This window comes from Phocoena sinus, chromosome 5 (genome assembly GCF_008692025.1).
Source record: "Phocoena sinus isolate mPhoSin1 chromosome 5, mPhoSin1.pri, whole genome shotgun sequence".
Lineage (NCBI taxonomy): Eukaryota > Metazoa > Chordata > Mammalia > Artiodactyla > Phocoenidae > Phocoena > Phocoena sinus.
Genome location: NC_045767.1, coordinates 28,335,032 through 28,407,120, shown reverse-complemented (window position 1 = coordinate 28,407,120; position 72,089 = coordinate 28,335,032). Strand labels below are relative to the sequence as shown.

General features: G+C 38.5%; 2 protein-coding genes across 4 annotated transcripts; one reads left to right on the top strand and one right to left on the bottom strand.

Annotated features, from left to right (window-relative positions):
* Window positions 1-3,431: 3,431 nt before the first annotated feature.
* LOC116754446 (small integral membrane protein 7-like) lies at window positions 3,432-3,745 on the bottom strand. The gene has a single exon (XM_032633112.1). The coding sequence runs from the start codon at window positions 3,727-3,729 to the stop codon at window positions 3,502-3,504; it is 228 nt and encodes a 75-aa protein (XP_032489003.1). The 5' UTR covers window positions 3,730-3,745; the 3' UTR covers window positions 3,432-3,501.
* Window positions 3,746-13,288: 9,543 nt separating this feature from the next.
* On the top strand, window positions 13,289-53,899 carry FAM241A (family with sequence similarity 241 member A). 3 transcript variants are annotated; one of them, XM_032633110.1, is made up of 3 exons: window positions 13,289-13,641; window positions 31,797-31,876; window positions 48,486-48,709. In XM_032633110.1, the coding sequence occupies exons 1-3, from the start codon at window positions 13,477-13,479 to the stop codon at window positions 48,565-48,567; spliced, it is 327 nt and encodes a 108-aa protein (XP_032489001.1). In that variant the 5' UTR covers window positions 13,289-13,476; the 3' UTR covers window positions 48,568-48,709. The 3 variants fall into 3 exon arrangements, with proteins under 3 accessions (XP_032489001.1, XP_032489002.1, XP_032489000.1); XM_032633111.1 differs by lacking the exon at window positions 48,486-48,709 and adding an exon at window positions 38,747-38,801; XM_032633109.1 differs by lacking the exon at window positions 31,797-31,876 and having other exon boundaries at window positions 48,486-53,899.
* Window positions 53,900-72,089: the final 18,190 nt, after the last annotated feature.

Sequence of the window (72,089 nt, the reverse complement as noted above, 5' to 3'; positions counted from 1 at the left end):
TTCTGGTAGCATCTTTAGGATTTTCTATGTATAGTATCATGTCATCTGCAAAGAGTGACAGTTTTACTTCTTCTTTTCCAATTTGTATTCCTTTTATTTCTCTTTCTTCTCTGATTGCTGTGGCTAGGACTTCCAAAACTATGTTGCATGATAGTGGTGAGAGTAGACATCCTTGTCTTTTTCCTGATCTTAGAGGAAATGCTTTCAGTTTTTCACCGTTGAGAATGATTTTTGCTGTGGGTTTGTTGTATGACTTTATTATGTTGAGGTAGGTTCCCTCTATGCCCACTTTCTGGAGAGTTTTTATCATAAATGGGTGTTGAATTTTGTCAAAAGATTTTTCTGCATCTATTGAGATGATCATATGGTTTTTCTTCTTCAACTTGTTAATATGGTGTATCACATTGATTGATTTGCATATACTGAAGAATCCTTGCAACTCTGGGATAAATCTCACTGGATTATGGTGTATGATCCTTTTAATGTGTTGTTGGATTCTGTTTGCTAGTATTTATTGAGGATTTTTGCATCTATATTCTTCAGTGATATTGGTCTGTAATTTTCTTTTTTTGTAGTATCTTTGTCTGGTTCTGGTATCAGCGTGGTGGTGGCCACATAGAATGAGTTTGGGAGTGTTCCTTCCTCTGCAATTTTTGGAAGAGTTTGAGAAGGATGGGTGTTAACTCTTCTCTAAATGTTTGATAGAATTCACCTGTGAAGCCATCTAATCCTGGGCTTTTGTTTGTTGGAAGATTTTTAATCACAGTCTCAATTTCAGTGCTTGTGATTGGTGTGTTTATATTTTCTATTTCTTCCTGGTTCAGTCTTGCAAGGCTATACCTTTCTAAGAATGTGTCCATTTCTTCCAGGTTGTCCATTTTATTGGCATAGAGTTGCTTGTAGTAGTCTCTTAGGATGCTTTGTATTTCTGCATTGTCTGTTGTAACTTCTCCTTTTTCATTTCTAATGTTACTGATTTGAGTCCTCTCCCTCTTTTTCTTGATGAGTCTGGCTAATGGTTTAGCAATTTTATTTATCTTCTCAGAGAACCAGCTTTTAGTTTTATTGATCTTTACTATTGTTTTTTTTTGTTTCTATTTCATTTATTTCTGCTCTGATCTTTATGATTTCTTTCCTTCCTCTAACTTTGGGTTTTGTTTGTTCTTCTTTCTCTAGCTCCTTTAGGTGTAAGGTTAGATTGTTTGTTTGAGATTTTTCTTGTTTCTTGAGGTAGGCTTGTATAGGTATAAACTTCCCTCTTAGAACTGCTTTTGCTGCATCGCATAGGTTATGGATAGTCGTGTTTTCATTGTTACTTGTCTTTAGGTATTTTTTGATTTCCTCTTTGATTTCTTCAGTGATCTCTTGGTTATTTAGTAACGTATTGTTTAGCCTCCATGTGTTTGTGTATTTAACGTTTTTTTCCCTGTAACTGATTTCTAATCTCATGGTGTTGTGGTCAGAAAAGATGCTTGATATGATTTCAATTTTCTTAAATTTACTGAGGCTTGATTTGTAACCCAAGATGTGATCTATCCTGGAGAATGTTCCGTGCACACTTGAGAAGAAAGTGTAATCTGCTGTTTTTGGATGGAATGTCCTATAAATATCAATTCAATCTATCAGGTCTATTGTGTCATTTAAAGCTTGTGTTTCCTTATTAATTTTCTGTTTGGATGATCTGTCCATTGGCGTAAGTGAGGTGTTAAAGTCTCCCACTATTATTGTGTTACTGTTGATTTCCTCTTTTATGGCTGTCAGCAGTTGCCTCATGTATTGAGGTGCTCCTATGTTGGGTGCATATATAATTGTTATATCTTCTTCTTGGATTGATCCCTTGATCGTTATGTAGTGTCCTTCCTTGTCTCTTGTAACATTCTTTATTTTAAAGTCTATTTTATCTGATATGAGTATTGCTACTTCAGCTTTCTTTTGATTTCCATTTGCATGGAATATCTTTTTCCATCCCTTCACTTTCAGTCTGAATGTGTCCCTAGGTCTGAAGTGGGTCTCTTGTAGACAGCATATAGATGGGTCTTGTTTTTGTATCCATTCAGCAAGTCTGTGTCTTTTGGTTGGAGTATTTAATCCATTCACGTTTAAGGTAATTATTGATATGTATGTTCCTATGACCATTTTCTTAATTGTTTTGGGTTTGTTTTTGTAGGTCCTTTTCTTCTCTTGTGTTTCCCACTTAGAGAAGTTCCGTTAGCATTTGTTGTAGAGCTGGTTTGGTGGTCCTGAATTCTCTTAGCTTTTGCTTGTCTGTAAAGCTTTTGATTTCTCCATCGAATCTGAATGAGATTCTTGCTGGTAGAGTAATCTTGGTTGTAGGTTCTTCCCTTTCATCACTTTAAGTATATCATGCCACTCCCTTCTGGCTTGTACAGTTTCTGCTGAGAAATCAGCTGTTAACCTTATGGGAGTTCCCATGTTTTTGTTTTTGTTTTTCCTTTTTAGAAATGAGCTTTATTTTCAATGCTCTTTAGTTCTAAGAGCCTGCATATTTATTTTTTCCTCCCAGCAGGTTAACTGCAAGTTAGGATTTCAAAAACCACAACAAACAAATCAAACACCTATAGGATCCAGGCACTGACCACCCAAGTGTCATGTTGGCAATTAAACCAGGACTCCCTCTCAAAGAAGCTTCTATGCAAAATGCTGTATTTCCTCCAATGAGGCTTGTTTTTCAAACTTGAAATCATCCACTTGAAAAGCAGTCCCCAAAACCCAAGCTTTCAGAACTGGGTCCCAATATCACCACATAAATCACTCTCATTCTAAAAACTATACAATTAATGGGCCCAAAAGTTACTTTAATAGAGGGCTTCAAGGCAAGCCAAAGTTTCTCATAAAACCCCCATCTACCCTGCCAACTGCTCTGCACCTCTGTTCCACAGGAACCCATAACACTTCACCCTTCAAGTCCTGGGGACAACCTCAGCAGCATGGAGTGGCCAAGCAGAGCCCATTGGGATAGGGAAGGAATTTGGACACAGACGCAACAACAATGAACTTGTTCATTCCTCACAAATGCAGTCCAATGAGAGGCTGCATCAAACTTAAAAGCCAACCTTTCTGCTTCAGATTCCTGGATACAAAAGATTTTTTAAAATCTGTATAATTTGAACCAAAAAAAGGATGGTTATTAAAAATAAACCAAGAAATACCCAGAAATGGGTTTCCTGTGAAAGTTTGGTAGAAGAGGGATTCTGATCTGATTAAACAATCTAGACACCACAGCCCCTCACATAAACACTCTTCAAACTCTTTTAAGTAGACAGCATTTCAAGGCAGAGGTCAAAATGAAAATATCTTTGAAAAGAAAACAGTGACGTGGCTGGGAAACTGTGTTCATCTTGGCGAACATTTTTTCCACCCACCACAAGCTTGGACTTTCTGGGAAGGTCACTGCTTTTCTGGTAAGAAACATTCTTGAAGTCGTCAGGATGGAGGAAGAGACACTCTGTGAAGGTGTGTTTCCGGTTCTGTACCTGGAGCTCAGGAGCCAAAGAGCACGATCATGCAGAACATCATGAAGACATTCCATAGGGTGATGAAGATTCGAAAATATCTGAGGCTCAGCAAGAACTCCTGGATGTTGTCACCTGTGCTGGGCTCCCTCGACTGCTCCTCAAAGCCTTGCGTGTCCTTCTTTTTCAGCTTAAAGTTGAGCATCGCCCCGGCATTCATCAACAGCGTCCCAAACAGCAGGATGTCCCCAATCATTGTTACTGCCAGAGCGTCCATCAGAACAGGAAGCCCTCTGTATGTTGTCATTTTTCCCTTGCTGCTTTCAAGAATTTTTCTTTGTCTTTAATTTTTGGCAGTTTGATTTCTATGTGTCTCGGCGTGTTTCTCCTTGGGTTTATCCTGTATGGGACTCTCTGTGCTTCCTGGACTTGAGTGGCTATTTCCTTTCCCATGTTAGGGAAGTTTTCAACTATAATCTCTTCAAATATTTTCTCGGGTCCTTTCTCTCTTCTCCTCCTGCGACCCCTATAATGCGAATGTTGTTGCGTTTAATGTTGTCCTAGATGTCTCTCAGGCTGTCTTCATTTCTTTTCATTCTTTTTTCTTTATTCTGTTCCACAGCAGTGAATTCCACCATTCTGCCTTCCAGGTCACTTATCCATTCTTCTGCCTCAGTTATTCTGCTATTGATTCCTTCTAGTGTAGTTTTAATTTCAGTTATTGTAGTGTTCATCTCTGTTTGTTTGTTCTTTAATTCTTCTAGGTCTTTGTTAAACATTTCTTGCATCTTCTCGATCTTTGCCTCCATTCTTTGTCCAGGGTCTTGGATCATCTTCACTATCATTATTCTGAATTCCTTTTCTGGAAGGTTGCCTATCTCCATTTCATTTAGTTGTTTTTCTGGGGTTTTATCTTGTTCATTCATCTGGTACATAGACCTCTGCTTTTTCATCTTGTCTATCTTCCTGTGAATGTGGTTTTTGTTCCACAGGCTGCAGGACTGTAGTTCTTCTTGCTTCTGCTGTCTGCCCTCTGGTGGATGAGGCTATCTAAGAGGATTGAGCACGTTTCCTGATGGGAGGGACTGGTGGTGGGTGTTACTCTGGTGGGCAGAGCTCAGTAAAGCTTTAATCTGCTTGTCTGCTGATGGGTGGGGCTGGGTTCCCTCCCTGTTGGTTGTTTGGCCTGAGGCAACCCCACACTGGAGCCTAGCTGGGCTCTTTGGTTGGGCTAATGGTAGACACTGGGAGGGCTCACGCCAAGGAGTACTTCCCAGAACTTCTGCTGCCAGTGTCCTTGTCCTCACAGTGAGCCACAGTCACCCTCCACCTCTGCAGGAGACCCTCCAACACTAGCAGGTAGGTCTGGTTCAGTCTCCCCTGGGGTCACTGCTCCTTCCCCTGGGTCCCGATGCACACATTACTTTGTGTGTGCCCTCCAAGAGTGGAGTCTCTGTTTCCCCCAGTCCTGTCAGAGTCCTGCAATCAATTCCCACTAGGCTTCAAAGTCTGATTCTCTAGGAATTCCTCCTCCCATTGCCGGACCCCCAGGTTAGAAATCCTGGCGTGGGGCTCAGAACCTTCACTCCAGTGGGTGGACTTCTGTGGTATAATTGTTCTCCAGTCTGTGAGTCACCCACCCACCAGTTATGGGATTTGATTTTACTGTGATTGTGCCCCTCCTACCATCTCATTGTGGCTTCTCCTTTGTCTTTGGATGTGGGGTAACTTTTTTGGTGAGTTCCAGTGTCTTCCTGTGGATGATTGTTCAACAGTTAGTTGTGATTCTGGTATTCTCGCAAGAGGGACTGAGAGCACGTCCTTCTACTCCGCCACCTTGGTTCTCCTCCAGGCTCAGGGTCTTCTAATGTGGGCCCCCAATTACTCAAGTCCTTACTCTGGGTTGACCTCCATCCCTGACAGAACAGACTGCCTTTGGAGACACAGCGTGGGTCCTTGCTTGGTGTCCAAACACTGATACTGCCCCCACACCCACAGGGAGGACAGGGTGGGAGGGCGGATGCTGCTTCTTGGAACAGGTTTCGTCCTAATAATTGGGGACTGTGGCACCAAGGTGGCACTGCACCAGCAAAGTCAAGGATGCAGTAGGATGTAATCTCTGCAGACACCCCGCGAGCTCTGGTTAAGAGTGCAAACACTCCTCTGGGTGCAAGAGGAAAAGGGACAGGCTCTGGCTGCCAGCAACCTGGCTGGAGGGAAGCTTCCAGCTCACACGAACGGGCAGAAAATCTCCTCAGTCTTAAATGTATTTACTAGCCAGTTGTCAAGTTCACTTCGCATCCCTGAAACTTGCCTCCTTTGTCTTTCAGACCTAGATCGGAGGGGCAAATACATGGCACTTGTGCCAGTGCTCATATCTCCCGTGCCATGGCAGTTATTCTTTCCCCAAAAGTTCTCACAAGCTATCTTATACAGTGTACCAGGCAGCCATGAAGAGTAATTGGCACATAAGATAAAACCCATCTGCTACCCTTATCTAGTTTTACTTCCACTAGTACCTTGCTGGCAGGTGCTATTTGAAATTTTCAGCATGGGGTCTAATTTCTTGCCCAGCCAAAAACACATATTCTTTCATTTCTGTTTCAGCTCTTTGCATTCCCTTTTGAACCAACCACAAATTTATTTCCTATGTGAGGAAACTCAAGGTCCAACGTCATTAGCAGAGCACAGATAACTATGGTTTCCCACAAGCAATGAAAAATCACAAACATCTCATGTGAGCTCTACTCACGTTATAATACTAATCAATGTATTTAATATTAATACTAAATAATTAATACTAATTAATAGGTGCCAATAATACCCATATTTCACAAATATGAGAACTGAAGATTAGAGAGAGCCAGGATTGAAATTCAGGAAAAGTCAAGACTCTGAATTGTTAGTCCCTACCCTGTACCAACTCTACTTTTCCAGATCCTTCTAAATGGTTCCAGGAATCCTCTTAGAAGTCCTTACTTTTCTTAATACATACTGTTTTAAAGACACATTAAGAATAATAGATTTATTTAGGAAAACACACACAGGAAAGCAAATACAGAAAAATATCAACAACAGGCCAATCTAGGTAAAAGCTCTGCTGGTGTTCATTGTACTATTCTTGCAATTTTTCTGAAGGTTTGAAATTTTTCAAAATGAAAAGTTAGAGACAAGAGAGTAATAGACCTAATTTTCACTGAGTAAAGGGAGTTATTTCATGACAAAGTCTTAAAATTATAGATGTCTTAGAATCATATTAGGACAATTTATATGTTCATTAAAACATTTTAAAAGATTGAGGGGTAGGGAATAGGGAAAATAATTTAAATATGAGTGATTAAAAAAAGATGCAGCATAGGAAAATTCCTTCTACCCTTTTGCTTTTGAGAGTTAACCCCTCTGAGAAGAACAACTTGACCAATTGGAATAAAAGCAAATGACAGCAGCCAAGACACTCAGGTTAGATCTAGAGGCAAAGTCATACAGAAATCATAGAAGTTTAAAGGAGGAGGAGGTTTTTCAAATTGTCCAGTTAAACTTGTTCATTTTACTGATGATGCAATTCAGTACCAGAGACTTTAAATGAACTGCCCTCATTTCTGCAGTCTGATAGTAGCAGAACTACTTCATTTCCTCTGTACCCTAGTTTAGAGCTTGTATCATTCTAACTTCTTTAGTAAGTGATAAAAAGCCAACCCAAGGACTTCCCTGGTGGCGCAGTGGCTGAGAGTCCGCCTGCCGATGCAGGGGACACGGGTTCGTGCCCTGGTCCGGGAAGATCCCACATGCCGCGGAGCGGCTGGGCCCGTGAGCCGTGGCCGCTGAGCCTGTGCGTCCGGAGCCTGTGCTCCACAACGGGAGAGGCCACAACAGTGAGAGGCCTGCGTACCACAAAGAGCTCATCTCTCAGTCATGCATTCTGCTGGACAGACTTCATTCTCAGGCCCTTATAAGATGGTTCTCCTGTAGTTCCAAGCTCATATCACCACACATCAATCCTGTAGACAAGACTTTGCTTTTTCTACAGTACAAACAAAAATCCCAGAATTGAGTTTCACTGGCCCTGACGGTCCTGATTTGGGCCATGTGCACATCCTCAAATCAGTCACTATAGCTGTGGGAGGTAGGAAGGGTGAAATGCATTTGACTTACTTAGTAAAGGTCTTATTCTCCCCTCCTGGATCCAGGAATAGAGTCATCTTCACTGAAATCACAGACAGAGTGGGAGAGAGTTGAATCAATAAAAAAAAGCTGGGGTACTGTTAATATAAGAAGTAGGTACAGATAATAAATGGCAAAATCTACAAATTCTACATCTATCCATAAATAACAGCTGAAAGAATAAAGGCTAAGAGAAGACAAAAACTGCCTTTTAAAAAACATTCAAAAGACTGTCTTGAGGGGAAAAAAAAAAAAAAAGATTTATCAGTTCTCTTGTACTTCAGGAAAGAATTAGGACCAGTAGGCAGAGGAGACAAGGATACAGATTCAACTCAGTAGCTGTAAAGAACTTTCTAACAACTAGAGATATCCAGTAATTGAACAGGTGGCATCATGAAGTAATGAGTTTCCCATAGTTGGAAGCCTTCAAACAGAAGGAGGGTGACCGTCTGTCAGGAATGTTATAGAAGGGATCCCTATACTGGTGGGAGGTTGTTCTAAAATGCTTCTTAGATTCCTTCCAACTTAAGATTCTAAATTATTGAGAACAGCATGAATAAAAGATCCAAACCCATTCAACAACTAAATTATTCAACAAAAGGTAACAACTTTCAGCTATGAAGTTGAGGCAACCAGGCTTTGCGTGCCAGCCATCCAATTTTACAAAGAAAACAGAAACAGATCCTTAAAAATGATTATTTTAAAATTACAACGTTAAAATTAATTTTACTAGGAAACACACAACCCAGAAAACATTTTAAAAATTTCTCTTCCAAATTTGATCTATATGTTTACATAATTTCACTTCTGTCAGACTTATTCCCTAAATTGAACAGAATTAAGTTCCGTATTACACTTTTTATCTTCCCAGCTCCTGAGATACAGGCTAAGTGGCTCTGCTACTGTCAGGCTGCATTTTTCCACTTAACATCATATTAAATGTGTTTATCACATTGATATAAAATCTTTATCATTACTATTTTAAGGTCTTATACATTTAATTGTGTTGGAATTCCATAGTTTACTCAGACATGTCCCTACTGGAGAGGATTTAGGCTTCTTTCAACTTTTCACTATAGTTTTGCCTTGAACACCAAACAGTTTTGTTTTTTTTTTAACCTCTTTTGAATTTTTTTCTAGGTCTGCAGTTAGTGGCCAAAGAGTATGAATATTTTTATGGTTCTGAATATGTACCACCAAAAGAATGCCATCAGTTTGCAGTGCTACTAGCAGTAATTGAGTTTAACCATTTCTCTAAGGCTTGTCCACATTAGGTTTTATTCAACACTTTAAAAATTGCTAACATATATTAAGTAGCACTTTATAATTGTTTACTTTTCCATTTTTTTCTCTACTAGTGAGTTTGAATAGGCTTCTCAACTCTTTATTTTTTATTTTATTTTTTTCAGTGAAAACACAACTCTTAATCTACATTCCTACTGTAAGGAGAGAACTCAGTAGTACATGTGGATGCAAAGAAGTCACACCAGAAAAAGAGAATAAAACAGTTAAGGTAAACAAATTAGGCCCAAGATGAAGTCACTCATGCTAAACATCACATCGACAAACCAAAACTTAACTAAATTTCGAGCCTCAGAGAAGGAAGGCCTAGGTCAACTGATCAGCCCTTGCCTGCCCAGCACAAGTTACCTCACCAGGCCCCAAGACTTCCTTTGCTCCGTATAAGGGGATAACCCAGCATTAACCAATCAGCAAATGCCCAGTATAATTTTCCTGTTCCTGCTCACTTTGGTCTATAAAACCCTGTTAAGTTGTACACTTCTTTGGAGTTCCTTTCTATCTGCTAGATTGGATGCTGCCTGATTCATGAATGGCTGAATAAAACCAATAAGATCTTTAAAATTTATTCAGTTGAATTTTGTTCTTTAACAAAAGAGAGAATAGAAATTAATTCCAAGAAGAAAGGTAAATTTTTCCTTCTCCCAATCAAAATGGACTCTCTGGGATGGCTAGAGAACATTGAGAAAGCATTGGTTCACCATGCTTCTGATATAACTTCCTTAAAATAAAGGAACGATAAAGGAAGTGAGTGTTCTCCAGTAAGTTCCTTTTCCTTTAAATTCACATGTTGTCCAGAAATCATAGTTTTTCCTGGGATTTTAGTTAAGATTTCAAACATCTCAAAAATTATTCCCCATACCAAAGGCTCTGCTAAACGGGAAAGAAACAGATTTTTTTTTAAAATGAGAGGCAAAAATTAAAGCACAGGAAGCATATAATAACATCATAGTATGTCAAAAATTAAACTGAAAAATGAAGTTTGGCACAGTTTCTACAAATAACTGCATTTGTTTCTAATATTATATTACTAAATGAGTACAGATCACTCTGATTCGTTAACTTTTCTCTCTGGAAAGTTGTACACGTAAGAGCGGAAGAACGTTAAAAATAAGATATTAAAGGTGTGAAAGTGAGAGAGTTCCCACAGCAACTGCACAAGACACCTTTGCACTACACAGGCCACTCCTGAGAAATGAGTCTGTTTTTTGCCACTTATTAATTCCTGGGAAAACACAAGGTAAATACACTAATAAAATCACAACTAAACTGCATACAATTTGAGACCAACACATTATAGTTGCCTAGGTAATAAGAATCTTATATTTCCCATGGGAAACGGGAAGTAATAGCTTTATATATTTATTATTCATAGTATGCAACAGAGCGAAAACAGTCCTGCCCTCTCATAAGACACACTTGAAAGTATGTTATCTGTGATGTAACCTGAATAATGTCTTTTGTATAAAATGCTACTACTGAGTTTTTTATAAGAGGTGATTCTCTAAATCTTCAGGAAAGACTAAAGTCTCTATAAACAAATGAATAACAGTTCAAAGTGGAAACCCAAGCACTAAATAAAATAAGAAAATGAAGAGGTTCTGACATCAGTCCTAGGCAGGAATCAGAGGATTCTGGCCACCTTTTGGTGAAAGTTCTTGGCTTTTGCCAGGGAAAGCAGAATAGAACTCAAAAGAAAATTAAACGGAAGCTACATGAGAGGAGGGACCTAGACCTGGGCCTAATGCCTAGAGGTGTTCAATAAATATCTGCTAAATAACTGAATGAATGAATACACTTCTCAAAGAATCGAGAAGCCTGACTTTCCAAAAGGCCAGACAGTATGTTCTAAAGCACTTAAGTAAGACTTGTCCCCTAAGTTGAATAAAGCTAAATTCTGTATTATTCTTTTTTTCCTGGCCAGATATATAAATTCTATGCCTTCTGAGTCCTCAAGTATAGAAGGAGTTTCTGTTCACCCTGTAACCTGACTGAAGAGTGCATAGCCGCTCGATTTACCAAGTTAACAGCTACAAGCCAAAAGAGGGTGAACTTCAAAATGTGCCTTAAGCTCCATAGGGTTGGCAGTAAAAAGCGGATATTCTCTGTGCCACATACATAATCCTAAAGTTTTGTTTTAAATATATATATAAGGTCATTTTTTATAAGAAACACTACTAAGAGCCAAAGCAAAATTTCAGGAATGAAAATGTCATTAGAGGAAAGCAATGAGGTCCAACAGGGAATGCTTTTGGGTTCCCATGGTGACATTTGTTTCTGATTATATATATATATATATATATATATATATATATATATATATATATAATATTAAATACTTTCCTCTGGGGTTTTAAAGGCTTTTAAGAAAGGAAATAAACTAAATTCATTTTCTTTCTAATTTGTGATAGCCAAAGGCATATTTTCTAGCTTCTACAATCCTGATTACCAAAACCAGGAAACAGGTCTTTAAAATAAGTCTTTACATTCCCACCTATTTTAATTCCCTCTGGGCCTAGAGACATTTTAATAGAACATCTCAAATAATTCAGTCTTCTCCATACCTAGGCATATTTACTTTGCATTGAAAGATAGCCTGATATTTTACCTATACAATAGTCTATTATCTTTTCAAAATACAGATAAGAGATGTACAAAATTTGATACATTATTTAAGTGCCCTCAACTTCCCTTTAACAAAATGGGTAGGGTAGTCTGATGTGTGTTTTTCAACACCACTAAGCAGTTAACTCAGTTCTGGCACTACCTATCTGGGGATAAGTTCACAGATCTTACAGGCCAAGGACTCAGTTCCGCAAGGCTGCGCCTCCCCCCCACCTCCCCCTCGCTCCAACTCCACCCACCACACACACGTCAGCTGCCAATTGCAACTCCAGGCTGTTACCTGTGCTTCTACCAGCCACCTATATATTGAAGGTTCCTACGATCCCCTCTATGGTTTCCACTAATTTGCTTAGAGCTGCTCACAGAACTCAGAGAAACGTTTACTTACTTTTAGGAGTTTATTATAAAGGATATTACAAAGAATACAGGGGCACAGTCAGATGAAAAGGTACATAGGGCGAGGTATGCAGTAAGGGGCGCAGAGCTTCCATGCCCTTTCTAAGCTGCCACTCTCCCCCCATCTCCACGTGTTCACCAACCCGGAAGTTCTCTAAAGCCCTATCCTTTGGGTTTCTATGGAGTCTTCATTACAAAGGCATGATTGACTAAACTACTGACCATTGGTGGTCAATTCAACCTCCAGCTCCGCTCCCCTCCTAGGAGATCAGAGGGGGGACTGAAAGTTCCAATCCTCTAATCACAGGCTGGTTCTTCTGACAACCAGGCCCCACCCTTAAGTTACCTAGGGGCTATCAAAAAGTTGCCTCATTAACATAACAAAAGACATCTTTATCCCTTTCACCACTTAGGAAACTCCAAGGTTTTAGGAGCTCTGCGACAGGAATGGGAACAAAGGCAATATATATATATATATCTTATTATAAATTGCGATACCACAGGTAGCATGAAAAAGAATTATAAACTAGATGTCTCCCTTACCACACACTGAGTGACATATTCTTACCCATTTACAGAAATATACACAAAGGCAGATACACCACCAAATGCTCCCAAGGCTCCAACAACCAACACACACCAGGGAAGCACTCAACAGAGAGAGACCTTCAGACCTTCAGAGAGACACAGAGAGGAGGCAAAAGGAACAAAATAGACGGAGAATGTGTATTACTTGTAAAGGATGGACAGCTACTCAGGACAGGCAGTCGGCATCACACCCAGGCATACTGCCAGTGCCAGGCAAGCACAGAGGGGCCCCGCTGGAGTGTGGAGCTCTGTCTGCGTGTGTTTCCCTCTCTCACACACCTACCAACACACGCTCTCCTCTCTCCCTCACAAACGCATACACCGCGTCTTTCACAGTCTCTCTCAACACAGTGCCTATCAGGCTCTCACACACACGAGCTCTCACACACACGAGCTCTCACACACACGAGCTCTCACACACACAGTCTCATGCACATACAATTTCTTATACACAATCTCTCAGTCTTTACGTACGTAGTCTCTCATACACACATTCTCTCTCTCATAGTCTCTCACACACACACACACACACACACACACACACACACACAGAGCCTCTCTCTCACAATCTCTCACACACAGTCTGTAATGTACATAGTCACACACATATTCTCACAAACGCGCGAACACACACACACACACACACACACGCGCGCGCGCGCGCGCGCGCCCCGTTGGCCCCGCCTCTGCCCTGGCCCCTCCCTTCCCCGGGTGGGCTCCGCCCCGGCGGCCGAGGGCGGGGCGAACCGGTGACAGGAGAGGCCGGGCCGGGCTGGTACTTGCGGCGCCCAGGCCGCAGGGGCGCGCTCCGTAGGCTCCTGTCAGCGGCGAGTGTGGCCGATCCCAGGGCGGCTCTCGGGCGGCGATCGCTGCCTCCGGCTTCGTGGCTTGGCCCCTCCGGCGGCCGTCCCGGGCGGCGGGAGTTGGCGGCGGGATGTGCTCGGCCGGGGAGCTGCTTGGCGGCGGCGGCGGCGGCGGCGGCGGAGAGCGCGACGAGGACGGGGACGCGCTGGCGGAGCGGGCGGCGGCGGGGACCGAGCCGGAGCCCGGGGCGAGCCCGCGGCGGCGCGACCGGCGGCCGCAGGAGGAGCAAGAGCAGGTGAGCCAGGAGGGGCGGCGCGGTCCGGCCGGTTTCCCGAGCCCCACGCGGCGGCAGAGGGAAGTGGCCCGGAGGGCGGGCGGCGCCCGGGCTGTGCTCGGCGTGGGGCGCTGGTCGCCGCGGCGTTCTGGGAAGCGGCCCCGGAGAGCGTTTGGACGGAGCCCTCGGGGCCGGGCCGCGGGGTCGCGTGTGCGCTGCCAAGTGCCGGCCAGGAGTCGCGTGCCTGGCGGGGTCAGCGCCGCCCTTACCCACCCGTCGGGCAGAGGCTTCTCAGGCCGGAGCCCGGGGGTCTGTGGAAGTGCCCTCCATAACGGTCACTTATCTAAAAGCCTTACATGTAAACATTCTTCAACTTCGAGTTCATACCCCGGTGCTGTGTTTTAGGGGCCAGTGGCTCCCCTCCCGACTTCCATCTTGTCATTTCTGAACTCACACCTAGCGCCTCTTGTAAGGTGTGGGTGTATTTCTCTAGACATGCAATCAGTATCTGAAGACGTGTAGGAGCGAGTATTACAATAGGTGTCTTGACAGGGACTCTCCGAGAGCAAGTTTTTCACATGAACCCAAAGGGGATCTAAACTTAATTTAAAAACTGAAAAAGCTGAGTAATAATTAAGTTTAAAAAATAATGCCTAAGGCAGAAAGAAAAAAAAACTGAAAAAGCAAGGAAATTGCTTTCAGTTGGTACCAAAGGGGAAAAAAGTATGAGTCCAGCCATAATAAGGGAAAAGAGAAGTTGGGTAGTTTTTGAAACTCTCAGAATTTGCTTTCACTAAGTATGTGATAATAGGCATTATAACACATCAGTTTATCTTCAAGATTAGGCAAGAAGTTTAATAAAAGAAATTGAATTATATGTGGGATGAATTTTCACCAGCAAATACAGTAATTAGACCTTCAAAAATACCCAAGATAAGCTAGCCTTCAGAATCACAGTAAAGACCAAGAATTAAAATGATTATTTGCCTTTATTACAGTGTATACTGTTGAGATCAGTTGATACCTGTCTCCTCTCATTATCCTTCTGCATCTGTTCTTTTTGTCACATTTCACAAACTCCAACATCATCAGTAAATGCATTAATAGATAAAGTATAAGTTTTAGTGTCTCAGCATTGTTTAGAAAACAGAAATAATTGTGTGGCATGTACAAAATATGCCTTAGCATTAGGTTTGCTCACCATGTGCAAGTGTAATTTTTCATTCTTTTGACAATGTAAGAGATGGTGACTGAAGCAAATAATTGGTAGCTAGGAGATCTTCCTGACTGCTTTCCTGGTAGTTTTCCCCCATTAACTGTACCATTACTCAGTAGCTAAAGGACTGTTTCCTCTTACTTTAGTTGTTCAACTGGAAAAGTGAAGAAAACAGCAACAGGAACTCCCTGGCAGGGAGCGGGGGGGGGGGGGGGGGATGTATTTGAGCTAAAGGACCCAAAGTAATTTTCAAGTGGTTTTAAGGGAGCATGTAAAATACTTCATTTAAGCTTCTGTGGATTTTTCATCATCAGTAGCTCTGGTCTTAACAAAATTGCTTATGGTACAACGACAAGGGATGAAATGAAAAAAGAATGAAACATATAGCCTAGAAAACAGATATACTTTGCATACCTGTTTCTTTCATTGCATGTCATGTAAATTTATTTTCCTGTACTCCTTTGAAAATGTTATCATTTATTTTTATCACATGATTTATTTATGTACTCTAAGTCCACATACACAATACTTGAAAATTACACCTGAGATATACATTTCCTCCTATATCAGCACCAAAGAAGAACTTCTTATAAAGAAGTCAAAAATAAACAAAAAATTGATACAACCCAACTCATTGGTGTAAAAAGCAAGCTTTTGTGATAAGTCATTTCTTGGTGATAAGTGTAGCTTTTTTTTCAAGTCCTGAAAATGAAATTTAAAATTTGTATGCACTGCCTTGCAATGATGGTAGAGATATAAAGATATTTGAGGGAGAGGTAAATGAAATTAACAACTATAAAACACAGTCTAAGGATTTGTTTTATTTTGTTTTTCTTTAGGCAGATGGTGTGTGTTTGTTTTGTTGTTTTAAGCACACATGGACTCCAAATTACAGAGTATTTTTGAAAACTTGGTTTGTAAACTTGTTGCTTAGAACTTAAAGTGAGCTTTTCCATAGAAACAGTGATATAAACAGAAACAGAACCAAAACTAATTAGCTGGAAATGAGACAGAGGCCATCTCCCTGTTGTCCTTTCTGCTTAGCACACTCACTTAATGTTCCAGAATCTGAGTAGCGTCGCGGAGGTTAAGAGAGAATTGGTAGTAGTGGCAGCGGCAGCAGTAATAGCAGAGGCTCCTTTATATCTGGATCAGGGTTACAGGTGGTGTGCTCTTGAATGCAACAGCTCCAGAAGGCACCTGACTTTTGCTCCTCCAGCTCTTTCAAAGATTTTTGTCAGCCCCTAATTTGCTGTATTAAATCCCTTTCTATTTCTAGTTCCTTCACAGTTTGCCCTTACCTGATCATTTGATGAAGGAGCTTTCTTCCTTTGGCTATTCCCCAGCCTAAAGTCTCCTCTACATATATCCTTACCTTCACTGATTTTTCTTTCTATTCCTGTCTGAAAGACTCATGCCCTTCCCTCTACCTGGAAGCCTCTTGCATCAGCTTTGACTTTACAAAACATATCTTTGGCTCATTGTTATTATGATACCAGATCAAAATGGTATTTATTTCCTGTAATACCAAAATACCAGTATTTATATAGGTGTTTTCTTAATAACTAAGATAAGCATCTTTTTTTTTTTTTTTTAATATTTATCCTTAAGTACTACTCCATCTGAGAGAAAACTAAGGTTCCTCTGTCTTTCTGGCCTAAATCTTTCCAGGTACATGATTGACAAGGCAGCCTCTATCCTAGGAAAGGAGGACTTGAAAGACTGGACCAGGTTCCCTAGATGAAGGAACTGTCAAGTCTGAAGTAGGAGTTTGGCCTCTAAGAAAGATAAGCCAGGGAGAGAAGCAAAACGCCCAAGGAACTGAAGGGACAGGGCACAGCTGTCCTACATGTGTGTTGGTAATTGTGTGCATGAGAGATGATCCAAGTATGTTCATGACTGTGAATGCCGGGTCCCTTTAGGTAAGAGGGTCTCTGCCCTGCTGCATACCTGGAAGGTTAAATATCTCCAGTCCTTTTATTACATTTATGTATGTATGTGGCATTTTACAACCTGAATAACCTAAGATGGCCCTGCCTTAGGTGGGATAGAAAGGTCCCATCGTCCTTGGATTGACTTTAGAATCATTATTTTTAGCTTTAAGGTCTTTCTTTATGATTATAAAAGTAATGTGTACTTCGGAAAATGTAGAACTATAAAACAATCTAGGGGGCTTCCCTGGTGGTGCAGTGGTTAAGAGTACGCCTGCTGATGCAGGGGACACGGGTTTGTGCCCCGGTTCGGGAAGATCCCACATGCCGCGGAGCGGCTAGGCCTGTGAGCCATGGCCGCTGAGCCTGCGCGTCCAGAGCCTGCGCTCCGCAATGGGAGAGGCCACAACAGTGAGAGGCCTGCGTACTGCAAAAAAAAAAAAAAAAAAAACAATCTAAAGAAGAAAACAAAAGCATTTGATATCTCACTGAGTAATATTGTGCTATAAAATATGAAACATTTGATGTTACTACATTCATATATCTCTCTGTATGTGTATATGCATATATACACACATATTTTTTAACATGTTTTAATGTAATATTTGGATTTGGTATCTTGTTTTTATCTACTTAGCATGCTGTGTCATTTTCCCATGTTATCAAAATTTCTTTGTAAAAATTATTTTTAGGGCTGCCTAATAATCATTCCCCTAATACTACATATTTAAGTTGCTTCAAACCTTCTTTTATAGATAATGCTGTAATGAAAATCTTTGCTTATAAAGATCTACCTTTTTCTCACAGTTCCACCTTGGAATAAATTCCTAGAACTGGAAGAACTAGGTCAATAAGTCAAACTCTTTGAATCCTCTTGAAACATCCTAAAAAATTGCATTCAGAAAAGGTTGCACCATTGTGCTCTTCTGGCATTAGTATGTAAGAGTGCCGGTTGGAAACCATCCATTCCAGCAACAAACAGTATAATTTATAGATTAATCTTTGCCAACTTAATAGGCAAAAATTATCTTATTGTCGTAAGATACTGCTGGAGAGGTTTACTAAACCATTTGTATATTTATTGAGTATTTGTATTTCTTTTTAATTGTGTTCTTTGACCATTTTTTCTTTTGGCATTATTATAAGATATTAAACTCATATTTCACATTGATTATAATTATTTTCCCTGCTTGCTGTTTACTTTATAATTTTGTTTATGATGTTTTTGACTTAGAAATGCTTTAAATTTTTATTAGCCAAAGGAATTTTTTTGTTAGTTTCATACACACACATCTCACACCCTTATACATGCACACACACACACCCCACACATACATACATTTATCTATTACATTTGTTTAGAAAATTCTTTCTAATCCTACACTTAAACTATCCACCAATATTTTCTTATGTGTGTTTATAGTTTTTTTTTTTTTTACTCTATATATTTAATCTCTTTAGTATGACTTTTTGTATTGTGTGAGGTATGGAGCTGATCTTTTTTGTTTTTCCTAATCATTGAATAATCCACTTTCTCCCTGGCTTTGCAATCCTTTATAGTAGTTATAAATACTGAAGTCTCTATCAAGCTTTTACGTTTCTGTTGGCATTGTGAAAGGGATTTCTTTTTCCACATCATGTTTTTGCTGCTGGTTTCTAGCTATTGGTTTTTATTTAGTTCGTTTTAAACTAGCTACCTTTCTGAATTCTTTTGTTAATTCTAATACTAATATATACTAGTATCTCTTAGACTTGATTCTTTTGCATCTTCTAGGTATATAATCATCCACTCTATAGATAAGGTTGATTTTGCTTCCTTTCAGATGGTAATGCTTCATTTCTATTTCTTGCCTTTTGCAATGCTGGAACTTTCAGATAAATGCTGGCTTATAGATATTTAAGTAAATAAATGAAGGAACCTGTATAATGGCATTTATCAAAGAATGTTCCATGAGATCATCTGTAAAAAAAAAAAAAAAGATACCAGAGGGAAGCCTTATACCTCCTTTTTGATCTATCATCAAAGATATGATTAGCAGTACATATTCTAGATCCAGAATACCTAGGTTTGAATCCTAACTCTGCCACTTACTAACTGTAACTTTGGGCAAGTTAATTAACCTCTTTGGCCTTCAGTTTCTTCATCTGTATAAAGGGAATAATAGTTGTATCAACACCGTAGAACTGTTATATGTATGTATGTAATATATGTAAAGTGTTTGAGCAGTACTTAGCATATAATAAGCGTGTAAGGGTTAGCTTTTGGACCTAATTTTCAACTAGAACCTAAGTGAAAAGATATCTGAGAAATGTTACTTTTAAGTTTTCCAGACTCTGCAGTTAGAAAGCCACCCTAGGAGGAAGGTGGAATAGAACAGTGCTCCTCAGTTTTAATGTGTAGACAAATTATCTCTTGTTAAATGCAGGTTGTGATTTTGTTGTTCTGGGGTGAGGCCCAAGATTTTGCATCTCTAACAAGCTCCTAAAGCGATGCTGATGCTATGCCCAAGGACCACACTTTGAGTGGCAAGAGAATAATAAGCAAACCAATCCACAGTATTCAACAAACTTGCCCTTGGACATAGTATCAGTAATAGATATATATACATAAGGAAGTTATTTTACTATTTCCCTAGAAGGGTATATTAGAACTCTTGGTAAAGTGTAAGAAGCCAACAAGCCTTGCTTCTCCAGGCCAAGTGATTTGCCCTAGGGCTTACAATTAACTAGTACCAGAGCACACCAGAACCCAGGTCTCCAAACTCCAAAGCCGGCTTTGTTTTTGTTTCAGAAATGCAAAGAGCCCTCACCTATGATGGGAGAACAGTCTGATAAATCTGCTGCTCCCCCTTAGATTGTGTAGTTCAAAAATAGATATCTGTTTATACCCACTTCCTTTCACATCTTTTAAAAGCAGTTTGCAAGCAATACTGTAGCAAGTGCTTTGAGTTTAGATGAACTCAGCCCTAAACTTAAATCTAATTTTTTTCCAATGGGCATCTAGTCACTAACTCAGGGAATAATTTTGTATATGGTAGATATCTTTTGTCCATTTTTTATCATTATTTCAAGAATGGAACTTCTAAATCAGTGGTTCTTAACTGGGGGCAGTTTTGCTCATGGGGGACATTTGGCAATGTCTGGAGACATTTTTGAATGTTAAGACTAAGGGGGTACAGTACCGTCAGCATCTAATAGGAATAGTCCAGGGTTACTGCTAAACATCCTATAATATGCAGAACAGTCGCCTACAGCAAAGCATTGCCTGACCCAAAATGTCAGTAGTGCTGACGTTGAGAAACTCTGCTCAAAATGTATTAGGATTATAGTGGTTTGAGTTGTCAAGAATAATTACTCTGTTGATAGATATTCCAATGGATAGGAAATAATTGTTTATTTTTTTGACACCTACATTCCAAACAGGTAGTCTCCCTACAGATCTTTTCTTGCATCTCTTCTTCCAGCAACTCCTTATATGCAACTTTCTCTATTTTGCTTTCCCTCTTTGTTGGAGAACAGAGGGAACAAAAAGTGCCCACCAAACTGAGAAGTTATCTTGAGACTGAAAAACAAGGCAGGCAGCTCCATATAATCAATGGATCAGTATATTACAGGATAACTTGCTCACAGGGTGGGATCAAGCAGATGATCTGTAAGTGTTTGCAGCTGCACTCCACACTGCCAAGGGGCCACTGAGACAATTTTATAGTTAACATAGGGTATAGGGGTATGTATACCTGCTTGGAAACAGGAAATGCATTCCTAAGTCAATATTTATGAATGGGTAACTAGTCTTGTGGACCAGCAGTCCCCAACCATTTTGGCACCAGGGACTGTTTCGAGGAAGACGGTTTTTCCACGGAGGTTGGGGGATGGTTCAGGCGGTAATGCCAGCGATGGGGAGGGATGCGGAGCGATGGGGAGCGATGGGGGGTGATGGGGAGGGATGGGGAGCGATGGGGAGGGATGGGGAGCGATGGGGAGGGATGGGGAGCGATGGGGAGGGATGGGGAGGGATGGGGAGCGATGGGGAGCAATGGGGAGGGATGGGGAGCAATGGGGAGGGATGGGGAGCGATGGGGAGGGATGGGGAGGGATGGGGAGCGATGGGGAGCAATGGGGAGGGATGGGGAGCAATGGGGAGGGATGGGGAGCGATGGGGAGTGATGGGGAGGGATGGGGAGGGATGGGGAGGGATGGGGAGTGATGGGGGGCCATGGGGAGCCATGGGGAGCCATGGGGAGCAGCAGATGAAGCTTCACTTGCTCACCCACAGCTCATCTCCTGCTCTGCGGCCCGGTTCCTAACAGGCCTAGGACCAGGAGTTGGGGACCCCTGTTGTGGACACAGGGAATAAGTCAGCAAAGGTTTTCATCACTGTTTGAGGATTACAGAGCAAAGAGGCCAACCTGGTCCCAATGATTATTAAACAATATCTATTAGCTACAAAGCCCTTGACAACAGAGATGTGATTTACCTCACAGTACTGTTCTGGGTGGGATCAGCAGAAGGACAAGAGGAACTGTATGGGCCCAGGATGGCATCAGTTATGCTAACGGCCATATACTCTCATACTCTTTTTCTGCTCCTCTGTCCTGCTACCCATCGTTTTTTCATCTCTCCCTACTGTGTCTCATTCTCCCATTGTCTGTTATTCTTCCCCACCTCCCATCTTAGCCACTTTCTCTTTTTTTCTATACGTCTTCTCCACCCCACTGCCCCCTTCTTCTGTAGAAGCTGAGCATTATGGAGCAATGAAAAAGGTTTTGGGTAATGACAGTTCTAAGTTTGAGCCTTGTCATCCTAATAACTTAATCCCTCAGAAACTCAGTTTCCTCATTGTAATGGGTATAATGCTATCCACTTAAAGTTCTTATGAGGATTCAGTAACATTTTGTGTATGAAATGCCTAGCATACAGTAGGTCCTCAGTGAATATTAGCTCCCTATTTTTTTTTTTTTTGCGGTACGCGGGCCTCTCACCGCTGCAGCCCCTCCCGCTACGGAGCACAGGCTCCAGACGCGCAGGCTCAGCGGCCATGGCTCACGGACCTAGCCGCTCCGCGGCATGTGGGATCCTCCCGGACCGGGGCATGAACCCATGTCCCTGCATCGGCAGGCGGACTCTCAACCACTGCGCCACCAGGAAAGCCCCTAGCTCTCTATTTTGCCCTGATCTTCTCTTCCATCTTTTTTTTCTGGTTCCGTTTTTCTTCTTCTTCTTAACTAACCACATCATAGAACTGTATTTTTAGTACATGTAATCTTCAGATTTATAGAATAAATATTGTTTATTGAACAAAATATTAAGATTTACTAATCTAAATTCAGATGTGTTTCATATTTCTTTAAAAAAATTAACCCACCAACCTAAATTATTAATATGTTGCTTTTTGTATAGATCGCCAGTTGATTTTTTTTTTTCTGTTGTGGATCACTGACCCTTGATGAGAAAAATACCCACCCTCCTCTGTATTCTCAATTTACTATTCAAGAGAAGTGCTAAAGCAAGGTTAAAGAGTAAAACTTAAAGTAGTACCATGACATTAACCTTGCCCTAAGAGACCTAAGTAGAAACTGTATCTTTCCCAGGCCTTCTTTAAGCCCCAGCCACACTAGCTTTGGCTCCCATCATTGTCTTCTCTGGAGTCTTGTCTTGCAGTAACAGCCACATATCTTCAAAAACCCTTAAGAGTCTCCGCTAGTCACGTTTTGGTTCATTAAGTGTGTGCTGTGTTCGTGTGCACGTGCGTGTGTGTAAGGCAATTAATAAGATAATCAAAGAGTAGTTTCATCCGAGCAGAGAAACTGAATTTCTGATTAACTTAATGCAGAAGTTACTTTCTATCTGCTGATCTAATTTTTCCCGTATCCAGTGTTTTGGGTTTTTTTTTTTTCCATTTAACATCATTGTCAGCTATGCCTTATCTTGGCTAAGGAAGAGGAAACGGTTGGCTTTATTTGTCGTTGCTGTTTTCTTATAGCAACAACTTGATCTTATCAGATTTCTGATCAAACAGAAAGCATGGTGCAAATATTTTGAACTTTACGGGAAATAAAGGATAAACTAATTATTAATACTTAATATCTAAACAATATTAATACTTAATATCTAATATCTCTTAATACTTAATACCTAAATTTTTTTTAAACAGTATTAAGAAAATTAAATTTCCATTTGTGGTTTTTACTATATTCCATTTGATATAATTTTTTCTAACATCTGTGAAATTTTTTTTATCCCCTCTTCCAATTAATCCAATTAATTTGTCTTTTATCCTCTTGATCAAAATTTTACTGGGATGTATGCAGACCATCTACAGAGGCAGGGAATTTAAGTTTGATTTCCCATGGCTGGCAAATTTCATCAGTTTGATTGAATTCAGAATTCCTTATTCCATGGTTTTCAGAGGTAATAAAATATAACAGAAGCTATTGTCACTGTCACAAATTGAGAATTGAGAAGGAAAGTCATTTTTAAGGAAAAATGTTTGGTTTTGGCTACTTTAAATAAACAAGCGATTCCACCTGTGGTAAAAGCCAGCATACAAGGTACTCAGTAATGTCAGCAGAAACTTCATTTCTTTGAAAAAAAAAAAGTAGATTTTAGAGAAAGTACAAAATGTAGAAATTTTTAATTTGCAGCTTGAATTAATCATATTCTTCACTTCATGGCCTATTATTATCTATCATTAGTTCATGCACATCATTAAATTTTTTTTTTTTTTTTTTTTTATGCGTTACGCGGGCCTCTCACTGTTGTGGCCTCTCCCGTTGCGGAGGACAGGCTCCGGACGCGCAGGCCCAGCGGCCATGGCTCACGGGCCCAGCCGCTCCGCGGCATGTGGGATCCTCCCAGACCGGGGCACGAACCCGTGTCCCCTGCATCGGCAGGCGGACTCTCAACCACTGCGCCACCAGGGAAGCCCACATCATTAAATTTTAATTAATTTATATTTTCATTGCAGAACCATTCTCTTCTACTACAATAGGCAACTCTTTTAATATTTTTGGTAGGTATGCCTGAAGATGGTTCCATCTGTCTACGTTTGTAACTATGATTTAAAATATTGAATTCTATTGGTTAAAATGAAAATGAATACAAATTTTAGTATTTCTCCATTTATAATCATTTCAAAGATTTATTCAAAAACTAGCTGATGTTCTCATTGATTTGTATCCCTCTCCCCAAAAGTTTTTTTCCTTTATTGGTTATATGTAGTTTAGTGGAAGATATGTGTAAATAAATGTTATAACTTTGCATTTAATTAAAAAATAACAAACAAGTTATAAATACAATACCTAGTAAAATTTTATATTTAACATATTATTTTTGTACATTTTGTAGGAAATAAAACCTGCAACTACATTTAGTATCCAATGAGGAGGAAAACATGTCCAGCCTCACTAGAAATAAAAGAAATTCAAATTAAAACTATTAGGAATAATATTTCATCTATCAAGTTGATAAAGATTAAAAAGATGAGTGGTGTGGGTTTAAAGAAACAGTGTATGAAATAAGAATACACTAAAGTTAGAAGTAAAATTGATTCAGTCTTTCTGGAGGGAAATCTGGTTTCAACCCTCATGGGTAGAGACTGCTGTTGCCCCTCACTCGAAAGGTGTAAAAACTGCAGCACAGGGATGTTAAGTAACATATTGAAAGTATCACAGCTAGTAAGTTGCTGAGTTAAGATTCAAACCCATGCTTGAAGCCTGAGTTCTTAACAACCAAGCTAGTGTTGGTCCATGAAATCAATTTAGTGGATTGTGAACAGGATAGAATGGGACAGAAATTATTAGAATGCATCACACATGGTACGAATGTCATTTCGTGGAAATTTATATGTACTGGGCCAAGAAACAAAATATCTTATTGTGGACCACAATCAAGATCACTGCACTAGCCCAGGAAGCTCAATTCTGTCTCAAGGCCTCTGCCTAGACTCTTTTCCCCAAATCTTCCCTTGGCAGATCTTCATATCATCGGCTTAACTATAACCTTTCTGAGATCTCAGCTCAGCTCTAATATATAGAAAGAACCTCCAGTCTACACCCTCTTCCTCTCTTCCATTACTCTTTTATTTTCCTCATAGCTCTCACACTATTTGAAAGTATTTTATTTATTTGTTTGCTAACATGTTTATTCTCTGCCACTTCCCACTCTCTCCTTCACAGGCTAACACTAAAACATCATCTCTATGAGAGCAGAGATTGCATAAGGCAAATGCTTCAGACATTTATTTTGGCATCTCTGAGGTAGTACAGAGTCTATAAAAATTTCAATCTAAAATGACACTGCTGGTAAAAACTCAATTGATGTTTTTGCTGAAGCAATGTGGTTTCCCAGGGGAAACTTTCATAACAAAATTTAGTTTTGAAGAGAGAGAGGACTTTGTGTGTAACAGGAACATACTCTATTGTCAGAATCAACAGAAAAGAAATGAGTTGTGTTAGTTTGTGCATTGAGCTAAAGGTCCCTGTAAAACATTTGTAAGAATTTAGGCAAGGATTGTGTTCCTTGATGTGATGTGTTTAAAAACCACCACAATATCAAGAAGGTGAAAGGCTGACAAACAGAATCTTGGAATACTAGCTGGCATTAATTTATGTAATTGGTAAAAACTTGCAATTTTGTTTTTAATTTTTCTTGAACTAAACATGGGAAAGACAGTAAATGAAACCCAAAGCTAACATAGATTTAAATTCAGATCAGCCATTTCAATAATGGCAAAATGTTAAAGGATAATTTTCAAAAAGAGGTAAAATTATAGTGCTCATTAAATATAAAATGAACACATGTTAAGGAGTTTATTTAACTCGTCATTAAAGAGGGAACCAGGCAAATGTTACAACTGCTTCAAAGGACAAATTAGTCAGAAATGTATGTGGAGAAAAGGTATGTTGAAATGAATTTACAAATGGCCACGAGACTGGCTTTTTCCATAGGCAGGGAGGAAAGACAATTGAACCTCTACTGGAACAGAATTTGTTTGCTTGTCTATAGATATGAATTATTTGCATTGCTATTGGTAATCTGTAATTTACAGACTTGTAAAATATCTCAAAAGCCATAAAGACCAAACAGTAGTATTATAAACAATGCAGTTTTCCATGGAGACACCCATAATTTTTTTTTGCTTATTCTTAATTTTCTTATAGTAATAAAGAAAAAAAGTAACTTCTAAAATTTGCTACACAGAGTAGATTAATTTGTGGATAGTGAGGGTACTTGATCTCTCCCTTTACAATGTCTCATGCTGCTAGAAAAGATTAATTCTATTCTAGTCTTCTTCCATGGTAGTACTGTATACATACATTCAATGTACATGTGGAAAAGTATGATTTGTATGCATGTGAAAAGCAAGGATTGAGTTATATTTGAAGTTCTTTCTGTTGAGTTATAACTAAAATTAACCTGATGGTCAGATAACTACTAAAAACAAATTTTGATAAGAACAAGATGGCTGCTCCAAGGATTCCATATTCATGTCTATTTTTTATTCAGCACACAAATCCCAATTGCTTGTTCCTAGCATCCTAGCATACTTTCTCCACATGTTGAATGGTTACCGGTTTCACAGACAGCTTTGTCTACTAAGGAGTTTCATGGGAGTGTAGAAGCACATTTGGTTTAAGCTTTTAAATTTAAAGGCGGGCAAGAATGAAGTGATTTCTTCATAGAGAATTAACCAGTTAGTTATAACCATTTTTGATATCAATAAAAATACTCAGTGTAAAACACTTGAGAATAAATATATGAAGAAAAAATTAAATACTAAACTTCTTTCTTTATTATTCAGTATGTAAAGTTTATTTAACAGTAATATCATAAAAATGGTATAATGATTGTGCCATTTCTGGATGATAGTGTTTTCCCTTTGGAGTTTAAATGACTAAGTATTTGGAAATCAGTCTTTGAGTACGCTATGTTAGGCTACTAATTTAAGACTTCAGTTGTGCTAACAACCCGGCCATATACTAAAGATATTTTCCTTATCCATTTGTGTCATATGGAATATCAATTGCTTTAACAACTGATAACAGTCATTGTATTATGGATGGTTTTCTGTATTTATTATTTGTATTCATTATTTATTATTATTTATCAGTTGTTATTTGTTTGTTCCTTATTTTCTTGGTAGCTTTTAATTCATTCACTCAAAACATTTATTGAGCTCCTACTATTTCCTGGGCAGTGCTGTAGGCACCAGGACACAAAGAAACAAACAGAAACAGGCCAAATCTCTCCTCTCATTAATCTTGCATTGTAGTAGGGAGAGACTACGAATAAATAAACAAGTACATCAGTGGGTTATAAATGCTATGGAAAAAAAAATAAAGTAGGGAAGGTGGATGGGGAGTATGTGTATAGGGTAGGGGTACTTTTTTAAATAAGATGATCATGTAAGTGCTCACTAAGGTAAATATGAGCAGAGTCTTAAGGAAGTGAGAATTACTGGTTTGCCCCCTCCTTTTGCTTTGACTCCATGGCGGGTAGAGCCAAATTTGAGGCTCAGTCTAAGTAATCATGGTAACATATCTTTCCCCAGTCTAGACTCTCAATTCTCTCTCATCCATCCCCCCTTCCAGTTTTCTATATTTTATTACTATTTTATTCATTTATTCCTACTATAAGCAAATTCAAATCCCTTGTGGAAAGATGAAAGGAAAAACCAAATTAATTATGGACTTAAGTAAATTAACTAAAGACTTCATCTTTTAAAAAGTATATTTCTTGGGCTTCCCTGGTGGCGCAGTGGTTGAGAGTCCACCTGCCGATGCAGGGGACACAGGTTCGAGCCCTGGCCTGGTAAGATCCCACATGCCGCGGAGCGGCTGGGTCCGTGAGCCATGGCCAATGAGCCTGCGCTCTACAGCCCATAAGCCACGACCACTGAGGCCCGCAAGTCACAACTACTGAAGCCCGTGCGCCTAGAGCCGGTGTTCCGCAGTAAGAGAAGCCACCGCAATGAGAAGCTTGCGCACCACAACGAAGAGTAGCCTCCGCTCGCCACAACCAGAGAAAGCCCGCGCACAGCAGCGAAGACCCAACGCAGCCAAAAATAAAAATAAATAAATTTATTTTTAAAAAATGGTAGGGGGAGAATCAAAACTACAGGAATGTTTTTCCTGAAGAAATTAAAAATATTTCACTAATAATTTTCTCTTGGCCCGGGTGTGATTTAAAAAGTGAGAGTCTTCAACATATAAGCCATCTAAGAATTAATAAAATCATTAGAGTACATGAAAGCTCCATGAAGAGAGACTGTAGAGTAAGAAGAGAAGAAGGCCTATAGGTAAGTCCCTGAGAAGTTCCAACACAGACTCAGAGGGAGATGAGCCTGCAAAAGTCGACCAAGCAAGACAAAGGAGGTAAAGACACCTAGAATGACTAGCAGGCTTCTTGCTTGTACTTCTGGGTTGTGCCATTCACTGAGGTAAGGGATGCGTGGAGGAAGACCAATTTTAAGGCAGATCATTATGAGTTTGATACAGGGCATGTTGAGTCTGAGGTCCTCTAAGACATCTGGGAAATGTTGAACATGCAATTGAGCATACAAGTCTAGAAATCTGAAAAATTGCCTGAGCTGAGAAAGATCAGAAGGAAACTATGAATCTTTTATAAAAGTATGGGTCATTTTAATTGTTAGGGGATTTGAATATGATGATTTGAGTACATATCTTTCCTTATATATTAAACAGCTTAATAGCAAGGAGTATAGGTTATTTGCTTTCTGTACCTCACAGCACTTGCCTTGTTCATGGTAGGCATCCTATTATTATTTACTGAATTGAACTAAATTGCCTAAAGGATTTATTTTTCAAGCCAGACTATTCTGTGAGTCAAGGGCTGTGATTATTAGAGTTGGAGTTTAGTAATCAAAGATTAGTGATACGCAGGGAGGACGTGACACACACTAAGAACCAGAGTGCGGTTTCCTGAAAGTAAGCAGCTGTCAGTCTGGCAAATCAGTCAGGTCTGTGCAGGCTTGCCACAAGTAGGGCACAACACATCTTGCATAAAATGCAGGCGTAAAACATGCTGAGAGGAGAGGATCATAACTTCAGAACATGACTACAGACTTCATTACAGTAGGCAAAAAACTTGTCATTTTCTCTATATCACTATTCACCCAAAATTTAAATAACTAATATATTCCATTATAAAATAAGGTGGCTTTATATAGATACACTGTTCATCAAAGAATTTCTTCCATAAGAAATTTTATAAATCCACATACTTTTATTTACAAAACTAGATTCCTACAGATTCTTTAATGTCATAAATAATGAGAAGCAATTAAAATTTGTCCCCACTTAGTCCAAATGGTTGATTGATAACTCAACAGGCATTTCATTTCATAAGAATTGCACTGCAGTGGTTATTTCAGAACACAAAGAAAAATATCAGCCAAGTCACTGGATTGGACAAAAAGTGCAGTATATAAAACAAGAAGCTGTTATTGTACAGAACACAATAAACAACTCCCAAACATTATTATGTGAGTGGCATTTTCATAGCTTTCTTAAAAATTGTCCCACTCATAAGTACTGTTAAATTTTCTTTGAGACAAAATCCCATTATGGATCTTAGTAACAAATTAATGATAAAAAGCTAACTTTAAAGGCAACTTAATTCTAACAAGGATGGATCATATTTTTGCCTAGTTCTATTAGACATACCAGCCATATTTATCTTTAACTCTTCAAATATAATATGGAAAAGATATTTAATAGCATAAGCAAGTAGAATTTTCAACTTTCATAAAGCTAAATACTTCCTTTGCAAACCTAAAACTCCTATAATAAAATTTAATTTTAAAAGAGGGTATTCACAAAGTCACAAATGTTGATGATTCTTTCGATAGATATGGTCAAGCAACTGGAACAGCAGTGACAGACCCAGTGCTTTTAAGAATCAGTCCTCACCTACTTAATGCCTCAGATTCTGACCAGTGTCTTTGATTTTGTAATATCTTTGCCTTTCTTGGTTTTGTCTTAAAAGGAAGTGTGACTTGCCTAATGCACAAATGTTCCAGTTTCAATCAGGATCTCTGTTTTGCTTCTTTTGCTTTAGGAATGAAAGTATGTTACAGTATAAAATCCATTTTTGTACTTAAATGTATGGATGTGAGAATTTGGGATTATAAATCTTGGTTAGGGCTTCCCTGGTGGCGCAGTGGTTGAGAGTCCGCCTGCCGATGCAGGGGACACGGGTTCGTGCCCCGGTCTGGGAGGATCCCACATGCCGCGGAGCGGCTGGGCCCGTGAGCCATGGCCGCTGAGCCTGCGCGTCCGGAGCCTGTCCTCCGCAACGGGAGAGGCCACAACAGTGAGAGGCCCGCGTAACGCATAAAAAAAAAAAAAAAAAAAAAAAAAATCTTGGTTAACCTTAAAAACAAACAGCAACACCTCTAAGAAGGAGATGATAGAGTGGGAAAGATTTGGAACAATAAATATTTGGAATTGGATGGATAGTTACCGAGAGGTGACTCTCTCCACTTAAGAGTATAGAAGTAGTACCAAGAACACTGAGAGAACATGATTTTATAACAAGTCATCTGAGCACAGTTTTTACCAACAACAACACTTAGCAGCCTAGAAGAAGCAGCAGGGAAATCGGAGGCTGCTGAAAGTCAGAAAGTACGGGCGAATATGTGGCTATGAATTCGTGGTTGAAATGGTAGACTGTGGGTTCTAAACTGCAAGGAGAAAATAAAGGGCTAAATCTATAACAAATCCAGAGGCTTTTAAATTTTATAACTACTTCTTTCCTAATATCTATTTTCACATATTTGTTTATTGCAGTATGATACTGTCTCTTGATGTTTTGCAAATGTGAGACTCCTGCCCTTTTAAAAGAAAGCAACAAGATCTTTTTCAAAACAGGTCTTTCTTTTGAGAGGTCCAGTGGAATGGTGAGATGGATTGAGAGAAACAAAATTACAGTATTTTGGAGGGGAAGACTTTCAGTCTAAAATCCCTCTGAAACTGACTCCCAGCTTGTTTCTATTGTGGTCCTTCATCTTTCATTTTTGTCTCTCCATAATTATATTCAATCAAAAATTACATTATTTATAAAGGCAGCCTTTCTATGATCATTGGAGCACATTCTACTATGTTAGAAGTTCATTGTTCATACTATGAAGGCAAGAAAATTTCAAAGGGAAAGAAAAGTTTATTTTATGTCCAAATAAAATATATGTTTCTCTCTTAACTGGATGTAGTTAGAAAAATGAAACCAAAAATCTGCTTCAATAGTGTTCTATGTGCTTAGTCTTTATGCCAGTTTATGTTGCTTTTCTTCTGGGGAGAAGTGGTGGAATTAAGAATTCGATGTTGGTTTGGTTTTTAGTTTTAAAGAAAGAAAAATTTTAAATCCAGTCAAACTGTATCACAATTAAACCAGTTGCTATATTGTACAGTGAGTCAAATGTAACCATCACAAAACCATTTTTAAATGACATTATTTTTACTGAATATAAATTAATCAAGACAAGTGTAACTGTTTGAACTGCTGTTAGAAACTGATATGTTAAAATAAATACAAGGAGGGACTTCCCTGGTGGTGCAGTGGTTAGGACTCCATGCTCCCAATGCAGGGGCCCCAGGTTCGATCCCTGGCCAGGGAACTAGATTCCACATGCATGCCACAACTAAGGAGCCTGCCTGCTGCAACTAAGACCCCGTGCAACCAAATAAATAAATAAATATTTTTTAAAATAAATAGAATGTGAGCGATTACAGAGTGATTTTATATTTATAAGAAAGCATATAGTATAGGGTTTTAGAACATGGGTTTTAGGGCAGAATGCCTGAATATGTGTCTTCACCAGTTATTAGGTGAACTTGACTAAATTACATAATCCTTCTTCTTCAGTTTTCTTTATGTTTTGAAGGTCAAAGTACTTAAGACACTATCCAACACATAATAGATATTCAATAAGTATTAGGGCTTTTAAAATTAATAAATATATTGTGAAATTCATTAAAAACTTCATTTTAACATTATTTATTGTATTTAAGGCTTATATATCAGAGCATCTCCACAAAGAGCCAGCCTTTGCAATGAAGAGGAATAAAAAGCAAAAAATGAGTCTTTGCAGGTAACTAAATGCTGAAGTAAAGATGGTTTTTGTTTTTGTTTTTGTTTTGAAGTAAAGATGTTTTAACCACAGAATCAATTTGCAGTACATTAGTGCTATAAACCACTATTCTGTTAAATAATAAGACAAAAGCAGTTAAACATGCCATATCATTTTTTAAAACATCATCTAAATATTTGAAAGTGTTGCATTAACTTTTTTTGCCAGCTCTCCTGATTTAATTTTTTGACTATACTGACTCTTTTTGAACTAAATGCCAAGCATTTTGCAACATATCATATTTTTGCCTAAAATATACTTATTTTTTTATAAATGTTATAACCTTTTTATTAAATTGTTAGCTTCTTGAAGTTAAGGACATAGTCTTCCTTATCTAACACATTTTAGGTATCAGGAAAATTTTGTTGAATTGAATTGGTTCTATAAAGCAGAAGTGTTTTTACAGTAAAATAATCTTAAATGTTTTACTGAATATATATGATAGCTTAAGATAGTTTTATTTGTTCTTATATGTATTAGTATATTTATTTCTTTGTTTATTATTTTCTTTCTGGGCTGCCAGAGATTTAATATGGGGAGTTAGGAAGGAGGAGATGATTTTAATGCTCACAAAGCATTCTTGATTTACTTCTGACATTTCTGCAACTCTTAGAAACTTTTCCAGAGAGTTATAAATACCGATAAAAAGTATTTTACTATGCTAAAAATTATTTTAAAATAGAGACTTGGGTGTAAAATTTAATGTATTAGATGCAACTAAAGGGAAAATCAGGACTATTCTGAGACTAGAATTTCCAGTTAACTTTCCTTAGACTTAATTTTTAAAAAATGAGTTAATTGCCAGCTGAAGTTCAACTTTTGAAGTTCCATTTAATCATATGGTTCTTCTACTAACCCTTTTTTGAAAAAAGTCTTTAAATATTTACTTATATTTAAAGCTTAAATGAATAAAAAACAATGGGTTTCTTTTCCTCCTTTCTCATTTCCTTTCATACCAACCATTAAAGAGGCAGTTTTCCTTCTTTGCTTAGCAGAGTCTAGCAAATATGTTAGCTGGCCACAACTACTGAAGCCTGCATGCCTAGAGCCTGTGCTCCACAACAAGAGTAGCCCCCGCTCGCCGCAACTAGAGAAAAGCCCATGCACAGCAACGAAGACCCAATGCAGCCAAAAAAAACCCTCAAATTTCACTTTGTTTTAAAAAAAATAAAATAAACACTCTTCAAAGTGCTTAAGGTCCTATGGATGATTCCAGAAAACTAGCTGAGTACTACCCAGGATCCCCTGGTTCATCCTTACAGGAATTATCCTTCAGTTCACCATCAGAAGTAATTAATGTCCAGAAACAACATGGCAGGACTTCCAGAACAATGAAGTAAGGAACTCAGTAGATTTTATCCCAGCAAAACAACAATTTAACTGGTGAAAATTATTTAAAAATAAAATATCATTTAAAATCTTTGGGAATCACCCTAAGAGCATACAGCAAATGAAGGAACATTCATTAAAGAAAATCTACAAAATCTAGGTAAGAACAGTGAGTATTTGTGGCATTTGAGCCACAACCTAACCCATTACCTCCCCATCATAGTGCTGTGTCATAGAAGCTGCAACCCCAGCATGTGTAGCCAAGAAGCTGAAGTTCCCCTCTCCTGCTAACTCCCAGTCTAGGGCTACAGTTTCACCTGCAAGGGTAGGCCTTCTCATCCCTTTCCTCCCTTCCCCCTCAGCTCCATGTTACAGGAAGTCTATTCCAGGCAGGCATGGCTAAAAGGACCAAGTCTCCCTCCCCCCAAGCAACCCCCACCCTAGGCACAGCAAGCTGAGAACACTGAGGCCGAATTACCCATCCCAACTCACTATAAGGTAGAGATTCCACACCAAGAGAGGCAAGCCATGACCAAGAGCTGCTCCCCATCCCCAGGACCTCCTTATAGAGCCAGATTGTCACTCTAGGAAAATAGGGTCCCTGCCCCCAACTCCAGTGCAATGGTGCAGGTATTCTGCCCAGGAGAAAAGGCAGACCATAGAAGTAAGGAGCTCTTTGGATCTGCCTGAGAAGACTGACTTCAACTGGAAGAAGGACTGGAGGACTCCATGCCTAAAGGTGTTGTTGAAAACAGTACAGATCTTGATGAAGAGCAATTAAGAGGAGGCTGGTAGCTCCATAATGCATCAAGACAACAGAGCAGCCAGAGGTTTTAAAGAAAGAACCAGGGAAAGAGTCGGCCATGAAGAACCTTCTTGGGATCATAGTCACCTGTGAGGATCAGGAAGGCAAGTGTGCATGTGTTAGGCTGCACCCACTCAGGAAAAATTGTAGCAGGATGTGGGGCAGACTTGAAAGTATACCCTAAGCTGCACACAGACCCATCAACACAGGGAAGAAGCCTTACAAAGAACAAGGGGCTTAAATACAACCTGTGACCAAACACTGATTGAACAATACGCTACTCTGACCCAGGGATAACTCCTAGGAAGCAAGGCTCCAAAATATCACAATCACCTGTGACAGTCGGAAAATTGTATACATGCCCAAGGCTATACCCTCTCAGGGGTAGTAAGAGTAGGACCCTCCAAGCTACTAGTTCCTCGCTGAATGTGGGGCAAAAAGTAAAATCTCTGAACTATGATAGCAGTTTCCAAGCTACAGATACAACCAATGGTAAAGCATGAAAATAACTGGCTAAGGGACCGTAAGCACAATCTCTAACCAAGAAATGGCTATACTAGCCCAGGGACAACCCCTAGGTAATGAGACTAAAAGATGAAAATAAGGGGGAAAAATGTGAGTAGTAACATCAGAGGCTACACACTGCAAAGGAATAGACTTTGCAGAATTAGTTCAGCCAAGTCACTAAACAAATAATCATGAGAATAACAACCACTGTCACCCCCAGAGTAGTGGTAGGGAATCGGTATATAGTGTTGCAAAAATATATCTAAAATGTCCAGTTATTGACAAAAAAAATTATGAAACATGGAAAGTATGATCCATAAGTAGGGGAAAGAATCAGACAATAGAAAATGTCTTTGATGGGGCCCAGTGATATACTTAGCAGACAAAGACTTCAAAACAGCTATTATAAATATATTCAAAAAACTAAAGGAAACATGCTTAAAGAGTTAAAGTATGATGACAGTGTCTCATCAAATAGAGAATACTAATTAAGAGAAATTGTTTTTCTTTTGAATTAAATGGAAATTCTGGAGTTGAAAGTACAGTAACCCAAATGAAAATTAAGTGGGCAGAAGATAAAAATCAGTGAACCTGTAGATTGAGCAATATAAACTATGCAATCTGAAGAACAGAGAGAAAAAAGAATGGAAAAAAATGAACAGAGCCTCAGAGAACTGTAGGACATGATTAAACACATCAGCACACAAATAATGGGACTATGAGGAGAGGAGAGAAAGGGACAGAAGAAATATTCTAAGATATTTATGGCTGAAAATGTTTCAAACTTAAAAGCATTAAACTACACAAACAAGAAATTTGATGAAATTCAAGGAGGATAAACAGAGTGATCCACATCTAGACACATTATGGTCAAAATGTTGAAAGAGAAAGAGAAAATCTTGAAAGCAGCAAAGGAAAAACAACTCATCACATAAAAGGAGACCCCAGTAAGATCAATAGTTGATTTCTCATCAGAGACTTGGAGGACAGAGGCAATTGGACAACACATTCAAAGGGCTGAAAGTAAAAACCTGTCCACAGTCTTATATCCAGCAAAATTATCTTTCAAAAATAAAGGTAGGGGCTTCCCTGGTGGCACAGTGGTTGAGAGTCCACCTGCCGATTCAGGGGACACGGGTTCGTGCCCTGGTCTGGGAGGATCCCACATGCCGCGGAGCGGCTAGGCCTGTGGGCCACGGCCGCCGAGCCTGCGCGTCCGGAGCCTGTGGTCCGCGACGGGAGAGGCCACAACAGTGAGAGGCCCGCGTACCGCAAAAAAAAAAAATTATAATAATAATAAAAATAAAGGTAAAACACATTCCCAGATAAAAACAGAATGTTTTGCCAGCACACCTGTCTTACAAGAATGATCAAAGGAAATTATAAGGATGAAAGCATCTGATATTAGACACTACTTTGAATCCACACAAAAAAAACAAAGAGCACTGGTAAAGGCAATAATGTAGATAATTACAAAAGATAGTATAATCGCACCATCTTCTCTTGACTGATTTAAAAGCAGTTGCATAAAACAATATGTATATATAATTGTATTGTTGAGCCTATAACATACTGAAATATAATATATTTGACAATATCAGCACTAAATACAAAGGTGGAAACAAAGTTGTATTGGAATAAGGAAATGACACCAAATAGTGACTCACATCCACAGGAAGGAATAAAAAGAACCAGAAAGGAAGGTGTTGAGAAGACAGATTGTATACCAGCCAACAAACAAGAAAGATTAGAAAACTATAAATGCCTGAGATATTTAGGATTTAAACTCAACAGAACCCACTGATAATTTGGATATAGGAAATTAGGAAAAAGGTTTGCAGATCATTCCTGAGTTTCTTACTTGCAGGAATTAAGGATGGATTTTATTCCTGAGAATCTGTTCATTGAATGAAGACCAGTTTTGAGGAGGAAAATCATGGGTTTGGCCTTGGGTGTGTTGAATATTGAAGTATATTCAAGATATCCAAGTGTGAATGTCGAGAAGGCAGTTGAATATATGGGTCTAGAGTGCAGAAGAAAGGTCTGAGCTGGCTATAATACTTAAATAACTGATTTACTGGTGGTAATTGAAACTGTAAAGTTTGGATGAGCTTATTTGGGAAGAGAATATGGGAAGAAAAGAGATAAGGGCTGGGGACTTCCCTGGTGGCGCAGTGGTTAGGAATCCACCTGCCAATGCAGGGGACATGGGTTCGAGCCTTGGTCTGGGAAAATCCCACATGCCGCAGAGCAAATAAGCCTTTGCACCACAACAACTGTTCCTGCGCTCTAGAGCCCGCGAGCCACAACTACTGAAGCCCATGCTCCTAGAGCCCGTGCTCCTCAGCAAGAGAAGCCACCGCAATAAGAAGCCCGCGCACCGCCAGGAAGAGTAGCCCCCACTCGATGCAACTAGAGAAAGCCCGCGCACAGCAACGAAGACCCAATGCAGCCAAAAAGCAATAAGTAAATAAACAAATAATTTTATTTAAAAAAAAGAGAGAGAGAGATAAGGCCTTAAGACCAGAGGTTGAGGATCAATATTTAATAGCTAGGTTGAGGATGGTGAACCCACAAAGCAGACTGAGAAAGGCATAGCCAGAGGGATGAAAATAGAACGAGTAGAACCAGGAGAATGTAATACCATATAATTCAAAAGAAAAGAAAAAAATGGTTATTAATTCTGCTTAGGGTTTGAATAAAATTAGAACTGAAAATCTCTAATTTTTTTTTCTTTTTTTTTGGCCCCGCTGCGTGGCTTGTGGGATCCTAGTTCCCCGACCAGGGATTGAACGTGGGCCCTTGGCAGTGAGAGCGTGGAGTCCTAACCACTGCACCGCCAGGGAGTGCCCCTCCCCCCTGCCACCAAAAGAAACCCTCTAATTTACTGATACGGCAGTTTACTGGTAACCTTTGCAAGAACTGTTTTGGTGGTGTAATAGGAACAGAGGCCACGTTGGAGTAAGTTGAGGTCTGACTGGAAGATTGTGGGGAGCAATTCTCCATGGATCTCTTGCATTGAGAACTTTTGTTTAGGACTGTTTTTCAAGGATGTTTGTTAAATGAACAGACTTGGAAGATCGGAATATTGTCTCCTTTTGGAGCAGAGGGCAGATTGTCTGCTACCCAGTGTAATAAAAATGATGTCTCCCTCTGGGACAAACATCAGGCAGATTTGCTTATAGCCCATTGTAAAAGATGAGAGTTCCCTAAGCTCAGAGTTCTTCAGCTGAGACATAAGCCCACTGCATGCAGCATCTACCTGTGCCACTTTGTCACCCTGTGGGACTTAGGAGGTAAAGGGGACCAACATCAACATGAAACTCAGGCTGCTTCCTGTGGCATGAGGAATAAAGTCCTTTGTCTCTGACCGAGGAGGCTTGTGTCTCCTGCCAGTATCCATGAAACCAAGACAGGCTAACTTGTTAACTTGCAAGTAGGATAAAACATCAGCCCCTTCACAGTTCCTGACAAAGATGAAAATATGGAAACAAGCAGAGTGAATTGTTTCAAACAGTTTGGTTATGAAGGAGAAGAAAAGGCAAGGCAGAGCTAGTGGCATTAAGGGGGAAAAATCTAAGCATGTATAAACACTGATGAGAAGCAGCCAACTGAAAGGGGAAGGTTGAATATATATGAGACAGAGGGATAATGGAAAAGGGATAAGATATAAGGTAGGAAAGGATGCGAGCCTAAGCATAGGTAAGAGAAATTGGACATAGAAAGAGGAATACGTCCTTATTTCTTTATTTGTAACAAAAGAGAATGAAGAGAAGTTGGATGTAAACTTCGGTAGTTGATACATTTAGTATCACAAAGTTAAGGAAACTCTTCTGACTGCTTCTCTTTTTCCTGAGAAATAGGAGGTCAGGTAATTTGCTGGAGGAGAGGGATAAAGAGAGGAGTAGGAGGCAGTTCAAGATTTTTAAAAGAAGAGATTTGAAACAGCCCTGTGTAGAGAGCAAAAAAAAAAAACCCAAAACAAAAAGAGTAGAGCAGAGAAATGAAGTAGGAATGTACTTGAAGATCTGTTTGGGGTTGTCATAAACTCTCGGCACCCTATGGTGTGACTTTCTCTAGCACCACAGGTACTCAGGTACAGACATAGAAAATAGTTGTTACTCTAAGATTAGGGTTTCCCCTATGAGACAAAGGAGTTTTATTAAAGTTTTTTAAACTTTGCATCATAGAAATCAAGCTGAATGTGAAAAGTGAAGAAGAGGGCTAGTGGATTGAGAGAAGTTAGAGACGGGACTACAATCCCAGTGAAGTTGAAAAACAGTGGGAGTACAGGTATTCCCTGCTTTCGAAAATTTGCTTTCTGCCACTTCACTTTTATGAAAGACCTACATTAGTTTGTACCTGTTTTCGATAAGCAAAAGAAATCCAAAGAGGATTTTTGCTTTTAAGAAAAAAAGGTGTAAAGCAAAAATAGCATTCAGCATTTGTTTTGTAGCAAGTTAGAGAGGCAGCACACATCCCAAGTAGCTAGAGTGACAACATCAAGCTCCTTCCCCAGGAACTACACTCAGCATCTCAGCATCAGGCCACCATAGTTTTGAACTGTGTCTGTGAGCATCTGTGCTTTTTCTCAGTTTGTTTTGTGTATCCATTAGCAAGACGTGCCCTAAGATAATTGCTTCTTTGCTTTACACCATTTCGGTTTACGAAAGCTTTTATAGGAACACTTTACTTTTGGATAGCAGGGGAAACGTACAGTTGAGTAAACAAGTTGAAAGGAGAAGAGGTTGCAGCAAGAAGATTTAGGAGTTGTTCATTCATTCATTTGTTTCTTCATTCATTTAATAAACCTCAGTTCACAGACTACTATGTGCTATCCAAAAATACTTTTGCTCAGTATGCACATCTTGATATGTATACCAAAATAAATTTACCTTCCCAGTTATGATTTCCATGGGCTTGGGTTACTGAGGCTGGCTCTGCTTGATAGCTAGGGAAGGTTAACCTAAAGTGGCAAGGAGAAATCAGCATCTTAGTCTTTACTCTGTATTCGTGTTATCTGAATACAATAACCATTTATCCATGTATTCTTATATAGTTTTTAAACACTTTTAGAAAGTTATATCTAAAAATTTCTCCTTGCATAACCCCCATTATTATTTTTTAATATTATTAATACATTCTTCATGTTAATTATTGCTAGTAGCAATAAGACCAAATTAATGAGGAAGTTCTTGAGCACTATAGTTAAAAACACAGGCTTCGAAATTAACTAGTAATACTTATTATAATAAATAATAATTAGATGGCATAATGAATGTAAAGTGCTTAACACAATATCTAGCAGTAGAAAACATTCAGTTAATGGTAGCTATTACTACTTTTTTTTTTTTTTTTTTTCCTTTGGCTGCATGGCATGTGGGAACTTAGTTCCCCAACCAGGGATCGAACCCATGCCCTCTGCACTGGGAGCATGGAGTCATAAACACTGGACCACCAGGGAAGTCCCAAACCCTACTTCTGCCTCCAAGTTTCAGGCCCTTTTTTTGCCTGCACTGTGCAGCATGTGGGACCTTAGTTCCGTGACCAGGGATTGAACCCGCATGCCCTGCATTGGAAGTGTAGAGTCTTAACCACTGGCCCACCAGGGAAGTCCCTAATGGTAGCTATTACTACTTTTTATCATCATAATCATCATCATCTATAGTCCGAACTCTTAGTTCCAAGCAACAAAAATTCAACTTTTACTAGGTTTTGCAAAATAGGAATTTACTGGCTCATGTTATTAAAAACAACAACAAGAACAAAAACAGGTAGATGCCCTAGCTGGATTCAAGTATTCAAACAACATCAACTATGTAATTTCTTGGCTTTACTTTATATTAGCTTCATTCATAGCCAGCTTTCTCCTCATTGTAATAGTGGGTTGGCCAAAAAGTTTGGTTAATGAGTATGTTGTTCAATAAAGTTCTTGGTGAAAATGAAAAATGTGTCTTTTATTTTTACTTAAAACCAAATGAACTTTTTGGCCAACCCAATAAGATGCCCTCCATTTTGCCAGCTAACCAATATCAGTGGGGGGAAAAAATGTCACTTTTTCAATAGTTGCAGCAAAAGTCTCAGAGCTTTCATTGGCCTGTCTTGGGTCACATGCTCATTCCTTAACTAATCATGTGCCCAAGGGAATGAAATGTTCTGATTGTTCAGGCCTGGAACTGGGGAATGGGCACACATTCAACCAAAACACATGAACCAAGAGTGGGTGGGGGAGGGTTTTCCCAAAGTTAAATCAAGGTGATACCTGCAGAAGAAAGTAGCATAAAAATCAGACAGGCAAAAACAGCAGACTTCCAATACTGCACTCGGGAAAACAGCTGAAAGTGAATCTTAAATTGTCACCCACTCAGTGAAAGCCTGTTTATAGAATGTAGCTTGTACTCTTCTTAAAGTAAATAAGCAGGCTCTGCCATACTAATGTGCACAGATTGTTCCACAGGTAAGGATGTGCCATAGAAAACATCCCACCTCAACTTCTATATAATGAAATTGTCGTAACACTTGAAGAGAAATACAACTGAATTTAATTATCACAAGAAAGGTGATCATAAGGTATTAATTATCTCAGGCAGCATGTTACAATAGAAAGAGAATAGAAGTAGAAATCACAAGACATAAATTCTACCAAAACTGTAGTAATAATACTAGTTACCATATATTGAATGACTGTTGTATCTATTCTAAAAGCTTTTTATCTGCTTCCTCATTTTATTATCACAACTCTATGAGGTAGATATTAATATGCTCCTTTCATACCTGGGGAAACTGAGGGTCAGCGGTTAAGTAATTTGCCTTGTATAAGTGACAGAGAAAGATTTGAATCTGTCCACCTTGCTTCTAAAGCCTGTGTTTTTTTGTTAATAAGCTGTGTGACTTAACCTCTTATTTCTTGTTTCTGAAGAGGCTTTGTTTAAATTATCTTTAAGGACCCTTTGCTCTTAATAATCCTATGATTATTTAAGGGTTCACCTTTAATTTCTTTTTTTTAAAATAAATTTATTTATTTATTTTTGGCCGCGTTGAGTCTTCGTTGCTGCACGTGGGCTTTCTCTAGTTGCAGCGAGCGGGGGCTACTCTTCATTTCAGTGTGCCAGCTTCTCACTGCGGTGGCTTCTCTTGTTGCAGAGCACAGGCTCTAGGCATGCAGGCTTCAGTGGTTGTGGCACGAGGGCTCAGTAGTTGTGGCTCGCAGGCCCTAGAGCGCAGGCTCAGTAGTTGTGGCACATGGGCTTAGTTGCTGTGCGGCCTGTGGGGTCTTCCCGGACTAGGGATGGAACCCGTGTCCCCTGCCTTGGTAGGCGGATTCTTAACCACTGCACCACCAGGGAAGTCCCCTGCCTTTAATTTCTCATCACTAATTTTGCATATTTTTAAAGAAGGATTTTCAATCAATTATAACACCCCTATGCACTAATCATGGACAAAAATAATATCACTATTTTGGTGAAAACACTTTTTAATGTGCATGTCATAGTCAGTACTATCATATGGTCATGAAGGAAACTGTACATTTGACAAATATTCTTCCATTGGGACCTCATATACAAAGAATAAAATCTGGCAAAGACACAAAGTAACTAATGTTAGAACAGGAGGGAAATGCCATCTGCACTTTGCATTGGTTTATTTTATGTGTGAAGTGTTTGTGTGTGTGTGTTTGGTTGGTTGGTTGGATTTTTGCCTAATTGCAACTCGGCCAAGCCTATCTCCTCATTCTTGCTTGGAGTCTTTTTTTTTTTTTTTCTCACATTTGAATCTGAATTCTAATCAATACTGAAAGGGCTATGAAAAATTTGCTAAACTGCTGCAAATAGCTTTACCTTGTTTAAATTTTTATATAAGATGAAAATTAAAATTTGAGCAAGTTTTGTGCTTGATAAACTCACCTTCAAGTGTAAACTGAAAAAAGATGTAATGCAAAAAAGATACTGATGTTGATTTCACTATGTTAAGTGTACTCTTTCTATGAAAAATGAAAATGTGCTTACATAGCTTGTCTTTTTTTGGAGATCAATATTTCTCTCTGCAGCATTAGACAGCTGCTAGCTATTAATAATATAATAATAACTGGAGGGAGTATAACATAGGGATTAATGGTGTTGTCTCTGGAGTAAGAATGTCTGAGTTCATATCATAGCTCCTTCAGTTACTAAGTATAAGTCAATTGCCAGACATTTAACTCCCCTGCAAGTTAATTGCCTTATCTGCAGATGGGGAAAATAATAGTGCCTCCCTCACAGCCTGTTGGAAAGACTAAACAAGAGGATACATGCACAACACAGTGCCTGCCATACAGTAAGCACTGAGTGTTAGCTGTTCTACTATACCGTTAACAATAGTACCACCACTACTATTACTCTGAAAATTACACACATCTGAGAGTGAGCCAAGGACTCAAGAACTCATCCGTTCATATTAGCCTCTGCTCTTAAAATGCAGTGGTTTAGGAATTGAACTGAGCATGTGAATTTTAGCTAACAGCTCCCATATCTTTAAATCTAGAACTTATTTACAAATATTTGAACAAATTCACAACTGTACTCATGGGGAAAATAAAATAATTTATGTTACATGTAAAGTTTGTTTTTATTTTTTGAGTTATTTTTTACCTGATATGTTATTATAGAATATTTCTATTGTTTATTCAACTAATATTTATTATGAGCCTACGATGGGCCAGGCACAATGCACTATACTAAGTACTCATGTTAGTACTATATGATATGGTTCTTGCCTTGAATGACGTGACCTTTCCTATCAAAGATAGTAAGAATAGATATATAAAGAAATAATTTTAAAATTAAATATTGTGGTGCACAGAATAACGGTTTCTCCCCACCCCCCCCAAAGATGTCCACATCTTAATCCTTAGTACCTATGAATATGATACCTTACATGGCAAAAGAGATTTTTGTAGATGTGATCAAATTTAAGGACTTTGAGATGGGGAAATGATCCTGGATTATCTAACTGGACTAGACCTAATCACATGAGTTCTTAAAAACAGAGAACCTTCCCCTGCTGTGGTCAGAGGGAAAAGTTAACTACAGAAGGATGGTCTGAGAGCTGCAACATTGCTGGCTTTGAAGACAGAGGAAGGGGACGAGGAGCCAAGCAATATGGACCTCCTCTAGCAGCTAGAAAAGGTAGAGAAATAGATCCTCTCCTAGAGCCTTCAGAAAGAAACACAATCCTGATGACATAACTTCTAACCTGCAGAACTATAAAGTGATACATTTGTGTTGTTTTAAGCCACTAAATTCGTAGTAATTTTGTATGGCACCAATAGAAAATTAATAACAAATACAGTAAATTCTCTCTACTTAAGGTCTGTATGTGGAGAAATAGAATAAGGATCACTTTCCAAAGTTGTATCAGAAGAGCTAGGAAGAATTTTCCCAGAAAACCCACAAAAGTCATCATTCCAAAGTAGATCACATGGCCTTTCCAAAAGCCAGCTTCTAGTAAAGGGAAGGGGATTTTACTCTTAGACCCATTACCTCTGAAGCTGTAGATGGGATTTTCCTCACATAAAGAATGCAGACTGGATTAAGGTTCTAATAGGAAAGAGGAAAGAGTGAATGGATGCTTATTAATATCCACAACCAAAAAGGACTGCTAATTCCATAAAAATTGATACATTGTTTTGAGATTACTATAATAAATAATACTTTGGAAAAATAAGACCATCTTTTGTTTGGCAAAAAGTGGAGCAGGTAGAAAACCTATCAAGATATTGCTTTAATGCTTGCCAGACACATGATAAATTCTCTCCATCTATTCAACAAATATTTACTGATACAGAAAATACTGTAATGAGATTAACTGTAATGCCAGTGATTTAAGAATGCTGCCTATTTTCTTTTCCATGTTTTTAAGTGTCTTTCCTCTAGGATTATTCAAACCCCCATCCAGTTCATTGCTGGATATCTTTGATGTTTCCACAGAACTTATTTGTGAACATATGCCGCTTTTAGGCATTCTTCTAGTGACTTTACTTTTTTCCTCTCCTTTAGATTGCCCAGATTAAGAAGTGCTTCAGTAAAGTGGCAAATTTTTAGTAATTATTTAATCTGGTTGATAGGTATTTAGGAGTTCATTGTACTATTTTCTCTAATTTTGTGTGTTTGAAATTTTTCATATTAAAAAAAGAAGCGGCAGGCTGCCACAGCACGCCTAGGCCAGTCCTTATTAGGCCTTCTACTTCCGTTCTCAGTCCCCCCAGCTGCTCCCAGGATCGGAGATGATATGATTAAATGCTGCCTCCCCACCTGGCCTCTAGGAGTTAACTAAGCATTGCAACACCTACCTCTTCCCCTGAAAAACCCACAAGCAGTTTGTAAAAGAATTCAAAGAAATCTTCAGAAAGAAGCATTTCAGATTAGGGTACTTGCTTTGTACTAAAACCACAAAAATACTGAAAAAGTCTTAAAAAGCTTCAGTAACAACAGAAAACCCCAAAGTACAATAAGTGCATAGATTAAAAGAAATTAGAGGTGGTAAAAAAGAAAAAAAAACTTTAATTAAAAAAAAGAGGCCAAAAATGATACCAGCAATGCTAGACACTGGAGTAGAAGATAGAGTTGAGGGACCAGAAGAATTACAAACTAAATCAAGAACTGTTCAAGTTCTTTACTAAAGAAAAGAAAGCCTTAATCTCAGGAAAGAACAAGATTTTTGTTTTTCTTTTTTAATATAGTATATTATCATGGAACACATAGAAAAGTATGAGAAGCTGAGAAACATAAAATTGATTACAGCACATCAGTGAAGGAAAAGATAACTTAGAAGTTAAAATACAAAAAATAAGGAAAGGTTAACAAATTATAATTCAAGAGGGTATTATCAATATCAAAAGGGGTTCATATAAATCCCATTTTATGGATTAGAAAACTGAAGCTCAGGAAAATGAAGTAACTTGGTCAAGGTCATTCAGTTGAAGTGTTGGGAGACTAAATCTGAACTCTCCAGATATCTCTACAACATTTGGTTTTTCTCTTTTTTTGGTAGAAATGGAAATCCAAAAGTAATTTATTAAATTATATGTACTTGTTAACTCAAAAATAATTCTGGCTTAAACTTAAAATATAGACTTAACAGTGATGCCCCTTTGAGTCTCATTTTTCCACAACACCAATGACACTCTGTGTGCTACACAAATTACTGTTATATGGGAAAATACCACCTTAAAATCATATTGAAAATCATTTTTTCTGACTATTGCAAATAAAATTAGATTTTTTCACTCTCTTCCCTTAAACTGTATATGTAGAACAGAAAATAAGGCATTTTTTTAAACGAAAAAATATTTTTAGTTATCTACGTACTGATTACTGAAGTGGTTAAGCTTTGGTTTCTACTAAAGGAATCTAAGTTTGATTCATGTGTTTGAAGAGTGCCTCAAGTTAAGCTAATTAACTTTTTTTGGCATAGACAGCAAAATTAATGGCATTTAATACTTACCTGTTATTATGTGAAACACTATACCCAAAGTCTTCTTTTTACACATGAGTAATTTTCTACCTTGCACCTACTATAAGCAAGTATATGTTCAATAAATAATTACTGATTTGAATCATCACTCCTAAAAGAAATTAGGTTTAATAAATTATAATTACAACTATGTCATCTACATGACAGTTTTTCTTTTGTGACTGCATTAGGGGCTAGTGAAGAGAGGGAAACTATACCAATTATTTTAACAAAGATAATCTAATATAAAGAATTGTTGGAAACAACCTAAGTGTCCATCATCGGATGAATGGATAAAGAAGATGTGGCACATATGTACAATGGAATATTACTCAGCCATAAAAAGAAACAAAATTGAGCTATTTGTAATGAGGTGGATGGACCTAGAGTCTGTCATACAGAGTGAAGTAAGTCAGAAAGAAAAAGACAAATACCGTATGCTAACACATATATATGGAATTTAAGGAAAAACAAATGTCATGAAGAACCTAGGGGTAAGACAGGAATAAAGACACAGACCTACTAGAGAATGGACTTGAGGATATGGGGAGGGGGAAGGGTAAGCTGTGACAAAGCGAGAGAGTGGAATGGACATACATACACTACCAAACGTAAAATAGATAGCTAGTGGGAAGCAGCCGCATAGCACAGGGAGATCAGCTCGGTGCTTTGTGACCACCTAGAGGGGTGGGATAGGGAGGGTGGGAGGGAGGGAGACGCAAGAGGGAAGAGATATGGGGACATATGTATAACTGATTCACTTTGTTATAAAGCAGAAACTAACACACCATTGTAAACCAATTATACCCCAATAAAGATGTAAAAAAGAATTGTTAAGTAGGCATTGAAGAATAGAAAAGGCAAAAACATTAAGGCAGTGATATTCAAAAGATGGTAAGGGCTTCCCTGGTGGCGCAGTGGTTGAGAGTCCGCCTGCCGATGCAGGGGACACGGGTTCGTGCCCCGGTCCGGGAGGATCCCACATGCCGCGGAGCGGCTGGGCCCGTGAGCCATGGCCGCTGAGCCTGCGCGTCCGGAGCCTGTCCTCCGCAACGGGAGAGGCCACAACAGTGAGAGGCCCGCGTAACGCATAAAAAAAAAAAAAAAAAAAAAAAGATGGTAAAAAGACAGCATCATAAGCATCCCCTGGAAACTTGCTAGAAGTACAAATTCTCAGACTCCAAACCCCACTCATGGCTTACTAAATCAGAAACCCTGGCAGTGGGCCAGCAGTCCATGCTTTAAAAGCCCTCCAAGGGGTCGTAACTTATACTAAATTTTAAAAACCACTGCACTAAAGTAGGCTAGAGGGCCACAGATAGTAACAGCAGGAAGCAGCAACCACTCCTGGGCCTGAGGGAGTAAAGAAGAGAGGTAGAATACTAAAACTGAGAAGACTGGGGAAGGCCCCATCCCATGCAGCTGAAACTCAGACCTCCAAGAACTGATCACTGCTCACCTGGTGCTGGTGTTTCTGAGCTCAAAGGAGAGACACCATAGGCCTTGGGAACCAGATATCTGAGGAAAAGGAACCCACAAGTTTGATCTGGTGTCTCAAGAAGGCACATTGAGATTGGTTCTGCAAGTGTTGGGAAATCACTAAATTGAGATCAGTGGCTGCTACCGGAAGGACCTACTACTGCCAGAGTGAACTATGACTAGAGACTGACAGGATCAAGAAACCCATGAGAGGCAAACAAGGAAAGAGCAAATCCCTTCCTCCTCCAGCTGTGCAGTGTCTCTAGTTCCTCTGTTGGCAGAGCCTAACAGGGAGACAGATTGTTTCCAGAATTCCAAAGGGTGGGATTGAAGCTGAGAGATAGTAGCTTAATTAACTGACATAAAGACCGTAATTGTAATAAGACTGAGAGGTAACAGAAATAGTACTTAATTTTTGGTATCTGTAATTGGGCACAGATGGACATTTTCTAGGCGACTGATATCTAGGTAGACTTTTGGGCTTATTTTACAAAATGATTCCTATTTGGAGACTATATGTTTCTCCTGATGAGATTAATAAGAAACATTTAGGACATCTATAGAATTTGGACAGGAAACTACGCAAGGACCTACACTGAAGTGTTCTTAGCTCCCCAGCTAAAACTGAAAGATCACAGCTGTAATAGCTGAGGATGGCTCAATAGTAGCAGCAAGCCCTGCTCCAGTCAGCTGAGGCTGGGTTCCTTAAAGTCTTAGTGTCAAAGGAATGGACTAAAAAAGGGGCTTATTTACCAGGACAGAGCAATCAGAGCCTGCCTCTGTTTTTGATGACAATCAAAAGGAACATTCCCAAGTGTTATTGAATAATTATCAGAAGTGTGCCCAGTACATACTTTGGAAGATAAAGAAGAACTGTGAGATAGTCATTATTCTTAAAGACCTTCACCTATTTCTCATTTTATGTTTATGTTTTGTTTTGTCTTGTTCTGTTTTTTTAAGGATATTGAAGAATCACAAAACCCCACTGGCGAGCCTGTTGGAGATGACTACAAAAAGATGGGAACACTTTTTGGTGAACTGAACAAAAGCCTCATCAACATGGGCTTCACAAGGATGTATTTTGGAGAACAAATTGTAGAACCAGTAATAGTCATTTTCTTTTGGCTTATGCTGTGGTTCCTTGGCCTACCAGCCCTTGGACTAGTTGCTATTCTTTGCCTTGTCATTATTTATGTGCAACAGTAAAATATGGCCGAATGAACTACTGACATTTGGCAGCCATATATGTAATTAGTGAAGTTATGTATTTCACCACATAAAGGCTGAAAATTTTGCCTTGTTTCAAATTGTGTGCTGTTTTGTAATTAAATTTATAAGTTGATGTTGTTATAAAATTAAACTCAACTCGATTGTAACAGGGTTGAATATATATTTTGTAGCTTATTCATAACTCTTGTTTAACTACTGTGATCTGTGTCCACTTTTAAACACTCCTATTCCCATGCCAAATCTTGAATAACACCAAAAAGTGAGCAGGGAATGTTCCCCTGTTCACTCTTCTAAATGTTCTAAAACATTTTAGAAGAAAAAGGATGAAACAAGGAGCTAAAAATAAGTTGTAATTGGAGAACTGCTCCCCACCTACCCCCACCAAATAAACCCATATTATCTGGGAAATAATTTGAATTTCCATTGTCCCTGCTTAGCCCAAACCAATATAAATGATAACTTCTATATACTACCTTAATATTTTGATGAAAATCAGTAAAGCTAGCACATTTTCTAAAGATTGAAAAGAAATATATTTATTATTGCTGGGGAAACTTCCCAAGTTAAATGTAACTTTTTTATAATGTAATATTTGGGCTTAGAATCACTTCAGTATGTCATTTGGAGTTTTAGACAGTTTTGGTGCTAATTACTTTTTGTGAATTTTTAAAGTCTCATAAGCCAGGTTCATAGTTGGCTGTACCCCATGGTAATGAATATTTTCTTGTATCTAACCAGTTGTGTATTTTTTTCCTAGAGAGGCATTTTCAGTGTATTTTTTTCAGAAATTTATATTTTTTAGTTCTTTTATAGCAATTATTCTAAGATTTTAAAAATCTATTTCCTATCTTGACATGGATATTTTTCCCCCAAAATTGATTTGTATTATGGCTGAAATTCTTTACTATTTCTTTAAAAAAAAATCATCTCATTTTCTTTGATATCTGTATTAGAAAGTACAGTATTACAGTATAAAACCAAATGCTTAAATTTGGAACTCAGCAGCCAATTGTATAATATTCCTCTAAGGCTAAAGCCAAGATAGTAATTGGCCAGGCATGTTATTAATGTGTCTTAATTCAGCACTTTGGGGTTTTATATTGAAATAAGCATTTCTTTCAATATACTTAGAAAATGAAAATGGCTTACTGATATTTTGGATTTTGTTAGAGAATCTAAAATCTTTACACTTTCATCTGAAAGACTTTCTATGTAGACAAAGGATAGGTAGTTAAGATAATTATCTAGACATTTAAGTTAAATAGAGGAAAAATGGAACAATGGAGCATTTTTATCTTTGGCAGGGCAATAACTAAAGTGTGTAATGTGTTTACTATTCTACTTTATAAAGTTTTTATCCAATACTAGTTTTAAAATTTATTCTATAAGTTCTCAGTGTCTTCCATTCCGAAGCAGAAAAATGATGAAAATGTTCAATTTAGATTTCTAAAATTAGATCATCCTGAACCAACAATACCAGTCAGAGGGCACTAAAAAGTATTGTGCATTTGTATAAATACAGAACTTTTAAAGTTTGACTTAAAAAACGACTTTGTACTATATTATTGTGTTTTTATTGGATTTGTAATATTTTTATAGAATATTTTATAGAACCTGGCATAAGTGCGAGTTATTTGAAAAGGTGTCTTTATTTGTGTCCAGTAGAATTGAGAGGTTTTTAATAGAAGTCATGAGATTTTGTATATCTGCATTCAATATTAAAAAGTGTATTCTTTTCTAATACTACTAAGAATTTTAATTTCCTTTTGGAATGTAAAAAGATATAGTATGCATAATAAAAGCTCTGGTTCCACCAGTGCCTAATATTGAAAATATTTTAAAAGTAAGTTTTAATTGTAATTATTTAGTATAGGGTCAAATACTATGCATCTACACACTGCTGTTAATAGAATATATATTAAATTCTATAAAGAAATGAGATATTTTGCTGCTATTCTTTTTGCATATATTATTAGAGCAGTATACCATCAAATTATTTGCTTTTATAGGGAAAAAACAAACTTTGCTCATTTGATGGAAATAAAATATTTTCTCTTATGAAATATAATAGAATGCAAATTATACTGATATCTTGAAATGAAAAGAAACTGGTCATTTCTTTGCTTCATGATATAAGGCAGGGGTCCCCAACCTATGGGCCACAGACCGGTACAGTCGGGGGCCTGTTAGGAACAGCAGGAGGCGAGCAGCGGGCGAGTGAGCGAAGCTTCGTCTGCCGCGACGCACTACTGCCTGAACGATCCCTCACACTACCGCCTGAACCATTGCCACCCGCCTCACCCTGTCCGTGGAAGAAAAGGCTTTCACAAAACCGGTCTCTGGCGCCAAAAAGGTTGGGGACCACTGGTATAAGGAATTTGTTCAAAAATGGCTCTCAGGGACTTCCCTGGTGGTCCAGTGGTTAAGACTCCATGCTTCCACTGCAGGGGGCCCAGGTTCAATCCCACATGACGCGCAGTGCGGCCAAAAAAAAGTGAGGGGGAGGAGAAAAAATGATTCTCGATCATTTCAATCTCAGATACGAGCCAGTTGTAGAAACTAGTACTGCTATGAATAAAGAGATAGAAGTTACAAGGCTGCATTACTAGATTAGTGTATATATCACTCATACCACCAGCCCTCGATTCAAAGGGAAACGGTCAAGACCTACAAGTAAACTGACTATAGTTGAATAAATCAATTTTCATTAAGGGAAAAACTCAGTTTTGTAGAATTCAGTTGTCTCATATGTTAAGCTGTCATATACAAGGCATTCTTCCGTTCCTAGGCACCAGTCAGATCATTCTTGGTCCAGTAGTGTGCTGGAGCCAGCTTTCATTGGCTTGCAAGAGCCAACTGCATACATTTTATCCCTACTCTGCCTTTAGTGACATCAAGTTGGTAGCTTGTCATTGAGTATGGGGGCAGTACTTACACTATAAAAACTGGCAAACACAATACATCAGGGCTCTTTTTTCCCAGCAAGCCAGTTGTTAAACATATGCCAGCACATCACTGATTAGCCACTCTAGAGGCCCCATTTCCATTTCTACTCCTACAAATATAAAGGAAGCATATTAAGGGAAATCCCCATGGACCCATCCAAAAACTGTATTTGAATCTTCTCTATGTGGGAACTATGGACCATGATTGTCTTCTGACCAACATATATCTCTGTTTAATCACATTTTGATCAGAGAAAATCTCTCCGGGCTATCACTAATCTGCAAATCCATTAAAGACTATCCAGATGATCAGGAAATAAGAAACAGTTACAGAACTGATAGAGGGCAAATTACAGCCTAAGTAAAGGTCTGTTGTAAAGTATTAACCTCAAAATAATCAAAGCTAGGTATTAAGCAATAAAGGACTGTTTGTTTGGTTTGTGATTATTTTGAGTTATTTTACAAAAGTTTATTGATTTCACTTTATTTTAAATGTTTTCATTGCAAACTAATGGCTTTACAAGGTCAAAGAAGAGAAAAAAATCAAATAAGACTTTCATACCTATTAGGACTTCTAGTACTGGACTTGACCAAGGAGAATATAAACTAATGTACAAATTATGGCTTCAGTATTATTGCTGGACTTAAGTGTATTTTGTAAGTCCTATTTCTCTGCCCAACCCTTAATTTTTGGTGTTTTGACTGTTCTCTCATTACTCTACACCTTGCCCTGGGCAATATCACCACTCCCATGGCTTCAGTTACCATTTCATACTAACAGTTCTCCGGTCTATATCTCCAGTTCAGAGAGTTCCATACAGAATATAAGATTCATACATTCAGTTGCTTGCCCAACATTTGTACTTGCTTATCCCTTAGTCCCCCAAATTTAATATGTCCAAAAAGGAACTCAACATCCTTCTCCCAAACTTTTTCTTCTTCCTATGTTTCCAGTCTCAGCAAATGACAAAATCCCCTCCTACACTGCCCACATTGTAACCAGTCACCAAGCCCTGCTCTTTTACTTCCTAAAAATATCTTTAACCTTTCCACTTCTCTCCATTCCCAGTATCACTTAGTCCATGCCACCATCCATAGATTGCTATCTCAGAATCCTCATTGGTCTCCTGCCTTCGTTTTTCCACTTTATAATCAGAATAATCTTTCTAAAATGTGACTCTAATCTCCTTGGCCTAAATCTCTTCAATGGCTTCCTGTTACCATTATGATAAAATCCTTACTCCTTAATATGTTTTACAAGGTCCTTCATGAACTGGTTCTTACAGACCCCACCTCTCTATACTTCCACTCTCTCTTTCCAAGATTCACTATACTGATTTTGTTTTCAGTTGAGTGATGTGTTTCTCCCTTCCATGACTCTGTGCATACTCTACCTTCTTTCTTTAACTCCTCCCTACCAAACTGACCAACATATCCACGACTGTAAGGCCACAATTTAGACATCGCGTCCCCGGGGATAACTTCTCTGACTCTTTTAAATCCAGTTTTGGTACTTCACGTGCTTTCAGAGAACCCTGTATTTCCCCTATCAGCATTTATCATGCTATTGACATATTGTAAAAGCTTATGGTCAGCTTCTTCCATTAAACAATAGGCTTCACACCGCAGAAAACATGTCTCTCGTGTTCATAACTGCACTGCCTAACAATGCCTGGCATACAGTATGTACTCAAAATCTTTGTCAAATGAATAAATCAGCTTCATTTATTCATGCTCTCCCCAGAGTGCATTAATAGAAGATCTAGAGTTGGTTGTACTTGAGAGTTTTTTGACTCCAAAAATGTACTTATTGTGCATAGAGTGATTGATATATATGTTATCATTTATAAAGTTTATTCGCTTTTGATGGAAGAATATTGCTGTTATTTGCATACATATACAGTATTGCTACTATATGCTTGCCTTTTTTAGGAGAAAATGTATTTTCAGTGCTGTGCTTGGTGGAATCACTGTTTCTCCAAAATGCATAGGGTCACTCATGTTACCTGAGTAACATATAAAAAATATTTCATATTTTTCCAGTATTTTTCAATAGACCTTTATTTACTAAACTTTAATTTTCTAAAAATCTCAGAATTGTGAGCAGGAATTCTCAAGTATGTAAGCTTGGTATTTTGGGCTCCAGAATAAATACTTTGTTATTCTTTCTAATAAATAATACTCTTTCACAACCCTGCATTGAGTCTCCCTTCTGACTCCTTATATTGTGTTCTACTTGTCAGTTAACTGCTGCCACATCAAGTTTGGAAATTGTCACCTGAGACTGAAAACAGCTTATTTTCCTCATCCATATTGCTGGAGCAGAAAGCCAAGGCCTGATATGTGTATAGCTTCCCAGGCAATAGAGTAGTGGGAAAATCTAGATCAATAACAACCAAATTATATTTCTTCTTTCTGTTGACTACTGTGTAAATTAGAATTATTGAATGAGCTTAGCAGGAGCCTGCTAAGATTCAGAACTTGGTCATTCGTATGCTTATTAAATTTGAATTGTTATCTTTTCAGCAGCTAAAGTTTTTTGTTTTTTTTTTTTTGAGGGGAGCCGAGTTCAAAGGTGGGACCATAGCATAGTTTTAACAGGTACCATCTTGGACTTTTTTTTTTTTTTGGAATTTTTGAATTTTATATATTTTTTTATACAGCAGGTCTTATTAGTCATCCATTTTATACACATCAGCAGCTAAAGGTTTATCATTTAACCTTTCATCAAGTTAATCAGTTGGAAATTTCTTTGCTAGTTTTCCAAAGCACCATAGAATATAGTGACTTTTACTACAAGACCATGGACCTTTTTTGTTACGGGTTTACCCCTGTATTACAAGAGGCTAGCTGATGGTATATTTTTTAATGTGAGATTTTTTTAAAGGGAAGAATGAAAATTCTATATACAATATAGTTATTTATACCATAGCTGCTTTAAGACAAAATCTTAAGAATTATTTTTGTGGGGCTAGGGGAGTGGGATATGTAAAAACTCAATATTTTAGAATATGTGCCATCTACTGAATGCCCTTCTCTGGTCTGTCATGAGAGCTTGTTATATATTTTCCTGGTTTTACATATGTAATATAAAAAATATTCATGTCTATTATTTAATGTATTTTCAGCTTTTTAAAAGGCACAAGAGTATATGTGTAAACGTAACATACAAATAAAGATCAAGAAGAAACAATTACACTCCTTAGATGTTGGTTTGGAAAGATTAACCTACATAAATTAATCTTGCACAAAACCATAATGATGATTTTTCATATAAGGTGAAACATTGTTTAATTGCTGGATCAGTGGCCTTCAAAGGTTTTAGTTTGTTTTGCTTTAAGTGAAATCTTACATAAATATCCAATATATATCAATGATAAAAGCAGAGCTGCTATAATTGATTTTGCTGTAGGTCCCAGTTCCCTGGGCGGCAGACTCTGGGAAGACATTAGCATGTGAGAAATTTATTAGGGAGTGCTCTGGGATCAACACCTGTGAAGGAAGTAAAAGAAGCAGGATGGGGCAGTTCAATACAGTCACAGCAAGGCCTCAGTGACTCTACCGGGTGCTCCCAAACAGGGATGACCCTTAGGGATTGACCTATAGTTGGGACAAGGGAGCCCTCTTCAGCCAAAAGTAACCGCCAGAGAGGACTGACAGCTGGGGGTTGTCATCTAGCAGCATTCCAGTAGCCATCAGAGAACCTTTGGTTCTGAAGGAAGGGTCTGAGCAGCACAACACAGCATCCACGTAGACTCTATTCTTTTCTCACCTCATCTTCCATGATCCCTGAGCCGCTTCCAAAAACCTCACTCTTCAGAGTACAGTATGAAGATGACTAACTTAAGTAATAAACTCATTGGTCAAGGTAGGTTAAAAATTTTTTAAATGGGTACAACCTTTATTCTGTTGTGTTGCCTGCTTCTATTATGAGATTCAGGTCTCCAATTATGATAAAGTTTTAGTTGACTAAACACTATGCCCAGAGTTCAAAAACGGCTTGAAGTTATTACAAACAGGTGGGCAAATGATTGACAGAAAGGCCCATTACTTAAAATCAGGAGTAGGAAATCTATGAAATTTTGTATATGTAAACTGCTTACGCCAAAATTTATGCTAATAAGTCCCTCAGATAGTGCCTACAAGACATCAGGACAAACCATCAGGGTGTGTCTTGGGAGCTAGGTAGGTTCAAGCCTAGACGTAGGTAAGTGTTTTGTGCTTTCTGGCCCCCTTCCCAAGTTCCAAAGCAGTTTTAATCCTCAAACTTTTGGAGCATGTTTAAAATAAAATTTTCAATGGCAGAGCAGAGCTCACTTGTAAAGAAACCATACTCCCCTTGCCCCCAACACACTACTGCAACTGATTTATGACTTGTGGAGATTTGGCCCAAATCATGGCTTTTCTATTTATTTTTAGCACAAAAGTCACAGCAGCTGAATTTCGTAATTCAGTAGGCACTTGAACTTTCTCCAGTCTTGGCCCAGAATATTTTGGGGGCCCCTAAGAATAATTTTATGTACTATTTTTATCCCTGGAATTTTAGGAGTGGGCAAAATCAAGCAAGACAGTGGCCCCAAGCCAGTTATACACTAAAGCTATAGCACTGTTTAGGCATGATTTCTCTCTTTGGTTATAGAAAAATTTTAGAAAAACGTACAGATAAAAAGATCTCTTTATGTTAGACATGAATTTTAGACATGAATTTAAGACTTGGTTCTGCACTTACTAACTGTATAATTTGTGTAAGTCACACCCACATCTCTTTAAACTCCAAGATTCTCACCTGTAAAATGGGGTAATTTTATGTAAGGCTGAACAAATTATCGCATATCTTATCGTAGTGCCTTACACATAGCCAGCTTTCAATAAACGACAGTCATTAAATATAAACATTCACACATAAGAGAGGACATTCTTCATTATCCATGGATACATTCAGAGCCATAAAAGATGAGTATTTTATTGTTGCCAAAAGATAGATAAATACAAGCGAATTCTATTACAATGCTATGGTTCACAATTCTTCATGATTGAAACTTCTGTGAATTGTCTTATTAATTTCAACTATTAGTGCTTCATGAATCAAAATGGTCATAAAAATAAGGAATCAAAGAAAAAGAAATAAGGACTCAAGAGCCTAAAGACTTGAATAGAAATGAAATATCCTCTGTACAACCACACCTTCCTTAACGAGATGTTGTTTTCTCGAAACACCTGCTTACCACAATACCATGCACTTTCTACTGCTCCTTTGCCTTAGTAAACTTAGGTGCAGAATCACACTCACCAATGCATACACAATTCTGCTGTGGATTTGCACAGTTTATAAAATGAAATCAATTCTGAAAATACTTTTCTAAGTTTTACTCCATTGCATAGGCCAAGAATACTATGTTATGTTTATAGAATTGCAAACGGTATCTTGCTTTGATTCCAAAGTGAAATTTCAGACTAATCTGTTGGTTTATATGTTATATTACATTTTCAATGTGCACTAGAAATGTTATCACCAAGATATATATAATTGAACACTAGTACTCTCACATAAAAAATCCGGTACATACATGGATACATTCTGTACACAGGTAGATAGTATAAGCCAGTAAAGATTATTAACATATAGTGTTTAAAAGAGTTTTATTAATTTGTTCATGAAGTCTTATCTTTTTAGTCTGTAAAAACATGCTAAAAGCATATTATGATCTTAATTTCTATTGTAGTAAATCTTCAATTACATTGTTCCACCCTGGGTTTCTCTTTCATACTTCCTTTTTTTAAGTATTCTCCCTACCTGAAAAGTGAAAGTTCCTCAAATCAGATGTTTATGGATATGAATGTTTTATAATAAACTATGGCATATCTTTAGTGCCATCTCCTGGTGCACTTCAAAACTGGTTCTCCCACATTTTCCTTAACTGTCAGTTTATGCTTTCAGATATTTTTATAAGATGCTCAGATAGAGCTAATGTTGGCAAAATAGAGCTCTCCTCAGGCATTTCTTCCTTTTTCAACTTGTAAGAAACATTTCTTGAGAGCTCCATGCCTAGCTACCTAATCATCACAATCTCCTTCCTCTGTAATGGAAAGATACTGTGCTTTTCCTTCCCCTGCCATATCGCTGACACTCAAGTCAATGACAGGCTTTTTTCCACCAGCCTGACTTGCAAAAGACCTAGGCTAACAAAGAAGACATTATTTTTGTAATGCAGAAAGGTTTAGATACAAAAAGGCCTGAACTTCCATGCCTGTTTTAAATTGCAGGTGCTTTACTGATATCACTTACTAGTGCTAGGTGCTGCTGCTTCATCTCTGCCAAAGCAAGTAAGACAAACTGCTGTGAAAACCACCTCTTTACTAGGTGAGTCACTTCTCTCCATCAGTGCCTAGTGGAAGTGGTCACATCAGGAAAAAATGATGCTAGTGAATCCTCAAAGTATTTCTAAACTCTGTACTTCATCTCTTCATTGCCATCTAGTCAAAGAGCAAGGTTGTTGCCCCACCTTCCCGACCCTTCTATTTCCTCTAATGTTGACCGAGCTTCCAGGTCTATGCAGGGCTTTGTGCCTCATAGAACCATGTTTTTCAATACAATCTAATCTTCAGAGGAGGCCTAGAGAATGGACAATAATTTTTTTTCATAGATTTGGCACATATAATCATAGCAAGACTGAAAGGAAACTTGCTGTGAGATACCATCTGTTGCTAACTTTTTTCTTTACAGAACAAGGAACATCAGTATGAACTCATGTTTAGCCTAATATAGATACAGATAAATAAAGACAGAAATAAGTATAGATATGAGTATATGCAATGGCTTAGTATTGAAAGAGTTCAGGACATGCCACCCCAAAATATACCACTTTGGTACATTGATTATTTTGAGCCGAAAGCACCTGAAAAGCAGCAAATGCAGAGGAGGCTTTCTCTGAACTCCCCTTATCTGCCTAAAGACAGATCCTCTAAAAGGAACTCAGTCATAAATCCTCTTGACATGAGTTTCATCAACCAGGGAACGTTGACACCTATCACGGGGGAGGTGACTAGTGGACACCACAGCTAGATACACTTTGTCACAAACCATCATACCTCCCATCTCCCATTCTTCTAAGAGCCCATTCAACTTTACTAAAAATCATTTTCTAAATTGCCTACATCCCCACTCCTCTTCCCCTATTAAGATGGTATATAAGTTCTCAAATCTCACCGATTGGCGGGGTGAGGGTTAATTCGGTTTTTTTCCTGTGATGCTCCCATGCATGAAATATTAAAATTTAATGAATTTGTATACCTTGTCTCCTATTAATCTGCCTGTTGTCAGTTTATTTCAAAGACACAGCTATCCAATCCAGGAGGATAGAGGGGAAGTCTTTGCTCCCCTGCAGCATACACTCATATATTTCCAAACTGAGAGCACCTAGAAGTAAAAACACCCCAGTGGTAATCAGTACACCAGCACCCAGACCTTTGTTTCTAATACCATTCTCTAATAAAAGGAACCCAGGCTTCCTGAAGAAATGGCCGATTCTAGCCCGGGCAGGGAATATACAAGATGAGCCTGGGATATCTAACAGTGCCAGAAAGTAAGGGCTAAAATCAGTCAGTCTCTCTCTTTCTCTCTCTGTGTCTCTGTGTGTGTCTCTCTCTGTATGTTTCTCTCTGTCTCTTTCTGTCCCTGTCTCTCTCTCTCTCTCTCAAACACACACACACACACACACACACACACACACACACACACACAGAAGGGGTATAAGAGACAACTGAAAGAGTTCCCAATGACCAAAGCTGGAACAATTTGAACAAGAAAATATATGAAGTAGTATTGTATTGTAACACAAAGTATAATATAAATACCCATGAGTTCATCCTGATATAAATAAATTAATGTGGGAGAACAGACAAACCTCCTGTACAGAAGAATTCAGAATAATTAATATAGATACTGCCCCCTCAAGAAGATGGAGCATAACTCCTCACCCCTTAAGTATGGGCTTTTACTTTCCAGAGATTACTGTATGAAAGGGAGATGGGGAAGTAACTTTATAGTCGAGAAGCCTGACTACCTCAGCCATGTTATCAAGCTCAGTATCATCTGTGGTAAGTCATGTTAACAGCACGTACCCTTGATGGGATATGATAAAAATGTTACTTTACATCTGTGATCTTCCTCTCAAGAAACCATATCACCATGCTCACCATGGGGAAAACATCTGACAAATCCAGACTGAGTATCTTTCTACAAAATATCTGACTGGTACTCCTCAAAACTGCCAAGGTCATTAAGAACAAGGAAATTCTGAGTTACTGTTCCAGACAAGTGGAGGCTAAGGAGACATGACTGTTGAATGTAATGTGGTATCCTGGAAAGGATTCTGGAACAGAAAAAGGACATTAGGTAAAACTAAGGAATTCTGATTAATATATGGACTTCAGTTAATAATAATGTATCAATATTGGTTCATCAGTTGTGACAAATGTACAATACTATAAGTACAAATGTAAATGTAAGATGTTAATAGGAGAAACTGGATGCTTGGATAGATAGGAACCCTATGTACAATCTTTGCAACTTTTCCACAAATCTAAAACTATTCTAGAATTAAACGTTTATTTTTAAAAAAGTAATTTAGGGCTTCCCTGGTGGTGCAGTGGTTGAGAGTCCACCTGCCGATGCAGGGGACACGGGATCGTGCCCCGGTCCGGGAAGATCCCACATGCCGCAGAGCAGCTGGGCCCATGAGCCATGGCCGCTGAGCCTGTGCGTCCGGAGTCTGTGCTCCGCAACGGGAGGGGCCACAGCAGTGAGGAGCCCGTGTACCCCCCCAAAAAAAACCAACAAACAAACAAACAAACAAAAAAGTAATTTAATGAATTCCACCTAAACCCTTAGTCATGTCAGTAACTGTGTAATATCCCCTTTACTGTAAATTTAATTTGTGTTATCAGACAACATGAGTTTCTGATGATTTCTTTTCATCCTCTTTATATATTATTTTATAATAGCAATATGAAATTCACGCTAATTCACTCTTCTTTGAAAAATCATTGACCTGTAACTTTCCATGTGAGCATCTGATTAATGCTTAATAAATTTCCAGGGGAAGGGAAAAGAATAGGAATCTAAATGTCCTGATACAAAGCAATTAGCTCATACCCAAGAGAGCCTTTGGGTTTGACATATATTCCTATACTTGTAGATGTTCCTTCTGGGTGTGGGGTGTGCTTCCAGAGTGCCCTGGAAGTGGACACACTGTGAATGCAACAGAGAGTCTGCTGGCTCAGAGGTCCTGACGAGCCTCACCACTGTTGAGTGTTCTGACCTGCTCAGGACACACCAAACTGGAACGCCATCTCCTTCCCCCACCAACACCCAAAGAAAAGTCTTAATCTCAGAGCCTACCCAGAAGAGAGTTCCTAGGCTGTAAATATCTTAAAAAGTCTTTCCAGGGCAGCCTCCAAGGTTCATATCGATATGCCCCTGTGGCCTTAAGGGCCCTGGAGAGGAAGCATGCAAGGATGGGTCTTGCAGCCTGGCAACTTCCTTTCACTCATATCTGCATGTCACTAAGAGGCCTTCTCAGGGGAGAATAACAGGTGCTGAGTACTCTCTACAGGGTAAGGCTTTACAAGGTTTGATAACTGCTTCTGACAGCAACGCCTGTTTTCTTCTCATTAAGCGATCTTGTGCTTTCTGAGCGTTTGAAACTATTTCTGCCTGAGTATCTTCAGTATATTCCCTATCACTTTTTGAAGGTCAGCGATTCTAACTATCCAATGGTGATTATGGAGACTATCTGTACATTGCACAGGTGACATAACAGAGAAGAAGGAATTTCACTTGCAATCTATTCTTCACTCCTGCCCTCAAGGAAGCAGGCTGTGCTTTGGTTTTCCTGTTTGTAAATGTCAATTTAATCTAACTCTCAAAGGGGTAAAACATTATCAGATAAGGTTTAAAAAACATCTTGACTTTGGTTAAATATTAAATTTAAATTATTGGGTTACAGTTATATATATATTTATTATGAATATTTATTATATTTATTTAATTTTTATATACATTTTCCAGAAGACATAGTAAGGTGTTAACAGTGGTGGACATGTTTTTATTTAATCATTTTTGCTTAATTTATTTTCTACAATGCAGTCCATGTACACTAGTAGCAAAAGGCTATTGTTTTTAATCTATGCTAATTTATGCCTTCAGTACATTAAATTTCTCTACCTTCTATCTACTCCCTGCCTGGCAGAAAAGTGATTTTTTTAAAGGATACTCTATTTAATGAAATAGAAAAGCTGCAAAAATACATACTAACAATGTTAATAAAGTGAGTTTTTATTCATAAATAAAATGCTTCTCGAAGTTTTCCATGAGGTATTGGCCTTCAAGATGGAAATTTCCAAACTGTTTTCACTTGCTACTATAAAAATTGCATGAGTGGTCAGGCCTGAACACAGATGGGGAAACTTGGTGATGTCTAGATGACAAAAAGGATAATAAGGCCCATATGCTGAGCTGTTTTCTGTACACTGCACCTGGTCTATGGGAGCCCAAAGTGCTCCAAAGCTGATGTCGAAATTGGTTGTTGGGAAAATGAGCTTAATGTCACAGAAGGGTCAGTCGTAACACTGAAAACCATTTGAAATAACTTCTTATCCCTGTACTTTGAACGTAATTTTTTTTTTTTTTTTTTTTGGCAGTACGCGGGCCTCTCACTGTTGTGGCCTCTCCTGTTGTGAAGCACAGGCTCCGGACGCGCAGGCTCAGCAGCCATGGCCCACGGGCCCAGCCTCTCTGCGGCATGTGGGATCCTCCTGGACCGAGGCACGAACCCGTGCCCCCTGCAACAGCAGGCGGACTCTCAACCACTGCACCACCAAGGAAGCCCTGAACGTAATTTTTATACAGTTATTTTGTTCAACTCTTTGCATACCCAGGACAAATAACGAAAGTTTAAATTCTGGAATCCCTGAAAACATTTTTCAGGAAGTTCCTTACCTCTGCTGCTCTTCCACTCCCATCATAACAGAATGCTAGGAAAGAGGGGAATAATTCCAAACAAGGCCAAGACAAGTTCCTTTTGAAGCCCACTTGGACCATCTGCTGGAGCAGTCCTGTTCTCTCCCTCAAGTTGGCAAAAATGCCTATTTTAATCTAACTAATCAAATAAACAGCAAGTCCAAAATTCTTATTTCTTAAATCTTAATTCTTCCCTTATACATAAACAAAGTGCCTTGCAGACCTGCTTAACCAGGCTTTGCCACATTCTGGATAGTCTGGGAGTTAGGTAGTAGCTGAAACTAAATAATACGGCCCAGCTCTCAAGTGATTTGCTCAAGTCTAAGTGTCTATCTCCCAAACATTATGACTGCTTTCCTCATTTCCTTTCATGTAAAATTGTACAGAACTTATTTAAATATTGCAAAAGTAAAAAAGAAAAAAGTTCGGTTACAGATTTTTTTTGTGTGTGTGGTACACAGGCCTCTTACTGCTGTGGCCTCTCCTGTTGTGGAGCACAGGCTCCGGACGTGCAGGCTCAGCGGCCATGGCTCACGGGCCCAGCCGCTCCGCGGCATGTGGGATCTTCCCGAACCGGGGCACGAACCCGTGTCCCCCGCATCGGCAGGCAGACTCTCGACCACTGTGCCACCAGGGAAGCCCCAGTTACAGATTTTTAGAAGATTTTCTTACTTTCTTCAATATTTTCTCAAAACAATGGGCAAAGTAAAAATTTCTCACCTATATGTTATCCAGACATTTGCAGGGAAGAGAACCCTTTGGAAAAGCAGTCTGCGCCTTCACTTGGCATTTGCTTTCTGTACTGAGATTTTGGGGTTTTGTTTTATTTTGGTCTTTTGGAAAAATTTTGGAGGTCTGCTTTTTCTGTTGAATCACTCAACCTGCAAACACTTATTAAACACCTACAATCTGCAAAACAATGCAGGCATGACATGCTATAAGAAATTCAAATTATAAAGCCTGGTATTAGCTGTTACAGAGTTTATAATCTAGCTGGAAGAAATCAGAAATAAATGTGAAAATTTTAATAGCAACAAAAGATAAAAATAGGTTATAGATCCAATTCTGTGGTTGAATATGATAAAGTTAGAATACTATTATATGGGGGAGTGACATCAGCAAAATCGTGGCATAGGAACTTCTAGTGCTTGCCCCCCGCCAAAAAAACAAACCATCAAATTGAACAATTATCCATGCATGAAAATATTTACCTTCACAGAGCCAAGGATTCCAGGCGAGGGATTACAGCACCTGGGTAAAGCATAGAAATAAGAAAAGATGCAGTGAGGAAGATAGGAAAGATAGATTCACATTATTCCCATCACTCCTCCCCCAAGCCCAGGCCCCCGAACATGGAGAGAGGACCCTCCCCGTGGAAGGAGAGTGAAGGGACCAGCCGCCTTCACCTCAGACCCCAGCACCAGGATGACTCCCACAGCCCTAGCTGGCTCCATGTGGGCTTCTGTGAAACCAGGCCCTGGGCTCACCCCAGTGTCTACTGGCTCCAGCAGCCGCAGGTAACTCCTGAGGCCCCAGGCAGCTCTTGTAGCACCAGGCTCCCAGCTCACCCCCGTGCAGGACAGCTCCCAAGCCCCAGGCTCCAAGTTAGCCCCCACTCCTCCCCTGCAAACCCAGGTGCCCAACCGGGCCCAGGGCCAGGCCAATTACCACAGACGCAGGCTTTCAACCTACCCCAGCACCAGGCTGGCTCTCGCAGCCCCAGGCCCCCAGCCCTCTCCAGCACCAAGCTAGACTCTGCAGACCTAGACTCCAGATTAGCTCCCTCCACTAGGAATTGCTCCTTTCCCTCCTTGGAGACACTAACCTTAGTTCCTTCCCCTAATGTTAGAAATTATAGTTTTAGCTGCTCTCCTATGCACTTCTGGAAAGAAGAACCACTGCTTTCCTTGCTTGGACTGGAGATGCAGAACTCCTACATCTGGGTTTAGGTGAGCCTGGAATCACTCATATACAGAGAGCCGCATAAATCAGGATAGAGCATGGACTCTAGAACAAAACAGACCTGGGTCTAAATCTCAGCTTCCCTACCTCCTAATTTCTGATCTCTCAATTTTCTCATCTGTACCTTGTTGAGATGTTCTGACAGCTAGGGATAATGAGTCTGGCTTCTTATAAATACCCAACAGCGCAGTTACTATTTTCTCAGTCCTTGACTTACTTGCTTAGGTCTCTATTAACAGAATTTGACTAGATGTGATGTTTGCTAGCTCCTTACAGCTCAGTAGGACCCAGTCTTGATTCCCTATCTACCAGTCCTGAACTGAGTCTGTCAGGGAGAGAGATTAAGGGCAAATCCTTCCACTTCAGAGTCACAGGCAGACAGAAACCCACTGGGCAGTATTATTGAGCTACATGCTACTGAGGTAACAAAGGTAGGCAAAGAAATTATGATGAACTGGAATTTGTCTTCAGTGTTTGTCTGCCAGCCCCTTTCTTTAATTTCGTCTTTTGTTTCGCTTTGCCATTAGTCATCCTGTTTCTCCCCTGGGATCTTTCTTTTTCATTCTATCAATTTTTTTGAACTAAAATCATGGCCTTACAAGTTGAGAGGGACACTGAATACTAAGTCCATCTGTGTCATTTTAGAAGTGAGAAAACTATGGCTCAGATTAGTAATTTGCCCAAGTAAAGCCAGCTTCTTTGTTCCAGACCTGGGATAACCACACAGGTCTCAAGGCTTCTGGTCACATGCTCATTCCATGCCTCCCTGCTGTCTTCATATTACAACTGAAGTAAAATCACCAAAGAAAAAAGTCTACAATTCAACGGTATGCTTTGGGAGTTCATTTAATTTTTTTTATTTCTTAATATACATAATAAAGATCAAGGATACATTAAGTATGAGTGTCTTTATGCATTTTAATTAAGAGGACATTTTGTTAATAAGACAGACAACCAATAGGAAAGTTTTTAAGTTGCAGTGGGTATGTAAATAATGTGGGAGTTTCTTAAGTCCAGAAAGTGAATATCTAGTAATTTACTCAAAAAATTACATTTTCTCTGACACCATCACAGATGATCAGATATTACAGAACTAAACTACAGGTAAGGGAAATGGTACCATGAGAAAATTAATTTTATGTCTAAAATCCCTCCTCTTATGAAAAGAAGGATGAAATAGTCAATGGTGGAAGGAAGGAAGAAAAAAAGAAAAAGTAGTAGAAAATGCTTATTTCAGAAAAGGTTTAACTCTGCTTCAGGAAGACAGCAAAGTATCAGCAACAAATTCCAGAAAGCCAAATTTATTATCAATTCAAAAGCAGAAACATTCCCAGCTTCTCTGTATATTTGTAAGATACATGATACTGAGAGTGAAATAGTTAAACCTTATGCCCCTAGGAAGTACTAATAGTATTTCATAGTCAGGATAAAGATGCCCACGCTTCTGCTCAATGGAGAAATCCATTACTGGCTAAGGCTCAATCAAGAAATTACTTTTTCTGCCAAAAGGAACAGAATTTAAAATGCCTTGTGCAGTGCCTATAGAGGTATAAATTAGAGCACTCAGAGCAAGTTTAAGGGAACTATGAAAGGTAAAACTTTTCTTTGTGTAACTACTAGAGATATTTTACAGAGCATACTGTAGAAGTATACTTTCTTAGGAATACCATTTATAAAAACTCAATACTTCAAGTAAATATGGAACATACACAAAGAGACTGGTAATTCTGCAAAATAATAGGCAAAGAATAGGATCAACAGAAGTGGAGCAAACAAAAAGAAAAAGAAACCACATTAGACCAGAAAAGGGACCCATTGTCTTAAACCATCCATGATTTATAATTTTCACCAATAAATACTATAAGGAGAACTTTAAAACACATGTGTGTGTGTGTGTGTGTGTGTGTGTGTCTGTATGTGTAACATCTCTGGAAGATTATACCAGACACTGGTAATAGACGTTGCTTCTGAGTAGGGAAACTGGGGCACAGGGGAGAAAGAGAATTAACATTTCACTGTGTTCCATGTGAATGTATTAACTAGTTTTTTAAAAAGTAAATAATCTTAAATGCATATATATAATATCTAAAAGGATTCAAACCAGCAATGTTAATAGTGGTTATCTCTGAAAAATACAGACTGTTTTTCTTTTCTCTTTTGTATTTTATAGTTGTCAAATTTTCTACAATGAGTGTGTATTAATCTTATAATCACAAAAATATGTACCATTAAATGTCTTTAAAAACATAGAATAGTGAGTAACCAATGAAGCAAAATAAATAAAATTAATAATATCAACATTCTTACTGTATAGTATTAGTAGTTGTTGCATGTAATTTCACTTAAGTCAACAGTATAGAAAACTAAATACAGTTGTCATTAAACAGTATTCACTTTCAACAAACTTCTTTTTTCTTCATTAATTTCACATCTTAAGGCACTCATCAGGTACAAATACCTGCACTAAGTGGTGCCTACCCTGGTACATTTGGGTACCTACCCTGGACATTTGGGTACCTAGGAAGTACAAAACTGGATAAGCAGCACTGCTAACAAGCTCTACCATGGCTAACTTCCACATATCACGTGCTCAAGGCTGGCCCTAGAGAAGCAGATGTAGCTGATATAAGAGTAATGTAAAAATTATAATTTCATACATAAAATATCTTTAAAACTTTTATACCTATATCTATTAATGTCTTGGATAAATAGGTGACATGAGAAAGTTTTTTAAATTTTTCATTGTATTTCACCAAAGAAAATATACAAATGGCCAATAAGTACCTGAAATGATACTCAACATCATTAGTCATTAGGAAATAAAAATGAAAATCACAAGATACTAGTACACACCCACAAGGATGGCTATAATCAGTAACAGATAATAACACCTGTGCAAGGATGTGGAGAAATGAACACTCATAGATTGCTGATGGGAATTTTAAATTGTGTAGCTGCTTTGGAAAACAGTTTGGTAGTTCCTCAAAAATTTAAACATAGAATTTCCATATGACCCGGGAGTTCCACTTCTACATATATGCCCAAGAGAAATAAAAACACACATCCACACAGAAACCTGTACACAAATGTTCAAAGCAGTATTATTCATAATAACCAAAAAGTGGAAACAACATAAATGCCCATCAGCTGATGAATAACTAAACAAAATGTTGTATATCCACCCATACAATGGAATGTCATTCAGCCATAAAAAAGAATGAAGTACTAACACATGTTACAACATGGATGAACCTTGAAAACATTGTGCTTAAATTAAAGAAGCCAAAAACAGAAGACCATATGTTGTATGATAACATAGATATAAGATGTTCAAAGATAGAAAATAGATTAGTGGTTGCCAGGGTCTGAGAGGAAGTGAAAATGAGGAGTGACTGCTAATGGATACAGAGTTCCTTTTGGGGATGATGAAAGTGTTCTGGAATTAGATAGCGATGATGATTGCATTGTCTTGTGAATATGCTAGAAACTACTGAATTGTACATTTTAAAGGGGTGAATTTTATGGTATGCGAATTATATCTCAATGATTTTTTAAAATTTCATTATGAGCTGCATGCCCCAGGTCAGGGTATCAACCTGGTCAAGTTTATTGACCCACGGGCATAAGGATCATGTGGGCTGATTCTTTGGGAGACAAGGGTGTTATTGGTACTTATTAAATAGAATATTAAAACTAATGCAATACAGACCATATTTAAAATCTCCTCAGGGATATGCTAGTTCTTAAATTTTATTTTGGAACTTATTACCAAAAGAAAAGTAATATGACACACAAACAAGAGCAAATATGCTTTTTCACAGACTTTCATTATAATAGCATAGGGGTGCTGGTTATTTTTAGAGTTCTTATCACCAATGACAGTGAAAATTGATAGCAATGTGGCCTCAAATATTAATTTGACTCATAAAGCAAGTGTCTGGCAGTATACACGAATATGGCCATAGCCTGACTTCTAATATTCATCAATACAGCTTGTATATTTTACACACAGATTATGCAGAATCCGTATTTTAATTACTGTAAACTAAACATTATTATGACTAATTTTTAAATTAGAATCCTTTTTCATGTTGAGAGTATACTGCAGTTATTAAATTTCTATGTATTACTGACATATTTAAATGAAAACATCTAAATTCTCTTGGTTTTTCTCCTGAATTGTTTGGTTAATATTTTGTTAATATAATATTGTAAGAGGACAATAAAATTAATGAATAACAGTTCTCCACCCCTCATTTCCCTCTTCCTCCCCTACACACATGAAGTACTCACAGTTTTATTTAAAAGTGTTAGTGCCAATTAAAATGTCTTTACTTAGCATCTCATTAGGAAATTTTTTATGCCAATAAAGTTGATTTTACCTTATAATACTGAATTAGTTATCTACTGCTACATAACAAATTACCCCAAATCATAGTGATTAAAAACAAAAACACTGGGCTTCCCTTGTGGCGCAGTGGTTAAGAATCCACCTGCCAATGCAGGGGACACGGGTTCGAGCCCTGGTCCACGAAGACCCCACATGCCATTGAGCAACTAAGCCCGTGTGCCACAACTACGGAGCCGGTGCACCTAGAACCCGTGCTCTGCAACAAGAGAAGCCACCGCAATGAGAAGCCCGCGCACCGCAATGAAGAGTAGCCCCCGCTCGCCACAACTAAAGAAAGCCCGCGTGCAGCAACAAAGACCCAACGCAGCCAAAATAAATAAATAAAATTTTTAATTAAAAAAAGAAATTTAGGACTTCCTTGGTGGCGCAGTGGTTGAGAGTCCACCTGCTGATGCAGGGGACGCGGGTTCGTGACCCGGTCAGGGAAGATCCCACATGCCGCGGAGCGGCTGGGCCCGTGAGCCATGGCCGCTGAGCCTGCGTGTCCGGAGCCTGTGCTCCGCAACGGGAGAGGCCACAGCAGTGAGAGGCCCGCGTACAGCAAAAAAAGAAAAAGAAAATAAGAAATTTATTATCTCACTGTTTTCGTGGGTCTGGAGTTTCAGAGCTGGGTGGTCTGGCTCAGGAGTTCCCATGCGTTTGCTGGAGCTTCAGCTGAAGGCTTGACTGGGACTACAGCATCCATTTCTACATCAGTTCTGCTACATGGCTGTTGGCAGGAGGCCTCAGTTCCTCACTGTACATAGAGCTGTTTGGTATATTTCCCCAAAGCCAGTGACCCAAGAGAGAAAGCATGGAGGCAGCCATGATGCTTCTTATGATATAGTTTTAGAAGTCACAACCATCATAATATCCACTGTATTTTATCATTAGAAGTGCATCTCTAAGTCCAGCCCACTCTTAGAAATTAGGTTCCACTTTTAGAAGAGAAGAATGTCAAAGAATTTGTAGGCATATTTTTAAATCTTTGAAATCAATCAATCAGCATGAGTGTATAGTTAATGCAGTATAAGTAAATTTCATGTTGTATTAATTTGGCTCCAAATTTCACTTGACTAATTTTAGTTCTTTTTTTAAAAATTAATTAATTTATTTTTTCAGTAGATTTGAAAGGTTTCTTTATTTCAAATCAAGAGATCTAATAAGAGAATCACTTGTCAACAGGCATTCTGTGCACCTTATCACATGCAAATTTTATAGACTAATGTTGCTGACCATAATCACTTTAAGGAAATGTTTCGCTAATAGAAATAAAGACTAAATATATTTAACTATGTCATAAAATATATTTCAGAGTAGGCTTAGAATCTGTTTTTTGTTTTTTTCACACACACACACTGTATTTTATTTTTACAAGAGATAAATAAACTGACACCAAGTATTGTAAATGGATGACCACAACAAAAGCAACAATGATTGCAATTAGAAACACACTCATACTATGTCGCAATATTGACATTCATTCCAGTAATCCTCCACTGTAACAGGTCCTTTACTTTGCAGTGGAAATTGATTTGTATAGTTTTTGCCTCTGAGTCCTTGTGGGATTTTTTTTTTATTCAAACAGAAAGTCACAAAAATTATAATCATCCTCATCAGTTCACTCAGTCCCATGTAATTAATTTTTTTTCATCTTGATCTTTTGTTAGCACTTTTATGAATTCATCAGTTTTCCATTAGAGTTCTGAAAATGCTTATTCATTCAGTTCAGCAGTATAGTCAGTTACCAGAAACCTGTACTTGTCAGAGTCTTTTTCATGAATTCCTTGAAGATGAAACCCTTTTATGGGAACATTTTTGCAAAAGCATCAGAGTACACCCAGGACTGTCTGTAAATGACAAAAGACTTAAAAATGACCACGGTTAAAGATTTCTTTTCTTTTTTTTTTTTTTGCATTACGCGGGCCTCTCACTGTTGTGGCCTCTCCCGTTGCAGAGCACAGGCTCCGGACGCGCAGGCTCAGCGGCCATGGCTCACGGGCCCAGCCACTCCGCGGCATGTGGGATCTTCCCTGACCGGGGCACGAACCCGTGTCCCCTGCATCGGCAGGCGGACTCTCAACCACTGCGCCACCAGGGAAGCCCAATGGTTAAAGATTTGATGAAAGTTCATAATAATGCAATTGACAAGGAAATTTAGTTATTTCTGAGATATACATTTTAAAGTAAAGGAAGTTCTATATTAGGATTCTAATTATTTTGTTTGAATTTTTTTTTCTCTATTTCATATATCACTTTTCTGTAAAAAAAAAAAGTCAAGATTTAACAATAAAAGCAATGTGACAGAGACTATTAATTCTCCTAAAATATACATGTGCTTCTGTATATGTCATAGCCTTCCCTACAGTTAGATTGGGGCCATACATCAAGTCCTAGCCAATAAATTGTAAACAGAAGTGATGTCATATTCAAGCCGAGACAGTTAAAAGCTGAGTCGCCTTTTCAAGCCCTCTTTTCTCTCCCAAAGCAACTTTGAATAGTGCATGTTCCAGATCTATAAGAAGACATCTCAATCATTATTGAACTATATTGTGAATGAAAAGTAAACATTTATTTTGTTAGGCCACTAAAGTGTGAGGATTAATTTGTTAGCTAGCATAGCATATAACAGAGCATAAAGTGACTAATTCATACTGCTAATACTTTAAATATTTAAAAGTACAATTTTTTATGTCCTAAACAAATGTTTTTAGAACAAATAAAAGCAACTGACACTAGAATATTTAAATCCAGTCAATGGAGCATCATACTGTATTCCAGTTAATTATTACCTAATGGGTAGAATCAAAGAAAAATAGCCTCGAGAACAAAGAAGCTATGAGGAAAAATTAATGGCGGCAATTTAATCTCAGAAAAACCCAGAGATTAAGAGAAATAGTAAAAGACGTTCATGACTTTATGTGAAACTCACTCTAAACTGATATTTCTTAGAGCTAAATCCAAAGCTTAAAACATAATTCATGGAAGAAACAAGAAAAAGAAACAGCTAAATTTGC

What these genes read in the sequence shown, in the direction of transcription:
- LOC116754446 (XM_032633112.1), bottom strand. Translation starts at nt 3,729, where the DNA reads ATGATTGGGGACATCCTGCTGTTTGGGACGCTGTTGATGAATGCCGGG.
- FAM241A (XM_032633109.1), top strand. Translation starts at nt 13,477, where the DNA reads ATGTGCTCGGCCGGGGAGCTGCTTGGCGGCGGCGGCGGCGGCGGCGGC. An exon ending in CGCAGGAGGAGCAAGAGCAG is followed by an intron (nt 13,642 to 48,485) that starts GTGAGCCAGGAG and finishes TGTTTTTTTAAG; the next exon opens with GATATTGAAGAATCACAAAA.